Consider the following 71684-nt stretch of genomic DNA (forward strand, 5'->3'; position numbering starts at 1 on the left):
GATATTTTTCTTCACGAAGCTTTTTAGAACCAACATAGATAGCTTCAAGTGCTTCCCAAATTTTATGAGAGGTCTTTTTGCTATGAACACGAGCAAAGATCTCCTCACTAAGAGCATCAAATAAAGCATTCTTTGCTCTAGCACCATATTTGACTTGGTCTTCATTCCAAGGACCGACTATAGGTTTCTCCGTGACCGCCCAAGCGATGGGACTAATAGCCTCAAGGTAACCCGCCATGCGAGCTTTCCAATAAGCATAGTTTCTCCCATCGAGCTTGGGTGGACCACTACTTCCCCCGGCCATACTCTAGGATTTTAAGCCTAAAAAGAGAGCCCTTGCACTGATACCAATTGAAAGGATCGTGGCCCAAGAAGGGGGGGTTGAATTGGGACTTTTTCGAATTTCTATCTAGTCCTTAACCTAAACTAGTATTGCCCAATCTACACATTCGAAACCTAGTCACTAGAGCACGCTAGCAAAGGGTCCTTAGGTAGGTAAATACACTATCATGATCATTTTGCCTAGAAGGATGCACACTAGCAAGAACAAAACCTAAGCAAGAGCTCACGCTACCATGCAAGTTGTCCTAGTCAAACTACAAGCAAATAAAAGCAAGAATAGCAACAAAGAGAATTAATTGCTTGAAGTAAAAGTAAAGGACACGAGACAACCGGATTTTTTCCCGTGGTATCGAGGATTTGACGCTCCCCCCTAATCCACGTTGGAGCACCCACACAAGGGTATAGCTCCCTTGCTCCACCAAGAAGCAAGTGATCACTAAGAATGCTCCTTCTCCATCTCCGGAACGGCGAGCTTCACACTGTGTACAATCTTCTTGTCTTGGGGCTCCTACAAACTCCAAGAGCTCACCAAGAACCTCCCGATCACCAAGACCGGCTAGGTGCCGTCAAACACCAAGAGTAACAAGCTCCTAAGCCTTCACTTGACCTACATTCAGTTGGCCCTAGCTCAAGCACTCTTGGTACACTTGCAAAGGATGGATTCTTCAAGGTTGAAGCACAAACAAAATGCTAGATCTTCTCTTGTTTGCTCAAAGCACTTTCTCTTCTTCTCAAGGGTGGCCTCAAGAATTCAGGGTGTCAAAGGCAACTGAAATGAGCCATGGGGTGCCCTTATATGGAGTGGAAAGAGTTACATAGCCGTTGGAAGTCCACTGCAGAAAAACCGTGAGCACCGGAAGAACCGATGGGTGTCAGTTTTGAGGCGTTGGTTCAATCGGTCTCTCTGTGTCCAAATTGTAGCCGTTGGGGTTCTGACACAGTATACAGGCTTGCGTCATTGCACCAGTGCATGCTCCGTAGAGGCATCGGTTCAACCGGTGCTGAAGAGGTTCACTAATCAACACAAACAAGCTCTCTGGAACATAGGACGTCTAATGCACCAGTGCTTTGATTCTGAAGCGTCGGTTCAACCGGTGCTGAAGAGAAGTTGAAGTCCACCAAAACATGCTCTCTGGAACATGGTACATCCAATGCACCGGTGCTTATCTTTTGACCGTCGGTTCAACCGGTGCTATAGAGTTTTTGACTTGATTCCTGCCTGCATCCAGAGAAGATAGACCGACAGGGCATCGGTCCTTCCGCCAAGCATCGGATGCTCCGACGCTAGGGCACCAGTTCAACCGGTGCTGCTGTTTTTCTTTGTTTTCAGCTGAATTGACTTGGATTTGAATGTAACTTCGATTGTTTCTTCTTCCAAGTGTTGTGTTAACTTCTATTGACCATCTTGAGCTGTTTTTGAGCGAGTGTGCAAGATTTCTAAGGCCAACTCAATTTTGATCAAGCTACTAACTCATGAACCCTTCTTAATAGTACGGTCAAGAACTAAAAACTATAAACCCTATCTAAATCAAGTGTCCTTCATCTCCTTGTGACACTTGAGACTAGAAAGGTCCTTAATCTTTGAAATTGAGTCCTTGGCACGCATGATTGTTCCGAATTGAGGGGTCTCTTTTCACATTTTATATGAGACTAAATTAGTCATTAATTTTTCCTTCAAAACACACGTTAGTCGCATACAGTTGTCATTAATCACCGAAACTTACCATTAACATCTATCGCCCTAGATGAACTTCAGTTATTCGTAGCCTCCTCTACTAATTCAGCCTCAACAATGCGGCCCTCAACACGAGCTTTATTACGTACTTTTCTTCTAAGCTTTTGGATTTCCCTAGATATGAATAGAATAAAGATTTCAGAAAACAATATAGTTATTTCAGGAAACTAAATACAGATTTCAGAAAAGAGAATTATTGTTGCAGAAAACTAATTATATTATTTCAGTTTTTACCTCTCAAATGGATAGTTCCAACGGGATTGGACAGGACCTCCTAGTCGAGCCTCACGAGGAAGGTGAATGATTAGATGTTGCATAGGATTGAAGAAACCAGGAGGGAATATCTTCTTCAATTTGCAAACAAGAACAACAACTTGCTGCTCTAATGAATATATGGTGTCCTTGCTTAACTCTTTAGCGCACAATTGCCGATAGAAAAAGCTTAGCTCTGCCAAACATAGCCATACATTTTCTGGAAGGAAGCCACGAAATGCAACAGGGAGCAAGCGTTCCATGAAGATGTGGTAATCATGACTCTTTAGACCAAAGATCTTCTTTTGTAATAAGTTAACCCCTCTCCTAATATTGGCTGCATAGCCATCAGGAAATTTAAGTGTTTGAAACCATTTTAGAATTTTTGGCTTGTCATTTTTGTTTATGCAGTATGGGGCCCGCGACTTGTCCCATTTGCCATTGGCCTTCAGCTTTAAATGCAGTCAATTGGCGGTGGATGCTCACCAGCTAGGTCAACTAACATTTCATCCATGCGGTCAGTTTCACCAAATCCCTCACCATATCCACCTTCAATTGAACTATCAATAAGTCCCTCACCATGTGCTGTCCATATTTTAAAATCTTCCTTAAACCCAAATCTGCACAAGTGCATCTCTACTGTAAACCTTTTATTCCTAACACAATTCCGACACCTAGCACAAGGACACTTAAATGGTTTCACCTTCAACTATATTAGGCACAGAGAAGGCATGATCCAAAAATCTGTTGGTATTTTCAATCCAGTCATTTGAGGGAGCTTGCGTACGAGACCAACCAGTGTACATCCACTCATAATCTTCCATTGTTTGGTTCTAATTTAAAAAGATAGAATATTTAGAATCTCAACAATCTAACCCCAAAGATCAACTTAGCAGTGCTATAGTGGTTGGCTACAAACTAATCGAATACACATTCAATTTTCACAACACATATTCACTAGTAGAGCTCGACATGTACTGATTTCTGAAGAAAAAGCAACAAAAATTACCTCAGTTCGATTGGAGAAAGCAGATCTGCTACGGTGTAGCGGGATTCTCCAAGGGTCGCTGTAGAAGGCGTCACGTTATCAACTCCGGCGTTGACGTGCACTAGCAGTAGGGGGTGGCGCGAGCACGAGATTCAGCGGGAACAAGAGCAGATCCGGTGGCAGAACGCGGCTTTGGTCGCACCGGCAGGAAGGGGGGGTGGCGGTGCTGGTCTCTTGCCGCACACGAGCACTAGCGGGAGTGAGGGGTGGGGGAGGGGGAGGGGCGCGAGCGTGGGGTGGCGGCGGTCTCGCGCTCGCGCGAGGGCGGGTGGGTCACGGGTAGGGGGCCAGCGGTTGGGGGGAGACGGCAGGTTTCTAGACTTGGCTGTGGCGGTGGCTTCACGGGAGAGGTTTGATTGCCATGGGTAAAGTTAGGGTTTGTACCGTGGATGACAGTGGGCCCTTGCCGCTGGGTGAGCGCGAGTATGTGAAAAAAGAGCGCAAAAATCTCATGCATGAAAATGGTTTTGGCGCTCAAACTTTTTTGTGAGGGGAATAGCTTTATTTTCATGAGGGTTTACACAATAACATCACAAAATCAGTTATTTTTCGTGGCGGTGCTTGGAACACCTTCATGAAAATAAAAAATTTCATGACGGTTTCTTAGTGCCTCCCACAAAAATACATCACCGTTATGAAATTTTAACATTCTGCAGCAACCGGAACCATCAGATCGGGAATGGACGGTCAAAATTAGTTGGGCCATTTAGGACTGAAATGGGCTTTGTTTTGTCAATGTTTTTCTTTTTCTCTTCTTTTATTTATTGCACCATTATGAAGTAACACATAAAAATAATAATATTATACATACCAATATATTTTTTACCTATAATACACAATCTGTACGTTGTTATGTAGGAGTTTCAGTAATTATTGAGTGGATCTGCTATTTTCTTTCATTTAAGTGACTTTGTGTCCTTATCAAAAAGTAATCTCAAGTTTAACTACATGAACTTCCAATAAGATTTGAAAAATTCTATAAAAATTATATTTAGACTATTATATTCAATTACATCTCATGTCTTAGAGATAGATCAAAAATACATTTATCTTCTATGAATAGTTCAAACTTCTATATCCAAATCACAACATAATAATTAAAATAATATCTAAATTTGGTCATAAAATTCTACAAATTAACGTGACAATATATTTTCCACCCATAATGTTGCCATAAAAGTTTCATAAGATTTTACAAAAATTGGAGTATGCATTGTTCATATATAGGACACATTTTGGCACGAACTTATGTTTATCTTAGTATTAGAAAATATGAAGTTACATTAGAAATTACTATGCCACAAAATGTTTTTCTATTTTTTAATTAGTTAGAAGAAAAAAGAAGCTACATAAAAATTTTTGGGGAATAACAATTCTATACAAACAAAATCTATTGAATGAAAGAGCTTGATTTTAGAAAAAAATTAAAAAAAGAATCATCAAATTTGGATTCTCTATGATAGAGAAATACTATATACAAGTTTTAATTCTAGATTAAAAAGAGAAAGACCAACCATTTATGTGTTACTCATCTCAATCAGTTAACTTTTTCCGTGAGGGGGATAGCTTATTTTCGTGAGAGTCTACACGATTACATCACGAAAATAGTACACTCTCGTGACGGTATATGGCACACATTCACGAAATTAGTACATTTTCGTGATGGTGTATGGAACACCTCCATGAAAATATATTTTCATGGCGGATTTTGGCGCACCTTCACGAAAATAAGAATTTTCATGACGGTTCCTCAATACCTCCTACGAAAATACCTCACCGTCATGAAATTTCCGTTTTCTGGTAGTGCACCATGGTAAATTTTCAATAGGTATCTTCATTGATATCATACTTTTGGATCATAAGTTATGGAACTAACTCCCTAGTCTACTAATCTTCTCTTGAGTTATATTGTTCTGCAAGACCTTTTAGGTACAAGATCTTTTTAGGTGATTTGATTCCAAAGGGGGAGAAATGTGGATCAAAGCAAGGCATATTCCCAACAAAGAGTGAGAGATGTTCCCAAGAAGGAAAAATATTTCAAAGGGGGAGACATGCTGAGTGGATCAAGTCAACATATGAGAGAGGAGTAGCAGATAGGGGGTGAAACAAAGGGCGAAATCATGGTTTTAGGGGGAGGCCAAGCCATCATTGGATGGTGGTAAACATCCAAGCGAGTGTAAGTGGTTAAATTTGTCAATTCTTGCAAATTTTATGCTTGCTTTGATTGTGTTGTCATCAATCACCAGAAAGGGGGAGATTGTAACGAACATGGCACCATTTATGCCATTTCGAGTGATTTTGGTAATCGTATGACAACGCAATCAATGGGACTAATGGTTTTGCTAAGTGAACATTTCTAGATCCCAGGGATGAAGTAAAAGGCCATACAAACAAATATAAGAAAAAAGAACTCAAATAAACGCTGAATTGGACGAGTTCTACTGAAACCAGTAGCACCGGAAGAACCGATGCCTATAGCATCGGTGTATCCGATGGTTGTTGGAAGATCCGACGGCCTGACTTTGGTGCAGGACTGAGCACCTCTGGAGATCAAGTGAAGAAAGAAGTTAAGCACCGGTTGAACCGACAGCATCAAGCTAGGCATCGGTGCATTGGATGTACTATATTCCAGAGACGATGTCAAGTACGCAGGAGCCAAGCCTTCAGCACCGGTTGAACCGGTGGCCCATTGGAGCAAGCGTCGGTGTAATGACGTTAGCAAGGAGCAACGGCTATCTACGGATCAAGTGTCACCGGAAGAACCGACGCCTAAGCATCGGTTCAACCGATGGTCCCTGAAGGTGTTGCGGCCGTGTCAGAGAAGCCAATGGCTAGTTCAGAACGCAGAGTGACCGGAAGAACCGATGCACTATGCACCGGATGTTCCGATTCCTACAGAGAAAGCTGCTAACGGCTACAAACGGCTAGTTAGACTTGGAGGCCTATATATATGAACTCCCCCGGCCATTTGAAGTTTGCTGGAGTCCCAAGACATCTCCTACACATTCAAGAACACCTCCAAGCCATCCAAGAGTATAAAGATCAAATCCTTAGTCCTTAGCACAAGCTTTGTGAGTGTTAGTGCTAGGTTAGCTCTTGAGTGAGTGAACAAGCAAGGTTTAGATCCTTGTGCTGTGGTTCTAGAGTGAACCAATATTGTATCTTGGTGCGCCGGCCATCCTTGGAGCCTTGGTGGCCCGCCGGCAAGTCAACGACCCTCCGGCTTGGTGTGGAGCGGCATCGACGATATTGTGCGGGGGACGGAGACCCCTCCTTCATGGGCAATCTCCCTTAGTGGAGATCGGGATCAAGGTGACCATGATTGTGTTCACGGAAGAGACTTGATTGCCGGGAAGCGATACTCTTAGTGAGTGCTTCAACAATATAGACGTAGGGGCGCCTTTGTGGCAATCCGAACCACGGGATAAATCCTCGTGTCGAGAGTTCGCTTCCTCAAATCCCTCTTTTTTAGCTTCCATATTTTATATTGCAACTTGTGTGCCTTTACTTTCTTAGTGTAGTATCTTGCTAGGATTGGCTATAGGTTGCAAAATTCTTTTGGGATAAGGGTTTCATACTAAGGTGAACCATAGTTGCACATCTAGATAGTTTGATTTAGTTTAAGTTGTGTGCAAACTAGTTGGAGCCATAGATTAAAATTTTAAGAGTGCCTAATTCACCCCCTCCCCCTCTTAGGCTAGAGCAACCGATCGCTTTCAAGCGAAAATACCAGAGATGGTGAGGACGTTCATGAGCCGCTTCAAGCATGGCAGCCTGGATGCGTGGAGCCCCGTGTCGGCGATGAGGTCGGAGAGTGTTGCAGAGCCACCCCGGTGGTGGATGGCGTTGGGGATGCCAAGATGTACAGCTCAGCTGAGCGCCATAGACTTGACATAGCAGAAGAAGTGGTGGTAGAGGACACGCTCAGCTTGGATCATGTCCTCAGTGCTCAGTGCATCCATGATGGGTAGCTGTGTGAACTAATAAATTGCTTAGATCACCACTGCCTATTTATAGTGATCGGTATCAGTAGCTCGTACGTATAGGAATTGTGATATACATTATAGACCATATATACATATCAACAGTGGTGGAGCTAGCAGCTGCGGTGGCAGTGGCACTCCGTTCGATCCAACGCGCCAACTGTTGCATGTGCTGCAAATTTTTCATGTGGCACTTCAAGGTGCTAATGGCCTGAAAACTAGACCATAACTGCACCAAACCATTTCACTGATATATATTATTCCACACAACACCATTCTAAACCATCATCTTTCAAAACCAAATTAAACTAGACCACAAGCATCATGCAACTAGCTAACTCCACCAGCTAGCCCCATTTGTGCACGATGCAAGCCTGCAGCTGATGTTCACGTTCACCTATATATGCGCGCTGCAGGTCTGTCCAGCTACACTAATTAGCTAGAACTATCACTCTGAGCCAACACATGAACTCGAAAGCAAAATCTCAAACCGTACCAAACCAACCCATTGTGAAAGCCTAAAAGGAAAACCAAATTAACCTAAACAGACCAATCGATACCTCGGTCCAATTAACACTAAACCAAATGAACCCAGATAACAAAACGAAACCATTTAAAATAGGTGCAACCCGAACCATTACCAGCTTGAGTGGCACTAGCTAGAAGGCACCTATCCAACTTGCTTGGGACAAAAGGCTATGTTGTTGTTACACTAGCTACAAGGCCAAGTGGCTACTTCCATTTTCCCGTAATCTACTGTGCTGAAAACAGAAACAGTGCTACATACTAATAGCCGTCTAGAAGAGCTAGTGTTCAAAAATTCAAGTGGCGCATGTTAGTGTGTGATCTCCCATTGACCGATTCCTCCGCCTCCTACATGCCCTGATCGGGGCGTGCCTGCCGTTTACTGGCAGTATGCCCCCCCCCCCTTCGCGCTGCGCAATAATAAAAGGCAAGCAGCACACCAGGGCACGCAATCCAACGATTGCCATACCTACAGTGCTTCGTCCAAACCCAGTGAGCCGATCTAGAGAGCGCAGAAGCGGAGGGAAGGCTCTACTGCACTGTCATCCTTGACCTCGCCGACAACGACTTTTTCCCAACCTCGCCGGTCACCTCGACGGCGGCGCCACGGGAAGAATCAGGAACTACAAGAGTTTTCCCCTCAGCTAAGTATTTCAACCTCTCGATCTACTCCTAGTGATCCAAGAAATGCTAACAGCGCAATAATAGTCGATCCCATCCTGTTTCTTGCATGTTGGGTCGCTTTGTCACTTTCAGATGGACGACGACAGAGCCTCGATGGAAATATTTTGAGCCAATAATGCAATCTAGCAGCATCATGTTTCCGATCACGAGTCCAACATCATTGCACCTTGGTGCCATGCCTGTTGCACATGGCAGACAAGTGACGCTGTGTCAGCAGTTTGGACGACCAAAATCCGTACCCAAATCCATCATGCCCATGCTATTTGGGTAGACATTTAAGTTCCGGTATATGGGTACGGTATATATATCCTCTTCTAATCAGGGCGGTTCATTTTGGTACCACCACGTGAGCTCCATTGGCTTTACCTATTTCTCATGAGAACGAGCTCTGACAATTGAAGTGAGGAACCAAGCAGACTCGCTGGGGGAGAGAAGAATCAGAGCGAGCAAAAGAGAGACGGAGAGTGGAAGAGAGACGTACATAGGTTTAAAATATAAATTGTTGATCTGACTATTCTTTATGCAGCTTCAGCTGGGAGGGTTTCAGAGAAGCAGCTGAGCATGTGAGACACTGCTAGAAAACACGCCAAAGGTTGACCCCAAAACTACCGGTATGAAGATGAACCGGTTTCTTCATCTTCATACAAGTGCTTTTGGGGTGGATGGAACCTATAAATGAGCCTTAGGTACCAGTTGGTAACATCAACCGGTACCTAAGGCTCTCCATGTATACCGGGTGGTAACTTTTATATTAGTAACGGGTGGTACCACCAACCCGTACCTATGGATGTGCCTTAGGTACCGGTTAGTGTTACCAACCGGTATGTTAGGCTCATCCATGGGTTATATCTTCTCATCAGAAGTGATGTGTAGGTGAGATGGTAAAAAAAGGTACACACGAGACAAGAGATCCTGAGTTCGAATCCCGACCAGGTGAGAGTTGCTCTTTAGAGCGTGTATGAACAGTACACCTTGACTTCTTCATGTGCAGCGACACAGCTGGATTGTACCATTGCACTTTTGCTGGTCAAAGGAAAAGGAACGAAGCCTAAATAACAACATCATCTGACAATACACGAAAGCAAGAACTCGAAGTAGGTGGTAGATCAGCTGTAATACTGAAACCATATCGAGTTTGAGGTAAACACAGTGCACTCGCGTGCCCCGGCCTGCTTGCACGCGCGCCGCTCCAGCCCCAGCCCAAGCCACTCCACCTCGCCCCGCTTGTGCCTGGCCCAACTCGCCATGCTACCCTGTTCGGCCCGTTTCGCCCCAACACCGTGACCACCAGCCCAACACAGCCGCACCCCAAACCCTCGCTCGGCCACTACTAAGCGGGACCCCGGATCCTTTCTGTAATCGTTAAGTTATACCCACTGGCATTTCGGCGCCATTGCTAGGAACTAATAACTCTTGGTGGCGACGCTAAGAAATGTCAACACACTACATTTTAGTACCTGGCCAAAATAGTAACCGGTACTAAAAGATGATATTTAATACCGCTTGGTGTTTCGACCCAATATTAAAATGACTTCAGGGGTTTTCAAATTTAGAACAGGTACTAAAATGGGTCCAAACCACTTTTATACTGGGTAAAGAGTGATCAGTACTAAAATGGTTGGCATTTCCAAAGGTGAGAGACTCCATCACCTGCCTCTGAAAATACATTTCCAGGATGGCCCAAATACTACAATAACCCCGCTCCTAATAGGTGAGTAGATTATGTTTGGAGCCACCAAAAAAAATTAGGCGCTCCTAAACATTGTTTTTAGTAGTGATAGGAAGAAGATATTCCATAAAAAAGCGATAGGTAGAAGGTGTAAGAGGACCTAGGTTCCAACCCCACGCTCGACACATGTGCATATTTTGCGAACACAAGGTTGATATGTGCCCTTGTCGCTCGAGCCTGATGATGAGTGATTGTCAATGGACTTGCATTTCGGATTGAGTTTGAGGACCAACCGTGGCGTGAGTCGTGTCGTGCAACGTGTTTCTTGGCTTGTGGTGCGTAGGTGTGGAAGTCGGAGGCAGTGGTCGGCGGCGAAGGTGAAGGTCATACGGGTCCGTGCCGATGGACCACGAGCGGTGAAGGACGGATGCTGGGCTTGGACCGAGGGTCCAGAAGGCCGAGCGGTGACTGACATATGGGGACATCGACAAGTACAAGAGTACATGGGGTGACCGTGTTGACCAAGACAAGACACCAGTCGTACAAGTCGAGTGGAGGCTCGGGAAGACTTGGCACCTGGGCGTTCGAGGACGGTGGTGACACGTGTCGAGGTTCGGAAGATCGATGGAAGGTTTCTGGGTTTGGGCCTCGAAACCTGGGGAACGATTTCTGCGGGAATCGGGGCGGAGTGCCAGAGGAGGTCGGAGGACAGGTAGCGGGATCGCGAAGCTTGCGTCGAGGCGAAGCAAAGTCGTGAAGTCGCTGGGTCCATTCGATGCTCCAAGAAAAGTTGGACAAAAATGCCCTCGGGCGTGTAATAGGCCTAGTTATTTATGTAGGGGTATTTTACTCATTTGGATGGAGTCTTAAATAAAAGAAGTAGAGGTGGGGGAGGGGGGCGCTGGTAGGAGTAACTGATCTTTTTTTCTCTCTTCCCTCCCCGGTCGCATATCTTGGTCTCCCTCTCTGGTTCTCTTCTCCCTCCCCTTTCTTTAGTCCTAGGGTTATGAATTTGGTGATGAATCTTTGAGACTCTATACTGCAAATCGACGGGAATGGAGGTCCCTTCCTCCTGTGCCCTCCGGGGTTTTGGATTTAAACTAAATCGTGTTGTTTTCACTGTTGTATTCTCGTGTTTCTCGTTAGTTTGTATATGTTGGCTTTCTCCAGGAATCGACCAACAAGGTGAGTGATAGGCGCTGCTATGCTGGGGAGCGCACACACCTCCACCCTGCGCAGGGCAAGCGGCCCTAGGCACAGCCTGCAGCACGCATGGCTCCCAGGGCAAGGCGTGCGGTACAGCGGCGTCTTGCAGTAGCAGCTACGCCAGCGGCCGGGCTGAATGGTGCTGGGAGGCCTATGGCAACAGCTCGAGGCATCGCTCAGCTCTTGCTCGCTCTCCATGCGAGGTGCAGCTCGTGTCCAGGCTGGCCTCGACCTACACGCGGCACCAGGACCGCGACCCAGGGCGGCCAGTTTGCATGACAGCAGTAGCAATTTGCTTGTTTTTGTTTGTATGCAGGTTCCAGTGACCCCAGGCGACAGCAGAGGTAGCAGTTCAGGGTGCATGCTTGGCTTACAGCAGGTGTTCGATGAATTGCCTAACTAGTTTTTCTCTTTTCACTGATTTTTCTAGATTTGTTTTAGGTCGCACATGAGTAGTTAATCATGTTCTAAGGTTATCTTCTAGATTTAGTCTATTAGTTCTAACTCTAGATTTATCTTCTTGCTCTAGGGCTAATTTATTTCCTGCTCAATTCAAATCAGAAAAACCTCTAAAAATTAGTTGCTAGCTTTTTAATCTTGCCTACAAGCATGTTAGGGTTAGATTAGTTTTACTTGAGTTTTTAAATTAGTTTTTGTTCAACTAATCCGCTCTTTTTAGTCTCTTTTTAGTCTGTTTCTGTTTTGCCCAGTTTCAGTTTGTTTTGCGTTCGGTTTACGTATGCTTTCGAGTTTTGCTTCCGCAAGAGTTTTGCGACACTCCGATCGTGTTCCTAGCACTAGCAGCTTGTCTGTGCTGCGTAGTGTTGGTGTTTGAATTGGGACCTTTTCTCTTTGATTTTGAATCGAATTTGAGGCTCCCATTCAACCCTCCCTTCTGGTTGCAATTCCGGTTCTTCAATTGGTATCAGAGCCAGGTAAGGATCATTCCACCTTAAACAGTTCTTAATCCGCGAAGGCGACATGGAGCGTGGTTCAGGAAAGCCGCCGTTCTTCGAAGGAACAAATTATCCTTATTGGAAGATTCGCATGTCCGTATATCTCCAGAGCATCAACTCACGTGTTTGGGAGATTTGTGAGGACGAACACTACGAGGTTCTTGCTGCTCATGTTGGTCAGGAGCAAATGGACCAGCACGAGCCAAATAGCAAGGCTCGTATGCAATCATTTCTTGCCTTTCGCCTACTAAATTTGATCGTGTTTCTCACCACGCTACGGCTCGGGAGATATGGAAAACTATTGAAAAATATCATTAGGGAACTTCTCATGTTAAGTCCAGACTCTTTGAGACCTACCAATGTGAGTACGGGAACTTTGTCCAATTGCCTGGAGAGTCTGTCGATTCGCTGTTTTCTCGTTTCTAGGTGATTGTGAACAAGATGCGGGCAAACAAGCCACAACTAGCCTATGACGATCATGGAAGAGCTCTTAAAATTCTACATGCTCTAGATCAGAAGGTTTGGGAAGTGAATATTTTTGCAATTCTTGAATCGCCTAACTATGAAACTCTCATTGTGGACGAACTCTTCAGCAAGCTCAAGTCAACGGAGATTGATCACCGGACTCGAGCCAAGCTCGACAACCCTTCTACTCATACCATGCCATTGGTCACAGGTACTGGTGGTTCAAATTCTTTGACTAACACTTCACAATCTTTGTTTGCCTTGTCCTCTTTGATGTCTATTTCAGAGGAATAGCTGGAGGTTCTTGGAGATGATGAGTTGGCGTTGGTCATCAACCGGTTCTCGCGGTTTCACAACAACCGCATGAACCGTCGGCTTGGTCAACAGAAGGAGGGATGCTTCGGATGTGGTGGCCTTGACCACTTCATCGCCCACTACCCCAACAAAGACAAGCATCAACCCACCAAGCCCAAGGACAAACAAGAGTACACCTACGCCAAGCACAAAGACAAGCATGAGCACACCTCAAACAAGCACAAGTCCAAAGGGAAACTGGACAAGGAGGCTCTCAAGAAGGCCAAGATTCGAGTGGGCACCTTCCTTGCTTCCCTGAGCGACATCGATGCCGACTCTGATGATCTTGAATCATCCTCAAGCAATGACAAGTCTGAGAAAAAGATTATGGAGCAGCTGAACGGACTGTGCTTCGTTCCCGACTGTACCCATGGAGGCTTCTGCACCATGGCACTTGGTGATGAGGAGATTGGCAAGGGCAAAACTTCCGACGACGAGTGTGCTTCTCAGGTATCACTCTCTTTCGATGAACTCTCTGATGAGGTTGATAAATTGAATGCTACTTTAGCCAACCAAGATAAGCTGCTTAGACTTGCTGCTTGTGAAAGGAAAGAGTATACGGCCAAACTAGAAGCTGCACTTAAGGAGCTTGAGATTGCTAAATCTGCTGTCGTAGTGTCTGACGAAGTTGAGTGTGATACTTGTACCATTCACATGTCTAACTTTGCTTGCTTGCAAACCAAGTATGCCTCTTTGTTAGATGAAGTTGATGAAATTAAGGCTCGGCCTACTTTGCTTGGTGCATGCAAGCTCTACTCGGGCTTGCAATCTGAGTTGGCAGAAAAAAATAAGAAGATCTCTTTGCTTGAGATGGCCAGTTCAGATAGCATGGGTGATGGAAAATGTTCGCTTTGTGAAGGTTTAGAGCTAGAACTGGAATCTTGTAGGCATGATAAGATGAATTCCGAGGAAGAGAACACATACCTTTGGACAATCTTGAGCTAGGTGTCATGTAGTGAGCCGCAGCTGGGTATGATGGTAAACCAGTTGAGAAGGGGAAGTGGTGGTTTAGGGATAGGTTCTGCTTTAGGTGACAAGGGTGTTAATCTCTATGGGAAGATTGGTGAGTCTAGCGGTTTGAAACCGAGAAACCTATCTCCACTCAAATTGACCAAAATTACTCCACCCAAGCCTATAGCACCTACCATCAAAGATGGAGTCTTTGAGGAAGGGAAAATTCGATTCGTGCCACCACAACTCCGTGAAATTGGGTGTCACGTTCAAAATCATGCCACTCAATGGCATGGATTTCAACATGAAATCCAACTTCAAGAAATTGTAGTGGCATGGATCAAAATGACCCGAGGAACCTCCAAAAGCACCACCTCAGAACCAAGTTTGGGTTCCTAAACCCAACCATCTTAGAAACCCACTCGACACTCTACCAAACATCTCTGAGGATCTCCTTCCTAAAACTAAACAGCCAACAAGAGTGAACCATACCCATGAGAGAGAGAGAGAGAACAAACCACCTAAGAGAAAGGTGAGGTACCATTGTGAGTATTGTAAGAGGGATGGTCACCTTGCTGAGTTTAGTTTCAGGAGGAAGAGAGATGAGGGGCAAGAGTAAGAGTTGAACAATAGGGAAATGTACCACCCTTATCACAGTGTATGTGTACCTCCTACTTAGAGGCACAGTGCTAGACCGAGGGGTGCAATGCCTCAAGGTGCTAGGCCTTAGGTTACGAGGCCACGTGATGGTCGTGCACGACGGGGTTCAGGTTGTCGTCAATACAACTTTGGATTCTGTGGTGGTTTTCAGTCTCACAGTTCTAGTGGACCATGTTTTCCCCCTCGTGGTGATCGCTTTCCTCAAATGAGACTTGGTATGTTTGGTGTTTTTCCTAACACTTTTCTAGGGAAAATGACTCAACATTGGTCATGCCTTTTTCTCACCCCATTTTCTCACTCCATGCCTTTTCTCACCCAATGCCTTTCTATTGAGTAGAGCAGAGGACTGGAGAACACATTGTTCATGGATTCTGGCTGTTCGCAACACATGACCGAAAATTCAAAAATGTTCTCCAACCTCACCCCCATGAAGCATAAGGAGTATATCACCTTCGGGGACAATAGCAAAGGTAAAGTGGTTTCTCATGGATCCATTTGGGTGAACGAGAGTTTTATTCTCAAATATGTTGCTTTGGTTTCGAATTTGCACTTTAACTTGCTCTCTGTCTCGCAACTCCTTGAGAACGATCTTGAAGTGCATTTTAAGAAAAAATCATGTTCTTGACCGGCAGGGAGATCTTGTGTGTCGGATTTATCCTTTTGGTCGAGTCTTTCGTGCTGATTTTTCTCAGTCTTTTGGCTCTTCCCGTTGTTTAGTGGCCGCACAAAATTCTGATTTATGGAAGTGGCATAGGAGGTTAGGTCACTTGAGCTTTGACTTACTTGCTAGGTTGGGTTCTCTTGACCTTATCGAAGGATTACCCAAATTGAAATTTGAGAAAGATTTGGTTTGTCACCCTTGTCGTCACAGGAAAATGGTCGCTGCTTCTAATCCACCTATGAATCTTGTCATGACTAAGGAACCTGGTGAGCTACTTCATATGGACACAGTTGGTCCAGCTCGAGTTCAGTCAGTTGGTAGGAAGTGGTATGCTTTAGTGTGATTGTGGATGATTTCTCTCACTACTCTTGGGTGTTCTTTCTTGAGGGCAAAGAGGAGGCATTTTCTTATTCTCGGGATTTGATTCTTCAGTTGCAAATGAGTTTCTCAAAAATGCCATGACAGCAATTCTCAATGACAATGGCACCGAGTTAAAAAAAACACTCATTTTGAAACCCTTTGTGCCTCTTTAGGCTTGGAGCATCAATTTTCTTCTCCTTATTGTTGGCAGTCCTTAGCCTAACAGAATAAATCCGCAAGCGTACGGATACCGATGTAGCTTTCACCTTGGAGTATTCCAGGGTATCGAATCCATGGGGAACGAGAAGTGTACTGGCAATGACTCTTGTTTATCCAGGGGCTATGACGGGAGTGAAGAGGTCCAGATAAGATAGGTAGAGGTAGTCTAACATCGTGCTACTAACTACTCCTGTCAAGAATACTTGACTTATACTCTAGTTGCTTCGGCGGCCTAAGAGAATGACTTAGACTGGGGTGAGAAGGGAGTCCAACTTTCTGTCGGCAACTACTGCTATGAAAACACCCGAACGTGGTGGACTACAAAGGACAGACAGGGCTATCACCACCTGCCGCCTACCACTGCAGTTCTGTGGGGTGGAACACAACCCAAGGTAACTAACCAAGTCTAGGTACCACACCTAAACTATCGAGTGACTGACTTCCGCCTCACGTTAAGGCAAGAAGAAACCCCAAATGGATAGAACTTGCTACCCACGTGGACAAGGGATCCCGCAACTAGAGAGATCAAGTATTCAAGTACTAATAAAGTAAAGGAGAGAAAGTAATACTGACGAAAGAAGAGGAAATTACTCAAATCGAAGCTTCATTCCTTGGAGGCACAAAGTTGGAGAGGGGCCGACACTCCGGCTCCTCTCCGGACTCTCACCTCGCCTCTCTCCCTATTTTCTAAGATATGTGGAGCACTACACATCCCCTTGGACTTGCTCCAATTCACCATGGCTTGAAGTGAGGGAGGGGGCTGCTATTTATAGTGCTCTGGAGGTCGGTTCTTGAGGCCGCTGCAAGTGTACGCAACTACCTTCTTGGCTTAAACTCCACGCGAAAGGGCAGCTTGAGACACTGCAAAGTGGGGCCGACTGGCCTCCCCTAGGGAGGCCGGCCTAGGATCTCGGCCATTCGGCCACCGCCTTCGAGTGGACGCTCCTGATGTTCTCTAGAGGTCGGTGCAAAAGGCGGTTTGCTCAACCAACATTTCCTGGGCCGGGCGGCCTGGCTCTGGAAGCCTTTCGGCCCTCCGTTGTACCGACACGATCTATGGCCAGAGAGGTCCGTTGTGCTCTGATCATGGCCTAGGATGCCTTCACTTTGGATACGGGTTCAAGCCTTCCGGGTCTAACTTGTACATTTTGAGGTTCACCCCATTGGAATGGCTTGATTTCTCCCTCGGGATGATACTGGTAAAATTTCATGCCAAGATTCCACAGAAAGTATGCCGGTCGGCCGGATTCGGGCTTTCCGGTCCAAACAATGTCCGTTTTGGGTCAATTTTGGATATGTTGTTCCTGAGATCAAATATGCACCAAAACTTGTAGAACTCATTAGTAATAATGGTTATGGCATTGTTATGGCCTATATTTCTTGAAATCAGGCGGAGCGTTGGTAGCGAAAATCACTGATATCGACCGCCAACACTTAAGTCCCTCCACAAAATGGTATTGTTGAGTGCAAGAATCGGACTCTGATTGAAATGGCTAGGACGATGCTCGATGGGCACAGGACTCCTAGGAAATATTGCGCTGAGGCGCTTAACATTGCATGTTATGTGTCCAATTGCATTTTTCTTCGAGCTTTGATGGAAAAGACTTCTTATGAGCTACGTTTTGGATACGCACCCAAGGTAAGTCATTTCAGGGTGTTTGGATGTAAGTGTTTTATCCGAAAGTATGGAAATTTGGACAAGTTTGAATCCAGGTCCTTCGATGGTATCTTTCTTGGTTGTGCTTCTCATTCTAGAGCTTATCATGTTCTTAACTTGGAAACTAACTGTTGATGGCCGATATCGATGATTTTCCCCGCCAACACTAAGCCTGATTTCATGAAAAATAGGTCATAACCATGTCGTAACCATTATTACTAATGAGTTCCACAAGTTTTGCTGTTTATTTGACTTTAGGAACGACATATCCAAAGTTGACCCAAAACGGACACAGTTTGGACCGGAAGGCCCGAATCCAGCCGACCGGCATACTTTCTGTGGAATCTTGGCATCAAGCCACTCCAATGGGTTGGACCCAAAAATGTACAAGTTGGACCCGGAAGGTTTGAACCCACATCCAAAGTGAAGGCAACTTGGGCCATGATCAGACACAAGACATCCACCCCATCAAGGAGTGATCTATGGCCAGAGAGGATCGTGTCGGTGCAACGGAGGATCGAAAGGCCTCTAGAGGCAGGCCACCCGGCCCAAAGATTGATGGTTGATCAAACCCCCTGAAGGACCGACCTCCAGAGACGATCAAGACCATTCCACGGGAAGGCGGTGCCACGTGGAGGCAGGGCTAGGCCGCCCGGCCTAGACCAGGATGCCCGGCCCCACTTTCCAGCGTCTGACGCCCAACTTTCGTGTGGAAGTCAAGCACTGCCTCTTCAGTTACTTACAACCAGCGCTACCTGAAATAACTGCCGAGAACCAACCTTAGCAAGCTATAAATAGGACTCCCACCTCACTTGTAACAAACACCACTTACAGCTTGAGTGGCTCATAGTTTAGTTTCCATCTTTGTAGAATAGGGAGAGTGTGAGGTGAGAGCTTTGGTGGAAGCCGGGCTGAAGAGGCGAAGTTGAGTTCTCTTGACCTTACCCCAACTTTATACCCACCTCACGGGAATCTTATAATCAAGTAAGTTCCTCGCTTATCTTTAGTTTCTCGCTAGTTTTACTTTTACTCAAGTTACTTGTTTAATTACTTTCTTTGATCTGCGGGATCCTAAGTCTGCATAAGTAGAAAGTTCTACTTATCTGAGGTTACTTTCTACCTTAGTACATGGTAGGAGTAGGTAGCTCAATAACTGTGGGCGTGGTGCCCAGGCTTGGTTAGCTATCTCGGGTTGTGGTCCACCCCACGGCACCGCAGTGGTAGGCGGCAAGTGGTGACAGCTTTGTCTGTCCTTTGTAGTCCACCATGTTCGGGTGCTTTCATAGCAGTAGTTACCGAAGGACGTTGGGCTCCCTTCTCACCCCTTTCTGAGCCCTTCTCTTAGGTCGTCGAAGCAGATCAATTAAGTAGTCTATCAAGTTATCTTAGTAATTAGATATCTATCTGAAGATAAGCCCTCTACCCTCATACCTCTGCTCCTTGGCGGGTCTGGCTGAATCGCTCTAGACCACTAGTCGAAGCTTATCGTTCCTTGGATTCGATATTCCAGGCATACTCCCTGGTGAAAGCTACAATCGGTCTCCGTGCGCTTGCGGAGTAATTCGTTTAGGCTAAGGAGTGCCAACACTAACCGCATCGTGGAGACCTGTGAGGTCACATTAGATGAAACCATTCCTTGTATGAAAAATGTCTTTGAGGTTGCAGGTGAAGAAAAGTTTGGTGAGAGCATATTCGTTGAAGAGGAGGATGATGCTGATTGGGGTGATTTTGAACCAATACCAATGGTTGCACCAATCGAGACTGCTTCAACTACTTCTGCTCACGGCTCCGACCCGACTACTTCCACTTCTTGGGGACCGCTTGAGCAGGTGACTCAATCTACACCAGCTGGACATGAGGAAACACTAGCTGTGGTTGAGGGGGAGGCGACTTCGCCAAGGGAGGCACCGCGACACATTCATCGTCGTCATCCACCTCAACAAATGCTAGGTGACATCAACCAGCGAGTCACACGGTTCAGGTCTTATAATGTCTCTCACTTCGCTCATTCAGCTTTTGTTGCTTCTTTTGAACCCCGAGATATTAAACACGCTTTATCTGGTTCCAACTGGGTTAATGCCATGCTTGAGGAGCTTGAAAATTTTGAAAGAAAGCAAGTTTGGGTTTTGGTTCCACGTCCTCTAGACTACCACCCCATTGGCCTGTGAAGTTTGAAGCTTTTGTTTCCAGGATAAGCTGTATAACTCTGATAGTCTATAATTGCTTTTATTCCCTTTTACGTGATATTGTAACTGATTATTTACTTATAATGTCTCTATATGTATGGAACTTGATCCTAACATACATATAGTTATGCATTGGGTTTGTCCTTAAAACCGGTTGTGATACCACATGAGGGGCAGCTCGCGTCCAGGCTGACCTCGACCTACGTGCGACACCAGGACAGCGACTCCCAGGGCGGGCAGTTTGCATGGCAGCAACAGCAATTTGCTTGTTTTCATTTGTATGCAGGTTCCAGTGACCCCAGGCGATAGCAGAGGTAGAAGTTCAGGGTGCATGCTTGGCGTACAGTAGGTTTTCGATGAATTGCCTAACTAGTTTTTCTCTTTTCACTGATTTTGCTAGATTTGTTTTAGGTCGCACATGAGTAGTTAATCATGTTCTAGAGTTATCTTCTAGATGTAGTCTCTTAGTTCTGTCTCTAGATTTATTTTCTTGCTCTAGGATTAATTTATTTCTTGCTTAATTCAAATAAAAAACCTCTAAAAATTAGTTGCTAGCTTTTTAATCTTGCCTACTAGCATGCTAGGGTTAGATTAGTTTTACATGAGTTTTTAAATTAGTTTTTGTTCGACTAATCCTCTCTTTTTAGTCTGTTCCCGTTTTGCCTAGTTTCAGTTTGTTTTGCGTTCGGTTTGCGTATGCTTTCGGGTTTTGCTTCCGCAAGAGTTTTGTGACACTCTGATCGTGTTCCTAGCACTAGCAGCTTGTAAATTCTAACATTAATAGGTAGCTAATGAATGACGGCCGCTTCGACTTTCAAGGATTACCACACAAGCCTGAGTACCACGAGAGCAGTCCCATCCACTCAGCGGATTTTCGTACAACTAAATAAAATGATACATAAAAAATCTCTATATTACGAATCCTGCACCAAAAGCGGGCTAACGGATAGGGCCACGTCACCCGTTAGATCGCAAACCGTCGGATCGGGCCAACTCGCAACGCAGGCCGTCCGATACGGACCTAATCGGATCTCTGCCTGTTAAGCCACAAATCCGCAGCGCTCGAGAAGCCTCGCGAACCCGCCTCCCAGGCTCGCCTTCCCCGCCGGCCGCCGGCCGCCGCCCTATGCCCCTCTGCCTACCGCGCCTCCCTCCGCTTGCAGGATCCAGCACGAACTGCTGCCCTCCGCCGAGTACCTGCAATCGATCCCGACCTGACCTCATTCTCCCCTGCCCGTGCCACATATCGAGCGCATCTACGGGCGTCGCAGCATGTGGAGCGATTGGCGGCGTTGCTTAGACTCCGCACATGGGTGACTCACGCTCGCCTGCCATGGTTGGATCTGGGGGCGACCGCTCCATTCAGGGCCTCAGCACTCGCGCACCCATGGCAGCCACAAAGGTCCCGGATGGCCCTCCTGTGGAGGACTGAGGAGGACGTGAGGAGGGCAACGCACGAACAGCGTGCGGGGGTGGAGGCCACCGGTACAGGAAGAAGAGGTGGCTATACTGCTTCTCTGACTCGCTCATCATCGCCTCGTGGGTAGCCATACTCAACTCTCTCGATGGACACGGCGACGGCAAACAAGGTAAACTCAATTACCTCTCGTCTCACCCTTTGCCTTTACCATTTTCCAATCCATCTCAAAGAGCCTCTTGCTGTTGTCGAGCCAACCTTGAATGAAGGCTCTGTTAATCCTGCTATATGGCATGGGAAGAATTTGATAATCCTGGTAATATACTTGTGTTAAATCTGACGAAAAATAATATGCTTTCAGAGGTAACACTAATGCAAGAAGATCAATTGCGCTCCAGCAAATAGGTGCGCACTGAGAAAATATAAGCTACAAGATAGCCAGGTTGAGTTTCTGCAAGATCTGGTAGCGGGTCTTCCTCAGACGGATGTTGATTGTCAAATTCGTATCAAGATAAGAGCAATTGCTGAAAGGGGACTTGATGTTCCTCCTGCAGAAGCAGAGACCGAATCATGCTCCTGCAGCCCCTGCAGGGCAAGCAAGCTAAGGTACTGCCCAACCACTTGCTCATATTCCAGTAATTACTGCTTACGGCAGAGGCAAGGTATGCTGAGAGAGTCTAAGGCTTGCAACCCAAGAAGGACAATCCAAGGGGGAAAAGAAACATAGAAATAATGTTTTATTACTTCCTATAGTAGCAATGACCATCTAATTAAGACTGTTATCAACACAACATATATGCAGGGCAGGTACTATTTGTTTATATTGTATAAAGATACATATGATGTGCCAGTTCTAAACCCACAGTAGAATTGAGAAACATGGCAACACTGTGCATATTTTTTTCTTTTCATCACCTATCTTGTCATATATAAATAAACACATGGATGTTCTGTTAGTCTGAATATATTCTAATTTCCAGGGGCATTTACTCAATGGATCATGCTAATTATGTGAAATGGTATGGTTGTCGAAAATTGCCTCTTCTCTTGCTGTCTTTACATTCTTAGAATAATAATATATATCTACTTATGCAGGGCATCTAGACTTGGCCGAGCATCACAATAACCTAGCCGAAGTTGCTCATTCGGTGATTATGAATTTTAATTCCTATCTGAAATGTTCTACGTTCCTTTCCATTGTTTTTTTTAAAAGACTCCTTGCCATTATATATATGCATGGCTTATGACTCAGATGTACAAATATACCTTGTAAGATGCCGTTACCCCATAGCATATGGGGATCCTTCAAATTAAAAAAATATTCAATACAAATGTTGCTCATATTTCAAAATTGTAATATAAACCCTACTTTCTTAGAAAAAATACTGTTTTGTAATGGTTCAATCTGCACCATTTGTTGTCTTTATATTTGGTGCCATTTCTACTATATATATAGTGAAATGATATGTTTACACAGAATTGCCCGAGAGCAAAACAGTCTCATACAAAGTTATCAGACAACTTTCTGATATACCATGCATTGTTATTTCCTTTGTCACCTCAGAATTAAGTGCTATCAATTAATACATTGACAAATTTCACATCACTACTAGAAAACAAGCATTTGGTCCACCCCAAAAGTACCGGTATGGAGATCAACCGGTACCTATGGAGATCAACTGTACCACCAACCGGTACCTTAGGCTCATCCATTGGTTACTTTAAAAGAAAAATATTTCCTTCTCGATCAGAACAACTGTGTAGCTGAGATGGTAAAGGAGCAACGCGTGAGGCTATAGGTCGTGAGTTCAAGTCCCAACCAAAGAGAAAATTTTGCGTGAATTTTGAAGGCTTAGGCACCGGTTATTTTACCCGGTACCAAAGGCCGAGCCTTTGGTACCACTTTAGGGGTACCGGTTCAAAAAACCGGTACCAAAGGCTCCTACCAACCAGTGCCTTAAGCCATTTTTCTAGTAGTGCATGCTACATGAATTGACAGTGGTACACAGTGATAACACAATCAAATCGAGCAACACAAAGAATATTTGATTATGATGAATTCAACGAAACAAATTTGGTGTTATAAATATTATTATTTTTTGTAAATTTGATTAAAATCACCAGAAATCTATTTGGATCACAAGGCAACTCACCGGTGGGCGCGGCAAAGCCGCGCATGTGTTTCTAGCAGTACAATTAGATATACTTTACTTATAATCTATTTGGAACACAAAGTTATTTCTTGATATTTGACATTCCTTTAATTAGATATACTTTACTTATAATCTAAACTAGCAGTCTTTGCGTGACAGAGGAAGTACACATCGACTGCGTGCCGTCTGACTAAGGAACATGGTGGTCGAAAGCTGCACAATACAACCAAGTTTGATGGCTTGTAAATTCTAACATTAATAGGTAGCTAATGAATGACGGCCGCTTCGACTTTCAAGGATTACCACACAAGCCTGAGTACCACGAGAGCAGTCCCATCCACTCAACGGATTTTCGTACAACTAAATAAAATGATACATAAAAAATTAATAACGAGAGGAGGAACACGTAGACTCCAAGGTGCGATGGAATGGTCACCAAGTCCCTCTATAATACTGATAAAAAGAGTCCCTCTATAGTAAATAATTATATTTTATTAGAAAATTTCCGACACATAACTTATGAGAATATATATTTTTTTGCTCCTACTTACTCTCTCCATTTTATTTACATGTCACATTAGATTTGTCCTAAGTCAAACTTAGCTAATTCTGACCAAATTTATTATAGAAGAAAATAATAACATTTGTAAAACCAAATTTGTTTCATTGAATCCAACATGAAATATGCGTTGATAGTGTATATGTTGGTTAGTATTGTTGTTTCTTTGTTTTTCTATAGAGTTGGTCAAAGTTAGCTAAGTTCACTGAATCATGTTGTGACTTTTAGGAACTAGACAACATGCTCCCTAAAATTGCATCGACTAAATAATGCTCCCTCCGTCTTAAAATATAGTGACTTTTAGTGTTCAAATTTTGTCTCATAATATAGCTACTTTAAAGTTCCCAAGTGAATTTTTTAGTACGCGATGTCTAAAATACCCTCCTTATATATGCAAATGAATTGTGGCATGCGGATCTGCATGCAAGCTAAATACGAAAGCCTTAATTATTCTCTTAATTAGTGTATGGTAACTAAGAAGGATAATATAGACTCTTACTCTCCATCATTAATATGTCTAAAAAACTCCAGAAGTAGCTATATCATAGAAGAGAGGGAGTATTTGTTTAGCTCCATTTTCTTCTTCATGCTTTTTTCCTAGTGCCCGACATTGCTTTACCTATACAATTTTTTATAAAATTTAAAAGAGCACGTTCTGTGAAATAAATTTTATATACTAAATACTAAACGAGAACGGAGAGAGTACATGCCATAGACCAACAAAAACAGGCACCCCCACCCTTCACACGCCACCGTATCCATGATAGCATTAGATCATTAAAAACAATAGTAGCTTACCTTTAGATTATGGCGACTAGGAGCGTTATTCAACCCCTTCGTCTTTCGTTATAACCTTTCATTTATTTTTTTTATCAGTGCACCCCCACGCTCTGATCCCTCTCTTTTTCTTTGCGGGGCCCTCCCCTTGCTTTCTCTGTCATCGAATGTACTAACCTAGCAAAGCATTATGGTCTATATTGTATGCTCTCTCCCCCTCTCTCTCATCAGCCAGCCTAGCGCTAGCTAGCTGTCCCTTTGAGCCGCCCACACGTTAAGCGACGTCTATAAATATCTAGACTAGATGGTGGCCAGCCCAAACCACCCCAACTTAAACCACGCTAATACCTGTTCATCATATTTGGATTGGATTAACGGCATGGTGACTACGACGGCAAATGACTCTACCAATGGCGCGGCAACCATGTCAGCAGAGGACATGAAGAAGCTCGAGTTCATTGAGGAGATGACCACGAACGTGGACGCGGTGCAGGAGCGCGTGCTGGTGGAGATCCTCGGCCGCAATGGCAGTAGCGAGTACCTTGCGAAATGTGGCCTTGCCGCCGCCAGCGACCGTGCCACCTTCCGTGCCAAGGTGCCCATGGTGATTGGTGACCTACGAGGACCTGAAGCCGTACATCCTGCGCGTCGCCAATGGCGACAGGTCCCCCATCCTCTCAGGCCCTAGGCACCCCCATCTCCGAGTTCCTCCTCAGCTCCGGCACGTCGGGTGGTGATCCCAAGCTGATCCCCACCGTGAAGGATGAGCTTGACCGTCGCCAGCTGCTATACAGTCTCCTCATGCCAGTCATGAACCAGTAAGTGACCTATACCATGTAGTGTAACATATATAATGCATGCTAATGTTATTCTACACCTCAATAGTTAAATTACATGATTCAATAGTACGGTAAAATTTGGTTCACTAATTTCTGATCGATTTGTTCAGTCAATTTAGCACTGCCACTGCCGTATGTATTCAAATAATCGTGAAAATGTTGATCTAATACCATGTTACTAAACATGTTTAGTATACTGAAAATTTGTTCAGTAATTCTGCTTAGTCTAGCTACTGGTGTAGAATAAATTGCTACACCTAAAAATAGAATAACACGTGGGTCCATGTGTGCATGGAGTAGTCGCCATATATATAGACACACACATGTACAGACACACTTTACCGTGCCACCCTGCATTATATTGCTGACCCATGCGTTTGACAAGGTTTGTGCCGGGGCTCGACAAGGGGACTGGCCTCTACTTCCTCTTCGTCCGATCGGAGACGAAGACGCCGAGCGGCCTGCCAGCGCGGCCCGTCCTGACAAGCTACTACAAGAGTGATCACTTCAAGAAGCACGCGAGCAATACCTGCACAAGCCCGTTGGCGGCCATCCTGTGCGCGGACGTGTTCCAGAGCATGTACGCACAGATGGTGTCCGGCCTGTGCCAGCGCCACCGTGTGGTGCGCGCCGGCACCGTGTTCGCCTCCGTCCTCCTCCGTGCCATTCAGTTCCTCCAGCAGCACTGGGAGCAGCTCGCAGCTAACATCGAGCACGGCGAGCTCAGCCCCTGCGTGTCGGACCCAGCGGTGCGCGCGGCGGTCGCTGGCATCCTCCAGCCAGACCATAAGCTTGCCCAGTTCATCCGCACGGGATGCTCCAATGGCGACTGGGCGGGCATCATCGTGCGCATCTGGCCCAACACCAAGTACCTGGACACAATAGTCACCGGATCCATGGCGCAGTACTTCCCGATCCTGCGCTACTACTCCGGTGACCTGCCGATCGCCTCCACCAAGTACGTGTCCTCCGAGTGCCCCCTGGGCCTCAACCTCCACCCCATGTGCGACCCGTCCGAGGTGTCCTACACCATCATGCCCAACCTGGCCTACTTCGAGTTCCTGCCCACGGACGGTGGAGTCGCCGCCGCGACGGAGCTCGTCGAGCTCGCCCGCGTGGAGGCCGGGCGCGAGTACGAGGTGGTGGTCACCACCTACGGTGGACTCAGCCGGTACCGCGTCGGCGACGTCCTCCGCGTCACGGGGTTCCACAACGCGGCGCCGCGGTTCCGGTTCGTGCGCCGGAGCGGCGCGCTGTTGTCCGTCGACGCGGACAAGACTGACGAGACCGAGCTGCAGCGCGCGGTGGAGCGCGCGTCCGTGCTGCTCCGCCCGCACGGCGCGGCGGTCCTGGACTATACCAGTCGGGTGTGCACGAAGACCATCCCGGGGCACTACGTCGTCTACTGGGAGCTGACAGCGACCGCCCAGCAAGGAGGAGTTGGCACCGGGAGCGTGGACGGCAACGTGCTGGACAGGTGCTGCCTGGAGATCGAGGAAGCCCTGAGCTACGTCTACTGGGTGCTTAGGGTTGTGGACGGCGCGATTAGGCCCCTGGAGATTCGAGTTGTCCGGCCAGGCACCTTCGAGGAGCTCGTCAACTTGGCCGTCTCTCAGGGCGCGTCCATGGGGCAGTACAAGGTTACCCCGATGCGTGACGGTCTCGGCCGTCATCCAACTTCTTGACTCGCGCGTTGTGTCCAGCCACTTCAGCCCTGCCTTGCCACACCGGGCACCGTGGACAGCGCGGTGAAACCGACAGAATAACGGAAAAGCTATAGCTCACCCATGCGATTCTGGTCCGTCTCTCACTCGAATTTCTGTCTTCGCTGTGATGTTTTTGTTCCTCTCCGCACTCCGCTTTGTCTGACCTGTGGGGTCATTTTTTTTAAATTTTGTCCACGCCCGCCGATTTTCTACGGCTTCCGCGCCCGCCGCTCCTTCCACGGCTTTCTTGTTCAGAGCTTTCTCTCTCTGTCTCTCTCAGTCTCAGCTCATTTTTGCTTTTCCCCTTTCCTCTCGTACAGGTGAGGCGATTCTAGGGTTCATCCCGATTTCTTCTTTCACTTTTGATTTCCACCAATTTCTTTGGTTGCTTTGCACTCTCCATCCCCCATCTGTTTGTGCTCCTGTATTTAATTCCATTTTATTTCCTCTTTTGGTCTCGTTTTCTCCATTGATTTTCGTAGTAATCTCGCGGCGCGTTTGGTTTGTTTCCTGATTCGAATTAGGCTCGCGGTGATTTGGCCTTTACGGTGATTTTGGCCTCGCGGTGATTTTCCTCTCTCTCTCCCCGTGACTTCTGGAGACGATGGGGGGGGGGGGGCAGCCGGCAGAGACCCATCTGATCTCTCTCTCTCCCCGTGACTTCTGGAGACGATGGGGGCAGCTGGCTGAGACCCCATCTGATCTCTCTCTCTCTCTCTCTCCCCCCCCCCCTGCTGGAGCGCGCACGACGCAGCGACCACAGGCGGCGCGCGTCGGATGCCGAGGACAAGGCGGCACTGAGGCGGACGCGATGCCGGGGGCTGCTGGAGCATGCACGCCGCAGCTGCTGCCTGCCTGATCTCCCAGATGAGCTTTTGTTTTTGCATATGGATTTGGCTTATTTGATTGCAAATTGTTGGTTGCTAGCGTCCATCTAATTTGATTCCTTTTTTTGTTTCTGACTGTTGTAGGTTTTTTGACCCCCCCCCCTCCTATCTGATTTGCTTGCAGATTTCAGTCATTCCTCTGATTGATACTTCATAGCTGTTGTAGTTAGATCTGTACCCATTTCGACTAGTTTCTTTTTTATCTATCTTATTTCAGAGTAGTTTTGTACCTGAAAATCGCACGAAATGGATTAATCAATAGCCACTGACTTGTATGACACTCATTTTATCTGTAGCCAAATTTATTTGTTACGACTTTATTTTATTTATTTTCTTGTTTTAATAGTTAATAAATTCTCTCACTCGGGTGTTTTATCCAATATATTGCATTCTCCGATGGAATGTATGCTTTGTTGTTTTTGCAGATTTTTTTCTTCTCTGTTTTTAGCTTCTAGTGTAGTTAGGCCTTTATGGCTTACCCTCTTCTGATTTGTATACACAGTTACATCTCTAACGAATAGGAATTGGTCTTGTCTCTGTTAGGATTTGCATTGCATCCCATTCTTTTGTAGATGCATTGTGCCATTTTGTCTTGACAGCCTATGCTATTTGTTTGGTTTCAGTACTGCAATATAGTTTTTAAGATTTAAATCAATGAAGCATTGGTGGATGAATAGCGTTTTCTGAATTTGTTAGGAACTATTTGTTTCAAAATGATTGGGGCCTAATTGTGATTGAAAATTTGGATCCTATGCTAGGGATAATGCTGTTGTAGATACTGCTTTTTTTTGCTGTCTGTCTGTTTGTCGCTTCTGCTATCTGTTAGATGTAATCAAGTGACAATGTTCAGTGAGATTCATGCTCTGTTTCCTTCTCTTAAATGTGTGGTGCTTTTGCTACCTTTTCCTATTAGTTTTTCTTTTTACTGTCACCTCAGTTTGTTGTTCATATAGGAGCAGAGACCTGTACACTAGCAATTTTTTTTTGAAATAGTACGGAGATTTCATTACTTTTGATGAATAAATTTATCTGAACATGTTTGTTCATTACTTTTGATGAACGGCATTATCTGTTGTAGGATATCGATGCATACCTTGCTGATTCGCATCACTGGTCATTTTGAAATGTATGTTACATGGTTTTGATGCCTTTTCATAGGGTTTTTCTTTAATAATTTCTGTTGGTTCTTAATATTAGCTTTGTTGCATCAAAAATGTTCAGAGTATTCCAGTTTGACTCGCATTTTGGTATTAGTTTTAATTTTTTTTAGATGGAAAGGAAGAGGCCTAAGGAATTTATCAACCTTGACAGCAGTCAGGATTCTTATGGTTTGGATAGTGAAGATTTGTCTTCTTATCTATCTGACAATGAGAGTAATGACTTTGAAGATTCAGAAGTAAGTATTTCCTCTTTTCTTGTATTTTTTTTAAAAAATTGTGTTCTTTTTAAAATTGCCTATACCCCTATATCCTGTATTTCTAATTGTGTTTCCTGTTTTTATTCTTGTTTTCTATCAGGTTCACAGCTCCGGGGCATTGAAAGCATCCAATTTGCTGCTTATCAACAAGTTTGAAAAATGTAATTTACTTTATTTTCCCTCTTATTCCTTTTTGGATTTTCAATTTTAGTTACACTTAGACTAATTTTTTATGTTCCTTTTTGTGGTTTCAGTACCGTGAATTGAAGGTTTTGAAGAGGCAGCTCGCGAAAACTATATCTCTTGAGGTTCTTATCTTTTCGGTCACAATTTATGATTTACTTTCTTTTCTTGTTTTTACTTTCTTATTTCGATTCAATGTTATGTTTTATAACAACTTTTTCTTCTCTGTTAGGAGGCAAAGAAGAAAAAATCTGCTAAAAGGCCCAAAGAAGTTTTTACCAGATTTTCAGTCTCAAGCTTTTCATCTATTTTGGATGCTCTTACACCTGAAAATCGTGGAGTCATTGACAATTCCGGACTGGGATCTCTTTTGCTTTTCCAAAAGTGCTATGTGCCTAATAAGTTTGTGAAGTGGGTAGCTGAGCTAGTGAATTATAGGTCAGTTGATATAGTTGTTGATGGCAAGGTTATCTCTCTTACAAAAGAATCTGTGCATTTAGTTCTTGGCCTTCCAATGGGTGATAAACTTTTCCCTTCTGATCCTTCTGGGGGTAAAAGCAATTGTGCTGTCAATGTTTGAGAAGCAGTCCTTGCCTTCAGTGAAGTTTTTTGCCAACAAAATTCTAAAGCATCAAACTCAGTCTGATGAAGAATTGATCATTTGTTTCGTTCTTGTTGCAATGAACAGTTTTCTATGTCCTAATACTTCAAGTGTCCATAGCTATCGATATTTTGGTATTTTTGAGGATATTAACAATCTGAATCTATATGATTGGTGCGGTTATATTCTGGACTGGCTGCTTGATTGTGTTAAATCCTTTAATCGTGGCAAAAGTATAAGTTCAGGCTTTGGTGGTAGTCTTGGTGGTTGCTTGTACTACCTTACTGTAAGTATTTCTTTTTTCTTGACTATAAATTTACTATACTGTTATTATTATAGTTTGTTTCTTACATATTCAATTCAAATATTAACCTATCTCTCCTTTTTTGTGTGTTTTTACTTAAACTGTTAGGTACTGTACCTAGATTATGTTGATTTTGGAGTTCACCAAGTCTCAGATTCTATTCCACGTATTGTTGTTTGGAAGGATTCAATGATACAGACCTATGCTCAGCTTGACATGAAGTCTCCTGGTTCTTATGGATATCACCCATTACTTGATGTTTCTCATACCTGCTATTCAAAGGTATTTCTAATTTTTCAAAATTTTAACATGTGCATTTGTACATATCACTTTTTTATGCTTTTATGTTATTTCTGTGTATGTATATAATTATTTACAGTACCACCATTCTTTTATTATATTATCTTTTTGGCCTAACATTTTTGATCTTTCACTTGCTCAGCATTGAGTTTCTTTTGCTTCAATTTTGGTTTATCTTTTTTTGACTTTCTTTAATATTTCTATTTTTTTGTAGGATTTGAGGTTTCTTTACAATTCAATGTGTGTCAATATGGATTCTCATTTTGCTGAGAATTTGGACCAATTTTCTGGTTGCAAGCTTCCTGATTCTTTGAAAGCAAGCATTTGCAAGCTTATTCAGAACTACCTCTTCAACTCTGGAGTGTCAGTTAAGTTGGATGTCAATCATGTTAGTGCCATGCCAGATTCGCTGAAATCTGTGTTCTGTAAACTGTTGAATCATGTGTATTCCAATGATTCTCGCATTGAAAATTCAGTCCTAGATCTTCTTAAGCTCATTGCTAATGCCTATGAAAATGATGATCGTGGGTCAAATCATGATAATGCCACTTCTACTCAGCATCCCAATGTTCATGAAGTTGACGAAGAAATGAATTCTTCTAGGTCAAGTAGGAGACAGAATCTTGCCAATTCGGGTATTCTTCTATTTTTTTGATTTTCTGTTAGCTTGTTTATATTCACTATTTTCTAACCTTTATATCATTTGTTACATATGTATAGATGCCCAGGATGATGTCGCTTGTTCTCAATATGAAGCTGAGAAAGCTACAAATCCATCTAGCCATATTCCCTGTGCAAATCTTGCTCAGGTTTGTTTTTGTTTGTTTTTCTCTTTTTATTTTGTCATCTTATTCTTTTTGGCCTAATATCCTTTTTTTGTCAAATTTCTTATAAATGTAGTTTTATTCTTCACCTTCTGGAGCTTCTGATGCTGCTAATAATGCTTGCAAACCCTCTGCCCCCTTGCCTATCCACAAATTGCACCGTTCTCCTGCCAATTCTACACCTTCAAATGTAATATTCATGTTTAATTCTCTCATTTTGACTCTGATTTTTTTCTTCATTTCCGGTGTCCTAATTTCTTTTACTGGTTTCTTAATCCACTCTTTTTATCTTCTCATTTTTTTAGGTTGATAACGATGTCATTGCTAGGGTGATGTAAAATTTGACAAAGAACAGTTACATCTTCTTACCTATGTCTTTAATTTCAATCGGTACCTTAATTTTTTATTTTTCAATTTTTTTAATTTATCTTTTACTCAATATTATTGGGTTCCTATTTATTTTTTTGCAGCACACTTTTGTCATAATGAAAAAAAAATCAGATGCTGGTCCATCTAAAATCAGACTTGATAAGGCAAAGAATTCATCACCAGTTGTTCATGCAAAAGAGCCTGCTGTTTCTGCACCTAAGAAATTGAAGCATTCTGCTGTTTTTAATGCTAATCATCACACTCAGAGCGACGTGATTATGCTTGACAAGGAGAACTATTATGCTCCTAATTCAATTTCTCCATTTCCTAAGCCAGGCATGACCAGATTTTTTTTCTAAGCAGGTATTATGTTTTCTTTTTTATTTATTTTTTGCTGTTTCCATTATGCCTTTCATATTTTTCTTGTATATACTCTTTTTCATAAGCTAATCTGATTTCCTTTGTGTCTAAATTATACTTTTTTTTTTCAACCCATTTTATAGGCTGCTTCTGATAAAGATAATGCATCACCTCCATTATCTCAAAGGGTATATTATATCCTGTTCTTTACCTTGTTTCTTTTTGTCTAGTATTTTTATTTCTTAGTTTGTCCTTTGTAATATTATTCACTTCTCCAATCTTAGAACACTTCCATTTTGTTTTATCAGACTCCAATTGTGATGCAAACTATAGGCTGCACTCCTCACAGTACACAAAGGAAATCTTCTGCCGTGTCTCAGTGTCTTAGGAATTCCAGCTCAAGATTTAATTCTCGATTGACTGAAAATCACAGTGTATGTGTTCATTCTTTCTCATTTTCTATTTTCCACTTTTAATTTCAATTTTTTTACAATCTTTTATCGTATTCTTGTTTTTATATTTTTCTAGGATTCTCCTGAAGTTAAGATTGTTGGTGAAAGATCTCTAGATGATAGTGTTTGAGCTATGAGTAAAAAATCTGATATCATGTACAACTCAAAACTTCAGAAATCTGCTTTCAAGGGTTCTGCCCCTCAGGCTTTGTGCCCAGCCCCCTCTGCCCGCTCTGATGTAAATGATTCGCAATCATTTTCTTTTGGAGCTTGGGATTCTACAACTGGTGGTAAACTTCCTGTCCATGGCCCTAGACGTGTTGTTAAACCTGGACCTTTGTTCAAAGGTGGCTGTGTTACTGGTTCCAATACCAATAAGTTTCATTTTTCTAAATCTGAGATTGATAATTACAATAGTATTGTCAAGTTGGCTTTATCTGAATTTCAAGGGTTAGTGTTATTTTCCTCTCTACTCTACCCAGTTTTGAGTTGTTCAGTTTCTTTTTTGCTTTTCATTCTACGGTTTTGTTTATTAGTTTTATTCTATTTTTCATGCAGCGAGGATGCCGTCAATCTTTCAGGAGTCCGTTGCACCTTTTGGGCATTAGGAGACTCTCTTAAACCGGGTGGAGTTGTGAAGTCTTTTGTGGTTTCTATTTTTGCCTATAGTCTGTTCTCAAAACCCAGTGGTCATCCTGTTAATTCAAGACGACATTATTTTTTCTCAAATATTTATGTAAGATTCTCCCTCTCCTAGCTAAATTTCCTGTTTGTTTTTGGTTATCTAATGGCTTATTTTTGTTCTCAGTACCTTTTGCTCCTATCACTATCATTTAAATATATTTCCCATTTTCTAGGATCAATTGCTCAAGGATGTAAATGAAGCTGATCAAGATGTGTTGGCTCGAGCTTTTAGAAGATCATCAAAGGCTCGTCCTCTAAATCAATCCAATATGGTCAGTCAATTGTTGTGTCTTTTCTTTCAAATATTTTTTGACCATGTAATCTCCTTTATTAGCTAATCATTTTCCATTTTTTAACATCTTTCTTTTATTGCAGTTGTTTTATCCTACTTTCTTCCAGAACCATTGGTTTGGATTTGTTGTAGACATAAAGGATCGTATGTACGTTATCCTTGATTCAGTCTTTAAGAAAGATGATGAGTGTCAAGTTTTTGTCCGTGGAAGGCTGGTTAGTGTTTCTTTTTACCCTTTTTCATGATTTTGCAAACACTCTTCCTATCCAAATTGTTATTTAGAGTTACATCATATTTGTGATTACAGCATATTGTGGCATGTCAGTTTTTAATGTATACGCTGGTTATCTATTTTTGTTTGCAGAGAAATTCTTTTGAAATCCACTGGGATAAATATGTGGGTCTGGATATGGGCTTTGAAAATAATGAGTTTGTTTACCTAGTAGTACCTGAACAGTCACAGGAAAATACGTAAGTTCACTGTTTTTACTCTTTTTTTCTATGACTTCTCTACAAGTTTTTCAAGTTATCATTACTTATCACTATTTTCATTTTTTTGGCAGCACGGATTCTGGAATTTACTGTATGATGTTTCTTGAACACTGGATGTCAACAATAACTTCTCTTACAACTATTTTCTCGCACACTGATATACCACATATTCGCATTAAGATTGCAAATGATTTGGTTTTCCAACCGAAGAATTTAGGAATGAAGCATCGAGTTGTCAATTTCAATGTGAAGGTTAGTTTCGCTTTTTATTTGCCCATGGTTATATTTTATGTTATCATTCTTTTCTTGTTCATTTATTTATTTTCATACATATTCCGAATTTTTAAAGGAGGGAGACTAAGATAGCATCACCACCATGAATCGTGAAGGCTTTGTTTACACACCATTCTCAGTGCTGAGTTTAGATTTCAGATTTAAATGTGCTCATTTGTTTTGAGCAGTACAATCTCTGTAATAGGATAGATAAACATGTTTAGCACATATTATGCCCAGAACCCCTGAATCATAGACTCATAAGTACATTTGTGATCCTAGTACTCAATACATAATTCTGCTTTATAAGTTCTCCTCTTGTTGCTGCCCATTTTTTTCAACTCCCATCATCACTCTTTCTGATTTCCTTTCTTCAATTTCTTCTTGCTTTTCCCTTGGGGACCTGCAAAATTATATTTCAGAGGAGTTTGTATGTTATATGCCTGCTTGACAAAATGTTTCTTTTTATACTATGCAATTATTAACTAGTTCCAATGCAAATCTTACTTGAGGTGTTTGGGTTTTGTTTTTTTGTTTTTTGTTTCTGCTTTTGCCATCTTTATCCTTTCTTGTTCCACCAGCGACATCAGTCTCTTTGGATTTTTTGGTCTTCCTTTCTGTTGTATTTTATCAGGATCTGTTAGTACTACTATCTCTGCACAACATTCAAGATTTTCAGTTTCTTCCCTGTTTCCTTGCTGTTGTACTAGATTTTCTGCTATTGATGATTCTCCAGAATCGTTTTGTAACAGCAGCAAGTCAAGGTGTTCATTAATCTTGTCAAACTGCTGGTCGAGGTAATCCATTGCTTCCTATTTCTTTGCACCTTTATTTGTCAATATTGCAGCCTTTCTTGCTAGCATATTGAACCTTAGCAATTCATGCGTATCACTTGTTTCAGATCTGATAGGGTTATGCATTTTTTTTTCTTTCTTCCTCCATCTGTCTATGAAATATTTTCCAGGTATTTCGCTTATTTCTTCTTCAACAATCACCTTTAGTATGTGAACACACAATATTCCATCTTTATTGAACTTTCCATAGATGCAACTAAATTCCTCTTTCCTTTGAGTAAGGTATGTTAGAACTATATATCTCCTGATTCTTTCCCGCTTCTGAATTTGATTGGACTTGTACCATACCTCAAAGTACTTGCCCTCTTCTATTTCCTTGTATTTATATTTTTCTGCCAGCTTCAACTGATTCATGAATTTCAGGAATATATTTCTATTGTACAACTCCATTGCTTTCTATTCAATTGTGTACCCGTAGTACAATTCTTTTGGTTGCTTTTGTTTGGTTTGATTATCCTCTATTTCTTCCTTGTTTCTGATTCCATCAACTATTCTTTGATATTCCCGCAAGAAACTGACAATGTTGTATGTAGGACCTACATTATCTTTGAATCTTGCATTTGTCCCCTCACTTCTACCGGTGCTTTGGATGAAAGGAAAGAACTCATTCTTGAAATAAATTGGTATGAATCTCTTCCTCATGTTCCACATTTTTGTAAAGTATTTGTTGTTCTCCAATTTGAAATCATAGATCATTTTCTGCCATAGTGTTTCAAATTCTTCTTCAGTAACTGAATAGTTGACAATGTCCTCAAACATTTCTGGCAGTCCTTTGTTAACTACAAAGCACTTCAAATTTTTGTTGTAGCACTTTGATTTTATATGAAAAACCAATTTCTATGCTTGCTGTTTGGAAACACTTTCTCAATTGCTGCTTTCATCGCCTTGTCTTGGTCAGTTATTATTGATCTAGGATGCTTTCCTCCCATTGAATCAAGAAATGTCTCAAATACCCATTTGAAGGTTTCAGTTGTTTCATCTGATAGGAAAGCACACCCAAAAAGGCATGTATACCCGTGACCAGTTATGCCAACAAACGGTGCGAAAGGAAGATTATACTTGTTTGTCATGTAAGTAGTGTCAAAGCTTACACAATCTCCAAATTCTGAATACCAATTCAGTGATATACCTTCCCTCCAGAATATATTCTTGACTTTCAAGTTCTCATCCACTTGAAATCTGTAATAAAATGTCGGATCTTTTGTTTTTATTTTTCTGAAATATTCAAATGTCTTTGTCATGTCACTTCTAGTAACCTCTCTGTTGATTTTTGTTTTCAAGTTTTGCATATCTTTTGTCTTGTAGGGAAGTGCAGTCAGGCCTCCTCTCAAGTATGACAGAATGGCAATCATTTTTCTAGTTGGTATGTTGTTATCATTCAAGGTCCTTATAATTCCCTTCTCCATGTCTGTCATATATTTTTTGCCACTGAATAATTGATTCCTATCTTTTGGACTAAGTTCATGGTTATGTTCTAAGTCAAGTCTTACAACCTTCCAAATCCCTTAGTCTTCCTTTACAACCATCACACACTTGCAATCTGTTCTGACCTGGACATTAGTTCTTCTTTTTTTCTGTTCTTCCGCTGGCCCATCTTCTATCAGTGTTTCTTCTTCATTGATCTCACATTTCTTAGTTCCTTCTTTTCCATAGCGATGACATTTCATCTCCTGTTTATAAATCTCATTGTTCCTTTTCTTGGTTGTAGTTCTAGTTACATGAGCAATGACAACTTCAAAACCAGCAAGGAATCCATAGAAAGAAAAGAAGTGGTGAGCATCATCCCTATCCTTAAATTCCATTCCTATTTGGGGTGTGTACTTGCTTTCAATTGCTGCATTATTCCCTTCTGAGGCTGCTAACTTCTCACTTCTAATGAATTCATCGAGTTGCTCTTCTGTCAATACTTGGCTGCCATTTATCTCCTCTCCATTTAAGATGTCTTCTGTGGCTTCATTTAATGGCTGAATGATTGCTTCAGAGTCACAGTTTTCTCTTGATTCAACCTGTCAATGAAAACTTGTTTTTTGTTATTATATTGTATAGATATACATTCATATATGCACAACAACTTAGTTTTCATTTTATTACTCACCTCCTCTAACTGTAGTGTATTGAAAATATCATTCCTGCAGATTTCATCTTGTGTGTTGAATTCCCTTTCTCCATTTGCATCAAACGTTGTTTCCTCAATCTGCAGAAGTATACATATAGTTATTTTTTATTGATTTTGCAAATGATCAATATCTTGTTCACTAATTTTTTTTTAATTTTATCTGAAGACATTTTTCTTTCCTCACTATTTGACATTGTGTCATTGTTCTGATTCCTTGTTTCATCAGTCAAGAACCTGCTTACAGGATTCGTCTTCATGCCAAAAGTAACTACTTGGTTAGTACTTTTGTTTTTCATTTCACAAATTTATTTTCACCAAATGATTTGTCTTTTTTAACTGCTTTTGTGCATTTCTTGCCGTCTCCTCTGGATTGGTATCAGCAGTATAGATTGTTTCACTAAGTGCTGTTATTTGAACATTCCCCACTGTCAAGTCCTGCAACTTCAAATATTTTTGTTAGCTGTTTATGTTTCATTAGTATGTAAACTAATGCAATTTTCTTAGACTAAAAATATCATCAGGAAATTAACTTCAAATTAGCCAGAGCAACGACATTATCCTTTTCAATGTTTTTTACCTCATATCCCAAATTTGCATTCAGAAGGCCCATCAATGATTCTCCTTGGTTCTGCCAACATACAAGCACAAATCACAATAGTTTGTAGCTATGGACTCACCGTAATTTTGTAGAACTTGAAATATAACTTTAACTTCATATAGTTGTTTAGTTATACCAGATAGATCTCTGAATTGTTGTCCTGTTCTTGTGAATTTCTAATTTGTTCCCATAGCAAATCTGTATAAAATCCCTACACAAATATCACTAATGTGTTAGATCAAATGCATTTTCTCAAATAGCTTCATTTGATCCCCTTTTTAATCAGGCAGCCTTTTTTATTTTTTGTACCTTTGGCTGTGTAATGATATCATCTAGATTGCTGGCTCCAATTCCATTGAACATTTCCTTTGACCAGAATTAGCTTGCTATTTGCATTTCAGAAAATTCCAAATTTGAGATTTCATCGTTTCCAATCTGCTAGAACATTTAATACTCTAGTCAATTTACCTTTTCAGTAGTTGTTGATTGTTCATATATCCTTTTCTAGGGAGTAATTTCAGTATGAGTTACCTTATCAGCCACGTTCAAAATAATGCCTTCTTCAGTTAACTTCATACTCTGTTTCTCTGCATTTATAACATCTAGTTCATATGCCCCTGCAGGTTCCTGAAATTCAAATATCACATTTGATAATTGCAATGTCAGGTAAGATTTTGACAAATTTGGTTTTGCTAGTTCTTTTCTGCAATAAGCAACAGAAGATATTGTTCTTTTTCTGTGTTCTTTGTAATCAGGTTGTGCGTGCAAACCAAATTCATTACATCAATCAGGAAATACTACACCTCTAAAATTTTCATCTAATTGCAGCTGCTAATACACTAACTTTTAGTATTAAACTGACCTGATATCTTTTTAATTGATGATCATCCTCTCTTTTGTTTGATCTGCTTGTACTGTGACTCCTGCCCTCCCTCGATTCCTTCTCCATGTTCAATCTGATGATTTGGTTACTGGTGTCTTTGTTTTCATTTGGTGTGCACTTGGATTTGTTTTGGATCTATTCCTCACGAGCAGTCTGCGTGTGGCAACAACCCCAACAACCCCACGTGAAAAGGTAAGCTACGGGTTCTCATCTACTTGTCTTGCAAGATTCCTAGATGAACTTTACTTTTTATTTACTAGTCTGCCATTGCTTTTTCCTTTTTTGACTTTTTCTGTTTTGCCCTTTATCGAGTTGGACTGGGTTACTATATATGGGCTTTTCCTCTTGTAACGAACATGGCACCATTGATGCCATTTCGAGTGATTTTGGTGATCGAATGACAACACAACACTTGGACTAATATGATTGTTAAGATAATCATTCTCAGGCTTTTAGGTTCAAGTGATGACAAAGAGAAAGAGAAGATAGGCGTAGCAAGGCCCGATGGGCTGCCCCTACGGGGGTTCCGCTACCCGGTTAGCGGACGGGGGTCGAGGGGGAGCCGCCCCTCGCGGGTCTCAGGGCAGCGCCCTGAAAGCTCTTCGATTCAGGAGCACCGGAAGAACCGACGCCAGGGCATCGGAGCATCCGATGGTAGTCGGAAGAACCGACGCATTGATACTTTGGTGCAGAAGGGAATCGAAGCCAAGTCAGCCTATAGGCACCGGTTGAACCGACGGTCTAAAATAGGGCATCGGTGCAATGGCCGTCCTTTGTACCAGAGACGATGTCAAGTGCCCAGAAGAAGTTTCTTCAGCACCGGTTCAACCGACGGTGCATCGGTGCATACCACCGGTGTAATGACGTCAGCGTCCAGGAGAAGATTCCTTCAGCACCGGTTGAACCGGTGAGGCATCGGAAAGCATCGGTTCAACCGGTGGTCTCTGCGTCAGCCATCAGGAGTCCAACGGCTACTTCGTGTTATGAGTGACCGGATGAACCGACGCTACCCTGCCAAGAGGCATCGGTTCTTCCGGTGGTACGCAGATTTTCAGCTAACCGTTGGAGCAACGGCTACAAGACTTGGTGGCCTATATATACGCCTCACCCCGGCCATTTGAAGCTTGCTGGAGTTGCTGGACATCCCACACACACCCAAGAACATCTCCAAGCCATACAAAAGCATCAAGATCATATCCTTAGCCCTTAACACACTTTGAGAGTGTTGTGTAAAGGATTAGCTCTTAGTGAGTGAGTTTGCAAGGCTTAGAGCCTTTGTGCTGTGGTTCATTAGTGAACCAAAACAAGAGCTTGGTGCGCCGGCACCTTGGAGCGTGGAGCTCGCCGGCAACGTCATCGACCCTCCGACTTGGTGTGGAGCGGCGACGACACCTTTGTGCGGGGGACGTGGAGACCCCCATCCTTTGTGGAGAAGCTCCTTAGTGGAACCCGGGGCCAAGGTGACCGTGATTGTGTTCACGGAAGAGACTTGGTGGCCGAGTAGCAATACTCTTAGTGAGTGCTACAACAACGTGGATGTAGGTGTGCCTTTGTGGCTAACCGAACCACGGGATAAACACCCGCGTCAAGAGTTTGCTATCTCCTATCCCGCTCTTTAAGCTTCCGCATTTCATTCTAGTAATTTGTATGCCTTTACTTTCATAGAATAGTTTCTTGATAGGAAAGGCTATAGGTTGCTAAACTCTTTTGGGATAGGGGTTTTACACTAAAACAACCTAGTTGCACATCTAGATAGCTTGTTTTAGTTTAAGCTTTGTGCAAACTAGTTGGAGCCATAGGTCTAAGTTTTTATTAGTGCCTAATTCACCCCCTCCCCCTCTTAGGCTAGAGCACCCGATCACTTTCACCTCTTTTTGGGCTTTATCTCTTAATCTTGGTTGGATTTGGTCGTGATGCATCTTTTTGATTGGGCATTTGATCTTTTTTGTTTCCTGGGTTATTACTTTGTCATGAAATCTGTTTTCTGGGCTATTTGGGCTTCTTTAATTTGTTTTATCAAATTTTGTTTTCTGTAAATTCGTTATTATGAAATTTTGTTTTATGAATATTTGTTACTATGAAATTTTGGTATTATGAATATTTGTTTTCTGAATTTTGTTATTATGAAAATTTGTTTTCTGAATTTTGTTATTATGAATATATTGTTATTATGAAATTTTGGTATTATGAAATTTTGTTTTTTGAATATTTGTTAATATGAAATTTTGTTTTATGAATATTTGTTATTATGAAATTTTTGTATTATGAATATTAGTTTTTTGAATTTTGTTATTATGAAAATTTGTTTTTTGAAAATTTTTTATTATGAAGTTTTGGTATTATGAAAATTTGTTTTCTGAATTTTGTTATTATGAAAACTTGTTTTTTTGAAAATTTTTTATTATGAAGTTTTGGTATTATGAAAATTTGTTTTCTGAATTTTTTGTTATGGTTGTCAGCCAGCTAGCGTGAAGACTTGTGCGAAGGAGACGTAAACGTTTTGTAATCTCAGATGTGTGGGCCCATGCGGTCATTGTGTGTGGGAAGGGGGTAGATATCCCAGCGTGGTTGAGTTGTAAGCGTGAACAATTTTGCTAATGAAACAGAGTTTCCTCGAGAGGCCAGGGCCCTCCGCCTGGTCCTCCGCCGTCGAATCCCTGTGCGCTTGAAATTCTCATGTCGACGGCGATCGACGGCGGCCACGGGTATTACAGGTGGTATCAGATTTAGTTATCCTCGGCATCCCGCTGCCTGTGTTTGCTTTTCCGGTTCTTCTTCCCCGTTTCTGGTCGATTCCGCCTCACCGGCGATCTGACCTGCTCCGCCGGTGATTCTTCCGATTCCGGCATCCAAGCCAAGTGTCGGTTAGCCGTACCGGCGCCGCCGCCCACATATTCATATTAAGCTTTAGCACTCCTATTATTTTCATAAATTTGCACTTGATAAGACATTCAAGCTAAGGCTTCCATCTAGGGCCTGCACCACAGACAGTCCAAACACGTACAGTACCAAATTAAACACATGGCTGAACGCCGGCACTAACTCTTCAACAGCACGTCGACTTCGGACACAAACCGGGCCATGGCTTGCCGCGGCAGCACGACGGGCACGGCGATGGCGTCCTCCCCGTTGCCGTTCCTGACGGCGACGATGAAGCTGAGCACGAACAGCGCCCCCGCGGGGCCGCTGTACACCGGCTCGCCCCACCCCAGGTCGACGCGGCGGAACCCGGCGTGCCGGTTGTCCGACACGATGAACATGTTCGCCAGCGCCAGCGACGGCCGCCCGCGCAGCTCCATCAGGTCGGCCGTGGACCGCACGAACTCGGCGCTCGCCGCCTCCTCCTTCGCCGCCCGCACCAGTGCCACCGCGTCGCCCAGCGGGCAGCCCCGCAGCGCGCCGGCGGCGGACACCGCCGCCGGGTACACGCACGCGTTCCCGTAGTAGCCGGCGGGCAGCGCCAGGTCGCGCACGCCCCGGACGCCCGCCGCGACGACCAGGCGCGCGTCCTCGCCGGCCGGGATCTCCAGCGCGGCTGTGCGGGCGCGCCAGACGAGCGCCGCGAGTGCCTCGAAGGTCGTGGCCTTCTTCTCACCCCGCGGCACCGGCAGGCCCTTCTTGATCGCCGCGACGTCGCCGGGGCCGAAGGTGAAGGTGCGCGTGACCATGTCGCCCGGCGGCGGGAACGGCGTCGGCGGCACCGGGTCGTACTCGTGGTGAGGGAACGACGGCCTCGGCGGGCTCCGGGCGTCGAGGACCTCGCGGGACCACACGGGCGCGACGGTCGGAGCCGGCAGGCCGCGTGCGAGCTCGCCGACGGCGGACATGAACTGGACGATGCCCACGGCGTCGCAAATGGTGTGGTTCAGACGCAGCGCGAAGACGAAGCCGCCGCATCGCAGCCTGGTCACCTAGGGATACAACACACAGTATGCTTAATTAGCCTAATAGTCCATGAGAGATTAATATTATGGTGACAGGTATACATGAAGAGTATCATGTATACTACCTGGATGAGCAGCAATGGGCAGCCGAGCACGCCGCCGGAGCCCTCGACGTCGAAGAGCAGCTGGTCCATGCACGGGAACGGCGGCGTGAGCCCGGCGGCCTCGAGCTCGGCGAGCCGCACGTCGGCGTCGGCCTCCACGAACAGCACGCCCTCGCCGGTGCAGTCGACGACAAGCTTCCGCCCGTCCACCTCGCGCAGCCTCCCGGCGAGCGGGTAGTATGGCACCAGCGCCTCGCCGAGCGCGCGGCGGACGGCGGCGGCCGGGTTGCCGCCGCCGCGGCGGCCGCGGTAGAAGAGGACGAACGGCACGTGCCAGCGCAGCCCAACCTGGTCCTCGATGTCGGACAGGCGCTTGGTCTCGCGCGGCGTCTTCCTCGCCGGGCCGACGAGCTCCGGGTCGCGCCGGCGCACGGCGAAGGCGATCGTCATGATGATGAGCTAGAGAAGGGCACAGGGATGGTTTTCCCAAGTGTGTGGAGAGACACAAGTGTAATGGCTTGCAACATCCAGGCAAGTTATATAGAGAAGGGAGGCTGCATGCATATTGGTAGATGTATGGACTAGCCATGCATGCATTGGTAGATGTTCCTGAGATGCTTTCCTGTTGACCTCACCAAACTCTAGCCAGCTTGCAAGCCTCGAGATCCTTTTTTGACCCGCCTACTTGCAATTGATGTTCTTTCCTTCGCTCCCAACACTTCCAATAATTGTATGAGTGGCCAACAATTTCAGCACTTCTTAGTATTTACTCCATCCTTAAATATAAAGATTATGAGTTTGATCTAAGTCAAACTACTCTGAGCTAATAATAATAATAATAATAATAATAATAATAATAATATCGAATGAGCTAGCATAATCGGATCTATAAAAAACATTTTTAGAGCTTACTTCTTTGATGTGGTAGATGCTAATACTCTTGTACAAATCTGATCAAACTTAAAAATGGTTGGCTTAGGGAAAAAATAGGACCGCCTTATGCTTCATGACATAGGAGATTTTTTTCCTCTAATGTTTTATGAAAGTTTGTTTTTTTTAAATTTTTTCTATTATTTATTTTCTGTTATTATGCTCTATTTGTTTCAAATGCATCCCAAATTTTTTTTGGGTTATTAGTCTGTCATGAAATTTGTTTTCTGGGTTATTAGTTTGTCATGAAATTTATTTTCTGGGTTATTATTTTGTCATGAAATTTGTTTATATTCTCCTTTATTTTTTTATTTTATCTGGTTTGTTTGGTATTGATTGGACGTATACAATATTTTGGGTGATGGCAGCCTTTGTTTCACTCAATTTTGTGCTGTTGTATTTTTTGTGTGATTTGGCTGGCTGAAACACATGTGTGAGCTAAAGGTTGAAATCACTCGAGTAAGGAATAGACGGACCAAGTGTCGGTGTCAAAAGGTTGTAACCGTAATAAGTGTGCTAATGATCGTGTCATATTACCGGTGCACCATCCTTCCTAAGTTACTGTAATAAAGTGTGCTATCATGTCATCGCCATGTATATATTTTACGTATTCATGCACCCTCCTTCCTAAGTTACACCATTTATTTTCACCAAGTGACAGTGTTAAGGGCAAAAGGACCATTTTGCCGTTGACGTGGCGGATCGTGGCGGATCAAGACTCAGTAGAGGGTTCCAAAAAAACAAGTCACTCTAGGATTCAAATATGTCCGAAAAAACAAGTCATCTTACCCAATTTAGAAAGTGCATGTGCATGTAAGAATCAATTAGTGTCAAATATGGATAATAAATAGGAACAAATGTGGTCATTTTACCTTCTTATTAATTTGTCATAAAATTCCTAAGATGACTTGTTTTTTTGACGGAGGGAGTACTAGTCTTTCTCTTCACTTTGTGTAGTGGCATACAACAGAGCTATTTTTTGTGTGAAAACCGGGTTTATATTTCATATAGAGTTCTGATAGTATACATCCCACATCTTACAATGACACCCTTGAAAAAATAAAAATTACACTCAAATCCTTGCAAGACAATCCCAGTTATCCTTGTCGCCAACGATCGGGGCAAACACGTTGAGGTCGACCACCTTCCCGATGAAGGAACGGATATTTCCATTGGCACCAGGAGTAGCACATCAGAAAATCCAATGTACTTTGTAGCCGCTGAATGCTTAGGCTAGATAAGATGAGGCAAACCACTAGAACAGGTGGTAACTGACACCCAACCTGGTTTAGTAACAAGCTGGTAGACAAACCTCCCTCTGCCAGCACTGGCGAAGATGCAGAAACCGTTGGAGATATCGAAGAAGCTCTCGTTGAAGAAGCTAAGCCCTAAGTCGTAGTCATCCGCTCGATGCCGCTCGCTCGCTCGGGGATGGATCAGGGAGGAAGAAAAGCCTCGAATGACGACACATCACCACCAGGGCCACTTTATTCCCCATGGACCGCTTGCCAAAGAGTCTGCCATGCCCTTCAACTCCGCCAGCGGCCCAGAGGAGCAAAATACGCGGTGCACCTCGCACCGGCGCCAGGCAGACCTAACCCTAGCTACTAAAAACTAGAAAGCAACGAAGAAAAACAATCCACCGCTGATTCAACCCCCTCCTCTACGCTTAGGACTGAAGCAAGGGAAACAGAGAACTCTCAAGATCCTTGGTTCTTCCGGTGACAGCGAAGCTAACTAATAATAGGCATATAGATGCAAACGCTTTGGGCTGAAGGGGGACAGGAGCCCATCTTCACCACCACTATAGTATGCCCCTGTACATACTAATACAGAAGATAAACAAAAGAACATAAAAACTCCTTCATACAGAACATATCATAGGAGGTGTTTCAAGTAGTTTATTTGCACAAGTTAATTCATGGACTTGCCGCGTGATCACAGTGTACAATATACAACATACAAAATACGGTGCAAATACAATAATTGTTGGTTTTGTACCAGAAATTTTCAACTAGATTATTGGTATTTGTTGGGCCTATGGCTGTGTGGCTCGTCCTCGCGGCGATCATCAGCCTCAACTCCTGGCGTCTCGACAAGCCAGCCTTCCGAGCACAAGCCGTCTCGGACCAGGTCACTGTCGAGGTAGTCGTCGCGAAAGGTCGCCGGGCACTCCCGCAATCCCGCGAAGGACGACCAGATGAGCTCTTTCTTCCACTCTTCCAGCCGCGGGAAGCCACAGTGTTTTTCCCCGAATTCGTCGCAGTAATCCAAGTCAAAGGTGATGTGGTTTGCGAGGCGGTTGGGCACGCCGGCCGTCTCCGTGGCGCGGCGGTTGTGCTCCTCGATGGATCGCAGCATCTCCTCCTCGGACGGCAGCACTCTCCAGCCGGAGAGCACCTGAGCCACCCATCTCGCCTGCATCTCGTAGAAACGCGGCACGATCACCCCCTTGGCTACGCCCACGAACGAGAGCGTCGGTGCTAGCGCTGGCGGGAACGTGTGCTCGAATAATAGCGGCCCCACACTGTTGTCATCATCAATGGTGACCAGGCCCGCCGTGTATAGGAACGGGAACCAGTAGCTGTACCCGGTGCAGTAGATGACGGCATCGGCGATGACACAGGAGCCGTTTGCGAACACCACCCGCCCGTCCTCGCACAAGCAGTGAATCTGCACGACACATTAATACGAATTAGATCGACCAGTACGCACCGTACCTCGATCAGTTTCACATCAGTTCAATCTGCAGTTACCTCGGGGTGCATGTGGAGGTTGTTGTGCCTAGAGACCTCCTTGGACATTCCGGGGGAGACACCTTCAATGGACTTGACGCTGATGTGCACCTCCCTAGCCACCTCGTGAAGCTCTAGGGCGATGTCCTTGCCGCTCTCATGGCAGCCGACGACGACCACCACCTCTTGGTGGAAGGAGTCCGGGACACGGTACGAGTGGGAATGCAGCTGCCTCCTCCTCCAATTGCCCATACCATTGATTGTCGGCAGCCTTGGCTTGGTGTATTGGCCAGCGGCGATCACGACGGCGTCGAATACCTCCTCTGTGACCAGCTCATCACCTGCCTGTGCGGACCTCACCACCCACCGCAAGGACTTGCCGACACCACCTCCGGCGGGCAGCGCCGTGCCCACATGCACAACCCTGGTGTTCAACTTCACAGCATTCGTGAGCCCGAACGCATCGCAAAAGTCCCGGATGTACCTGAGGAACTCGCTGTGCCATGTGTAGCGTCGTGCATCTCCACCATTATTCTTAGGGTAGAATGGGAAGTCGGAGATGCCGGTGACCTCCCTCGGGCTGAGCAGACGGACGGAGGAGTAGATGCTGCTGTGTACTCCGGCCACACCGAGGGGATCGCCGTTGTCGGTCCTCGGATCGTACAGCCACTGCCCTCCGACGCTGCTGCTCTGCTCCATGACCGTAACGTCGTGGCCCTCCCGGCGCAGCTCGCGGGCACATGCCAAGTCCGAGATACCGGCACCGACCACGCACACCTTCCTGGACGACACCATGGCACCGGGCTTTGATGCTGGACCTGCACACACGGCTCTTCTGATATTGCCTGGTCGGGAGCCTTAGCTATTGATGGGGAGTCATGCAACGGCTCCTGTAGATCGATGTTTGTAGGATTAACTTCTCACCAAACTCTATATGAAGGTCCATGTCGATACTTAACCAAGCTGCTGTCGATACATGGTGGCATGATGCACACAGATGCTACCTTTTGTATCTGCAATGGTCGATGAATGCGAAATGTTGGTTGCCCGTCCATTTTCTGAACTGTACACGTACGTGCAAGTCTCAGAAAAAAAATGATTATCTTAAATAGACTGAAAGATCCATTTTTATAGAATTAATAAGCTTTGAATGCAGAGGGTTGTTATTTCCTTGATGCAATATGGGATGGAGTGTTCAAATTAAGTGCTACTAACATAGGGCGTTATGACTCCCTTGTGCCCCTGCACTACTGGACAATAGGCTTTTAGTACCGGATGTAAACTGGCTTTAGTTCCGATTCTCCAACCAGTATTTCACCTGGTGATGAAGGCGGCCGCCATGCTGACGCAAGCTAGCGGTCCTTCCAACCGGTACCAAAGAGTTTTTCTTTTTTTCCTAAACCTTGTTTTATTTTAATTATTTTTCACTACCCGGAAACAACGTACTCCTAACGGCCAAAAACTGTCAGGAAAGGGCAAAATAGTGTCAGGAATGAAACTCCTGACAGTCAACCGTCAAGAAAGAGTCGACGGGAGTGGCTTGTTAGGAAAGTCTACTTCTCCTGACAACTGGCCAACGGGAAATCTTTTCTGACGGCATCGCCTTTGACCAGTCAAATACAACCACCGACGGCAGAACATCTGGATTCGCAGTCAGAAATGTAAAACAGACAGGATAAACTTCAGCCTCTCCAAGATGATGGCAGGGACTGGAAATTTCACCAAATCATCGGGAAACACATGTACTGCAGACATTTATACATCAGATGCCACTTGCAAGTCCTTTGACTATGGCATTGGTTCCATGAGAACCAAAAGGTTCATCTTTCACATCAGCTGATTAAGTAACCTGCAAGGAATAGTGTTAGAATATTTGAACTCTTAACTGGCTTTAGAAGTTAACACATGAGTCTATCTGCACTTGGCAGCACTAAAAAAACATGTTTGAAACAAAAGAGGAGGGATCACAAGTCCTTTGACTATGGCATTGGTTACAGGAGAACCAAGAGGTTCATCTTTAACATCAGCTGATTAAGTGACCTGCAAGAAATAGTGTTAGAATATTTGAACTTTTAACTGGCTTTAAAAGTTAACACATGATACAAAATGCACTAGTTCTGCGCCTACAGGCAGCAGCATGTATGCTGTAAAAGAATTATCTAACCCTGGTCGAAAAGAGAAGAACATTCTATAAATAACATCGAGAGGTCAAAACAAAATCACACGTGACTTGCCATAGACGTTGCTCTTCATACAGGCGTTCTACAGACTTGATACAAGTGACAATGATAAGAGCATTGAATGAATAAGCTTTTACTTAGCTTGTAACTATACTTTTTTATTGGAGAAATTGTAGGATTTTTTTTTACAAATATATGACCATACCACAATCAGACATGCTTAGATACTATTAACTATGTTAACAGGAAACAACTCATCGGCAACAGCATGTACATAGCAAAATAATAGGAACAGTAGGGTATTGCACCTGCTCACTTAGCTGCACAGGTTTGGTTGCAGCTCTGCAGGTACTTCCAAATTAACTATGGTGTGCAATAACCTGAAGATTGCAGCTGTGCTCAATCTTTAAATGGATGGGGGCTGCACCACAAATTTGGATTTCTTCACCAATATACTGCAATAAGTTGCCCTATCAGACATCTGTTAGGAGTGATGCTGATTCTCTTTATTTTGTACTACTTTTTAGGCACCCTTGCAGCAGGCATAGTTTATCAAAACAATATGAATCAAGATTGAATAGACTAAAGGTGGGATACAATTTTATATCAGTATGAGTAAAATAAACAAATATGTAGAAATTCTTGCGTTGACTGAATGCTTCCTAGGCAAATCACACACTAAACGAACCAAGAACAAAATAAACAGAAGGAAGCAATTGGATTAAAGTCCATCTGAAATTGACACCTAGAACACAACTAGAATCACTACTACAGGACAGGTCTTTGTTCCAGGCCATTTGTCCCAGCAGCCTTTGGGCCCGGGACAATAGGTGGCTTTTGTCCCGGGTCCAACGGCTAGCCGGGCCAGTGGGGGGACAGGGGCCTTTTGTCCCGGTTGGAGGCATCAATCGGGACAAAAGGGTGGTCTTTTATCCCGGTTGGTGGCTCCAACCGGGACAAAAGGCCCGCACAGCCTTTTGTCCCGGTTGGAGCCACCAACCGGGATAAAAGGCCCCCCTTTTGTCCCGGTTGGTGTGTCCAACCGGGACAAAACTCCTTGCCCCCCTTATCCCCTTCCCTCTCCCCCCACCCCCGCCCGAGCCATTCAGCTCACTTGTTCTTGCTGTTCTTGGCTCGGGAGAGAGGAGTTCTTGCTCATTTCTTCACCACATTTGTGAAGATTTTTGATTCCCCATCCATCCATCGGCGCTAAAGGTTTGGGGCTTGTTTTTCTCTTCTTCCTTGGCTTGTATAGCTCATTTCATGCTTTAGAAATAGAGAAAATGTGTAGCTAGCTCATTTCTTGGACATTTAGATTGCATATGTAGGTGTGATTTTCTTTTAGATTTAGATGAGTATGTGGATAGTAGAAATTTTTAGAATGAGTGTAGACACTTCATGTGATGTACTTGCATATATGACCATATTGTGGATAGTTGATTTTTGTATTCATGAATGAATTAATGAAATGAGTATATTAGAATTTTTTGTATTATCAATGGATTATTTTGACACTCTAGTGATGTATTTATTCAGGCTCACATTGAAACCATCTAGAAGCTAAAAAATCTTTATTTCGAAACAAGTATACGTCATTAATCTCCATCCAACGGTGATGGCACTACCTTTCAGGGATACATGATGCGCTATAAGGACGTCGCGAATCGGTTGGTCGCATCACCAGCACTTCCGATTAATAAGAAGACATCATTTGACGCAGTCAGCATGGCCATTGTTGTACTGAGAGCATATCAACGAGCACACTGCCTGTGCCAAGTGCTGTGCCTATTAATCGTAAATGTTGGTGCTGCGACTGGCCGATTGGTGACATCCTTGTACCGCACCGTGTCCCCCCGAAAGGCAGTGTCAGCACCGCAGGGTTGAGGCTACTGACATATACATTTTCAGAAATAAAGTTTTTTTTTCTTCTAGAGGGTTTATGAATATTGAAAAGAGTGTACTCCTGGAACTAAAGGGTGTCGAAGTAATTAGAAGTTATAGAGATTTCTTTCAATTAATTAGAGATTTCTTTCAATTAATGATACATTTCGTCTTTTTTATATGATTTCATTGTTATTTGCAAGAGTTATTAATCTGATCATTGTAATTGTAATAGTAAATAATATTTGCATTGTAATGGTAAGAATTTATAATTTTGTGGAAAATAAAGGTATTTTTTCAGTAAAATATGGCTTCAGCAGCTGGAGGGAGTGGCGCCGGTGGGGGTGGTCGTTGTCCTTCTGGAGAGAAGGGCACAGCTCGAGTAGGTCGTCAGTCCAGAAAACCTAGTACTTTTCATAGGGCAGCGCTCCGTTATTTGGAAAAAGAATATAGAGAATGCATGGCAAGGGGCGAGGAACCTCCGTTTGATCCTGAGGATTTATTGCGGCGTTACAGTTCGTCACCACCAAACTTGGAGGTTTCAGCTCCGCCATCTTCTTCTGCGCTAGCAAAAAATCCGTTAGAGCATTCTGCGTTCCAACGCAAGGACGGTTGAAAACCTATGTGTTGTTGTCCGAATTTTTAAGTTTCATGTATAGTACTCCTTTGTTAAGTTCTATAATGGATTAAGTACTCCTTTTAATTAATCAAGATGTATGATGGATATTGCAGATCTTTTAATTATTCATGTTATGTTACATTTAGTTTAATTTAGATTTGATATATTTTATTTATTTGATACGTGTAAAGAATTCAAATCGATTTATTTAAAATGCAGATGGACCGGCAATGGATGTACAATGCTAACCGACGTTCGAAAGAATTCATTGATGGCCTGCATTATTTTTTGTCTGTGGCTGAGGCAAACAAGCAGAATGGTTTTATGTACTGCCCGTGTGTGCATTGCAACAATAACAAGGATTACTCATCTTCAAGAATCCTACACAGCCACATTTTCGCAAAAGGTTTCATGGAGAAGTATGTTTGTTGGACGAAACACGGAGAACAGGGGTTACCATGGAAGACAATGAAGAAGAAGATTTTGACGACCACTTTCTCGGGAATGCTGGAATCGGTGCATTCGATGACGATATTCCCATGGAAGAGCCCGAAGTAGATGTAGCAGAATATGATCCCATCGACGATCTGGGTAGGCATTGCACAATGTGCTGGCAGACTGTGTGAGTGAAACGGAGAGGTTGAAGTTCCAGAAGTTGTTAGAGGACCACCGTAAGTTGTACCTAGATTGTCAAAATGGATTGAAGAAACTTGGCACCACCTTGGAGTTGCTGCAATGGAAGGCGACAAATGGTGTATCCGACAAGGGATTTGGTGAATTACTTAAACTTATTAAAAAAAATGCTTCCTAAGGACAACGAATTGCCTACCACAACGTATGAAGCCAAACAACTTGTTTGCCCTTTAGGATTGGAAGTGCAAAAGATTTATGCATGCCCCAACGACTACATCCTCTAACGAGGCGAGTACGAGAATTTGGATGCATGTCCCGTATGCAGTGCATTGCGTTACAAGATTAGAAAAGATGATCCTAGAGATGTCGAGGGGGAGCCTCCCCGGAAGAGAGTTCTTGCGAAGGTCATGTGGTATTCGCCTATAATACCACATTTGAAGCGTCTGTTTAGAAATAAAGATAATACTAAGTTGATGCGATGGCACAAAGAGGAATGCAAGAAAGACTCGATGTTGAGACACCCCGCTGATGGGTCGCAGTGGAGAAAAATAGATAGAACGTACCCTGAATTTGATATGGATGCGAGAAACATAAGGTTCAGTTTGAGTACGGATGGCATGAATCCTTTTGGTGAGATGAGCAGTGGTCATAGCACTTGGCCTGTGACTCTTTGTATGTACAATCTTCCACCATGGTTCTGGATGAAACGAAAGTTCATCATGATGCCAGTGCTTATCCCGGGTCCAAAGCAGCCCGGAAATGACATTGATGTATACCTAAGACCATTGGTCGAAGAACTCTTATTGCTCTGGGGCGATGAAGGTGTACGAATGTGGGATGAATACAAATAGGAAAACTTCAACCTACGAGCATTGCTGTTCGTAACGATAAATGACTGGCCTACTCTTAGTAACTTGTCAGGACATTCGAACAAGGGATACAAAGCATGCACACATTGTTTAGATGATACCGATAATATATGGTTGACTCACTATAAGAAGGTTGTATACATGGGTCGTCGTCGGTTTCTTCCCATCAGGCATGCGGTACGAAACAAGGGCAAGCATTTCAAAGGCCAAGCGGACCACCGAACAAAACCGATGCACCGTAGTGGTAAAGACGTCTTCAACATGGTAAAAGATCTAGAAGTTATTTTTGGAAAGGGATCTGGTAGCCAACCTGTTCCGAACGAAAACGGAATGGCGCCCATGTGAAAGAAGAAATCTATATTTTGGGAGCTACCATATTGGGAAGTCTTAGATGTTCGTCGTGCAATTGATGTGATGCACCTCACGAAGAATTTTTGTGTCAACCTGATAGCATTTTTGGGAGTGTACGGAATGACAAAAGATACAGTAGAAGCACGTCAAGAATTGCAACGTATGGAAGAACGAGATGCCTTACATCCACAACAGCGAGATAATGGACGACAATACTTAAGTCCTGCCAGCTATACTCTTAGCAAGGAAGAGAAAGAAACCATGTTTGACTGCTTGAGCAGTATAAAGGTTTCATCTGGATACTCATCCAATATAAAAGGAATCTTAAATTTGGCAGAGAAGAAATTTACAAATCTCAAGTCCCATGACTGCCATGTGCTTATGATCGAACTTCTTCCGGTTGTGCTGCGGGGGATTCTGCCTGATAACATCCGGTTAACCATCGCGAAGATATGTGCCTTCCTCAACGCAGTTTTTCAGAAGATAATTGACCCGGAAAATTTGATAAAGCTACAAAACGATGTGGTGCAATGTCTTGTTGGCTTTGAGCTGATATTTCCACCATCTTTCTTCAACATCATGACACATCTTCTAGTGCACCTTGTGAAAGTGATTGATATCCTCGGACTAGTATTTCTATACAACATGTTCCCATTCGAAAGGTTCACGGGGATACTCAAGAAATGTGTTCGTAATCGAGCTCGTCCAGAAGGAAGCATCGCCAGTGCCTACGGAACTAAGGAGGTCATTGACTTTTGTGTTGACTTTATTGATGACCTTAAACCTATTGGAGTCCCTGAATCGCGATATGAGGGGAGACTAACTGGAAAGGGTACATTAGGAAAGAAATCTTATGTCTGCACAGATGATTTCTCATTCAAGAAAGCGCATTATACAATTCTTCAACAACCATCCTTGGTTGACCCATATATCGAGAAACACAAGAAAATTCTGCTCTCCAATTTCCCGAAAAAGTCTGAGGCATGGATTACACGTGAGCACGTGAACACTTTCTGCAGCTGGTTGCGGAAGCATCTAATGCATAACATGGATATAAGTGAACAACTGTTCTTATTGGCTAGGGGACCATCTTGGAATATCTTAACATACCAAGGGTACGAGATAAATGGAAATACATTTTATACGATAGCCCAAAATAAAAAGAGTACCAACCAAAACAGCGGTGTTCGTATGGATGCCACGGACAATAATGGAAAAAAGGACACATATTACGGCTACATTGAAGAGATATGAGAGCTGGATTACGGTCCCAATTTCAAGGTGCCTCTATTTCGTTGCCAATGGGTTAAGCTATCTGGAGGAGGGGTTACAAAAGATGAGTATGGGATGACAATAGTTGATCTCAACAATCTTGGGTATAGAGACGAGCCATTTGTCCTAGCCCAGGATGTCGCTCAAGTTTTCTACATTAAGGACATGTCCAGCAAGCCAAAGAAGGGCATAAACAAGCAAAAGGATGAGCCTAAGCGACACATAGTTCTATCAGGAAAGCGAAATATCGTTGGAGTGGAGGACAAGACAGACTTGTCAGAAGAATATAATAATTTTGTTGCCATTCCAACTTTCGAAGTAAATGCTGATCCATGCATCCTGCTAGCCAATGATGATGCTCCATACTTGCGCCGTGATCATAATCAAGGGATATTTGTGAAGAAAAAGTCTGTTACCGCTAATCCTTCATGTACTTGAATCATTTTATATTATTGTATAAAAACATAATCGCAATTTGAAAATTTTTATTATATATGTACTGTACAGTTATACTTTATGTGTTATATATATCATTTTTTATATTTTTCACTTAATTACTAGACTCAATTATAATTTTCATTCAATAATGGATTACTCAACTAATTTTATTTATTTCAAGAAATTACATTCACATTAACACACTATACTCTCTCACTAACACACACAATCTCACTAACACACACTATCTCTCAAACTCACACACTACTCATTAATATCTTGAAATTGCTTAATTTTGTGTAAAATTCACTTTTTAAATGTTAATATCGTGATAGAATCCACTTTCTGTCGAAAAGCAACAGTTTGAAAAAATTTGTTCACCTAATATATTTTTGCATGGTCAAAATAACAAATATGATTTCAAAAAAGTTAGATATTTCATTGACCCAATCACTTGAATGAAAATTAATTATTTTTGTTGCGTGTATCAAGTTTATATAGAAATAAGAAATTTTGTTCCATAATTTTTGGAATCATAATTTTATTAACTGAATTAACAAATGAAAGCCTATTTTAAAAGAGAAGTAAAAAGAAACAAAAACAAACATAAGATTTGGCGGGAACGAGTGAAAACGGGCGCCTTTTGTTCCGGGTGGTAGATCCATCCAGTACTAAAGGTGGGCCGCGGGCTGGGAATTTTCCCGGCCCGCCCAAAAACACCTTTTGTCCCGGGTGGAGCCACGACCAGGGACAAAAGGGCCTTTTGTCCCGGGTCGTGGCTTCACCCGGGACAAAAGGGGGCCCCCCTACATATGTCCCTTAACCTCCGCCTTCCTCCAACACTTGGGCATTTGATCTGCGCCGCGCCGCCGTCGTCTCCCATCCGCGCCTCCTGCTCCGCCGCCGTCCCCAAGCGCCGCCCGAGCTCCGCCGCCTCCATGCCCTGGCCGCCTTGGACGACGACCCCGCCAGGCCGCTCACTGGTGCGCCGCCGTCCCCGGCCCCGTGCCACCTCGTCTTCATCGCCCCGGCCTCCACTCCTTGAGCGCCCTCGTCTTCGCCACCCCCGGCGGCCTCCGCGGCACGCCGCCGTGCCGCCACCCTCTCCGGTGCGCGCCACCGCGCCGCCAGCTCCCCGCCTCGTCGTCCAGTGCCGCCGCTCTAGGTTTCCCCGCCCTGTGTGAGTGTGGCCGCCGGCATTTTCTTTTTTCTTTTCAAATTTTATGTTTATGTAATTCTGTTTTATATTAACTAGAATTCAATTATGCATATAGATATTTTTAGAATTATATTGTGGATATAGTGTTTTATTTATTATATATTAAGTAGAATTGATTTATAGAGACATTATTAGAATGCAATTATGGATATAGTGTTTTCTTTATTTATAGAGATATAGTGAGAATTAGAGAGAATTAATAGAGAAATAGAGAAGGAAATAGAGAATTAGAGAGAATTTCTTTTATGATGTATTTATTATTTAATTATGTCATTCAAAGACTTTAATTATCATATATTCATTATTTAATTATGTCATTCAAAGACTTTAATTTATCATGTATTTATTATTTAATTATGTCATTCAAAGCCTTTAATTTATCATGTACTTATTATTTAATTATGTCATTTATATTACTTCTCGAGCTCGCAAACTTACACTAACACACAATCGTTTCTGATAGTTTCCGATCGTTACCGATCCCGACCGAATCGTTTCCGATAGTTTACGATCGTTACCGATACCGACCGAATTGTTTCTGATAGTTTCCGATCATTACCAATACTTGGAGGCGATGGGGAGAGGACACTAGCAGAAGCCATTTATATGGCTACATCCTATGGGATAAGCGCTACATTGTCCTAAAGTCGGATGATCAAACACCAAGACCGGCATCTCAGCATGCCTCTCCAAGGCCAGCATCTCCGCAAAACTCCCCAAGGGCAGCACTGTCTCGGCAAGGTTCGCCGGCACATTCTCCATCACCATCATCTCATGCACCGATGAACACTCAAGCGTCACCGTCGCCTCTATGGTCACCCCCTCCGCCGCCGGCAAAGAAGCAGAAATAGCCGCCGGCAAAGAAGGTAGCTGCACCAGCTAAGGAGCCTCCAAAGAAGAAGGAAAATGAGAAGAAAACCAAGGAGGCTCCTATTAAACCCTGGGACATGAGCCTTGAAGAATGCGATCGGATAAATCAAGAAAGAGTTAAAGAGCACTTCAAGCCGAAGCCGGAGCCCGAGAAAGTGATAAACCCGATAGATTTGAAATTTTTTAAGGGAATGTGCGAAGCAAATAAGAGAAAATTCATTCCGAGAGATCCCCCTTTAGACTACGAATGCACAATTATCAAAACTACTGAGAAAAAGAAGAGACAATCAAAGTCGTCGTCGTCCGATGTTCCACGGCTCGTAGCCCAAATGAAACAATCAATAGAGCCTCTCGTAGTAGGACAGACGACGCAACAACAAGACTTTGTTACATTTTTGAAAGAATCAAACCTGACGACGGCTCAGATTGCAGGAGGAGGAGATATTCCAAAGGCCGATGTGGTCGTCAAATGGACGTATGAGCTGGGCAAATCTCTTGTACCCCCGAAGTAGTGTCTGTGCTTCCAACGCAAATGTATAATCTGCACTAGCACTACATGCGTGCGATGGCCGATTGCATCTTCATGCAGGGCACAAAGATTAAAGATGACGATTTCTTACGGGGGAGGCCATTATATGGATAAACTGGAAAGAAATTTACCAACTATTCCATCAGAAGGACCTCGACATCTCTATGGTCGGCTTGTGGGTTCTGTAACTATTTTACTCTCCTTGCGTATTGTTTTGCATGATCTCAACATACTGGTCCCTTGATTTATTTGGTATCATGTAGAATGGAGATACAAACTTGCAGGAGAAAGGGATACTCTCACCTCGGCAACATCGACCCAATTACTTGTAATTGGAGGATTCTATGCGACACTTCCGAAGAGCTATACCAAAACTTGTTCAAGTACATAAGCGTTCATCACAACAAGCAAATGATATTGTTTCCTTACAACTTTGCATGAGTGATTCCTTCCGTCTAACTCTTTCTATTCTGTAATCGAATTTTTTAATCCTTAACTACCAAGAACTGCCACCGTATAATCTTGCAGTGAACACTAGGTCCTAATTGTCATAATTCCCGAGAAGAGCCTACTCGTGGTTATGGATTCATTGAGGAGAAATCCAGAACAATACGAAAATCTTCTTAACATGATGAAAAAGTAATTCTACCACTACTCCGTCGATGACCGATAATTTGAATCACTTTGTTACTTGACTATAATTGTCCTAATCATGCACAGGATTTGGAAATAATTCGCTAAAAATCATTCAGGCAAATTTGACAAGGAATTGAAGATCAAGACAGATTTTGCGGTATGCACTTGGATGATTCGTTGCACGATTCATTAGTTTTATTATATATTCATATAAATACCTGATAATTTCTTCTCTCTTAAAGTGTATGAGGCAGAAACAAGGCACTAATTTATGTGCATACTATGTATGCGAGAACATCCATGGTCTGGTAGGTCCTCCAAGGGCCTGGATAGATTGGGAGGAGGAAGTAAGTAAAAAACTTGTTAATATTTGAAATAGTATTTTAATTAGTCAAAATTAATTATCCCCTTTTTCCATAGGTCGAGGAGATGCGCGATAAACTCATACCGGAGGAAAAGATTATGGCGATTCAAGAACAATTGTCCGGATTTATTGTTGAGCAAGTTCTCAATCCAAAAAGCGAATTCTACTATGATGGACTATCTAATATTGACAATCGCAGTAAATATGATAATATACGTGTATATATGTAATTAAGAACGAATATAACTATGTAAATATATATGTGTGTGTATGTATTAAATTTCTATTTATGAGTACGTATGTATTATATATATATAAGCACTCCAATAATATATATATGTGTGTGTCTATATATATATATATATATATATATATATATATTGGTCCTAGACATTTTCATATGTAAAGGAATTCACATGTATAGATATGTGTATACATATATATATATATAAGTGAATTAATTTATATATGAAAACTATATAGGCCAAATATTATATAAGTAACTATATATATATATATATATTAGTGGAGATCATACACACTGAATTCCAATACATAAGTTTAATTGAAATGCAAAAGTATAATTGAAATAGAAAAAGAATTGAGAAAAGAAAAACAGAAAAAAAAAACTTTTTGTCCCGGTTGGTAACACCAACCGGGACAAAAGGTAGCCTTTTGTCCCGGTTGCCAGACCCGGGACAAAAGGACTCCCCCTTTTGTCCCGGCCTGGCATTCCCCCAGTTGGGAAACCGGGACAACAAGGGTTTCCCAACCGGAACAAATTAGCGTTTTCTGTAGTAGTGAATGGACCACTACTACAAAAAATAATTTATAGGAACACTCACATTTTTTTTAGGTGTGGGTCAAAATTTGACCCGTTGCTACAAATGCAGCAAGTGTGCTGTAGCAACCAATCCGCCTCTGAAAATACATTTTTAGGGACGAGTCACCACCTCACTCGTCCCCTGAAATGGTCCATTTGTAGGGGGGCGGGCATGGGGATGAGCTACCCCTAAAACTGGATTTGTAGGGAAGGGTCACCCCCTCACCCGCCCCTACAAATGGTTCTCAAATTTATTCCAGAAATTCGTTTTGTTAAAAAAATAGCAAAACACTTAAAAAAGTAAAATTCTTAGCATAAGCCAATAGTGACCTATGGAACTATAATTATGTATTGGAGTTATTTGTAATATTAATCTATTGGAGTTATTAATAGTAATATAATTATGTAGTCAAGGTACTAAAAAATATAATAACTATTGAATTCTCCAGCAAAAATATGAGATATCATCAGCCTCAGGGGCATTTCAGATAATTTACCACTCAGCTCATAGAATCGACTGAAAACAATCTGGATTGCCAAACACCCAGCTTTTCCAGATAGCCGATTCTCCAGATAGCTGGCTTATCTCAAAATCCTGATTCTCAGAAAAGCGGGTTCCAGAAAAGCGAAAACAAACAGGGCCAAAAGAATGTTGAAAGTATATTTCAGTGTATAAAGTGATTATGAGTGTGGAAACCATAAAGTTAGCCTTGAGTTGTTGGAGATAGTAGAGTGAGTGAATTATGCATAATGCATGGTTTCACGCTCTTAACTCTTATATACATTGAAATATGATTTTAATATTTTTTTAAGTTCTCCATGTCACAAAAAGCTTATGGGCACCCAATTGCTCTCGGTAGGGCAGTACTCAAGCACGTGCATGTGGCCGCAATCCTCTAAAGTCAAACCGCCCATCGTTCATTAGCTACTTAGTAATGCTAGAATTTACAAGCCATCAAATTTCGTTGTCATATGAAGCTTTCGACCACCATGATCCTTAGTCAGACGGTAGTTGATGTGTGGCTAACAGGAACAGTTCCGGTAATAAGCTCGAACAGCCACCACCTTAATTTCAGCTGAACTGTAGCAAGTCCGAACTCAGAATAGATTCGACGCCAATACAGTTCGATTACTGTACACAGCCTTTATGTCCAACCATCCATTCGAAGGACTTCATATCTTATCATCGTCCATTCGACCTATACGGATAAAAAGTCATTTTTTATGATTATACCACTGCCAGAAAACTGCTCATTCGTCCGCGGAGGTTAGTACCGAGCGCACTTTGGCCCGGTACTAACGAGCATCTTTAGTACCGGGCCAAAGCTACAGTACTGCCTGGAGCCATTTAGTACCGGCTGGAGCCACCAGCCGGCACTAAAGTGCGCCACCGACAGCCGGGCGCACTGGCCAGGTGGCCACTTAGTACCGGCTGGAGGCTCCAGCCGGTACTAAATGGAGCCGAGCAATTTAGTACGGGCTAGTGGCTTCAGCCGGTACTAAATTGCGACAACTTGTACCGGCCAGAGCCACCAGCCGATACTAATCCGCCCACTATAAATCAGCTCACCTTCTTCCTCCCCGAGCCCGAGCCAACCATTTGACTGAGCTCGGGCTTTCTTCCCATTGCGAGTTAGAGAGGAGGTGCTGCCCCATTTTCTCAAGCTTTGTGGAGATTTCACTCATCCAAATGCACTAAAGGTTTGCAACTTCTTCCTCTCTTGTTTGATGGTATTTATTATTTGTTTCATGCTCTATAGTTTGAAATATTTGTGATTTTTAGAAATATATAGAATGAGCACGATTTCTTTGATTTATGAATGGATTTGAGATGTATAGAATCCATTACTTGAATTTGGAGAAGGTGTATTGGATAGTTTCAATGTGGATAATTCATAGGGATTTTTTTAAAAAAAATTCAAGTGGCATGGTTAATTAGTTTGGTATTTGTTATGCATTTAGTTGCATTATTTTGGAATTCTAATGATGTATTAATTTGGGCTAAAATGGAAACCTTCGAGAAGTTTAAAAAATATATGTTTCGGATCATGAATATGTCGTTAACCTTGATCCTGCAGTGAAAACACTACTATTCGGGGCTAGCATCGATATCCATGATACGGTGCAGTATATATGAGGACGCGATGAAGGAGTACGGTCTTGGTCTCAATTATGAAATCCACACCTTTTGGGCTAGTTAAGAATGAAATTATCCGGACCAAGGCCGTACTCCTTCATCTGGTCCTATTATACCGCACTGTGTCGTGGATGACAATAGTAGCCCTGAATGTAAGTGTTATCACTGCAGGGTCAAGGTTGACGACATAGACATGTTTCGAAACAAATATTTTTTCTTCTCGATGGTTTTAGAGAAATCGAGCCTGAAACAAAGCCGCGAACATTGATTGCGCATCCCTTATGGCGTGGAACGACGTGTTCGCGTTGAACTGAAGAGTGTCAAAATAATTATAGTTTATAATTTATGTTTTCATTTTAATTCTAATAATTTGTTTAGATTTTTTTTAATTTTTTTCAAGGGGCCACCAGCCGGTACTAATGCGCCCACTATAAATTGGAACCCTTCTTCCTCCCCGAGCCCGAGCCAGTGCCATTTCACCAGAGAAGCTCGAGCTCGGGGTTGTTCTTCCCTTAGAGAGTTGCCGCCATTTGTTCTAGTTTTAGTGAGTGTTCTAGTTATCCAAGTACGCCAAAGGTTTGCAACTTCATCCTCTCTTCATTGATAGTCTTTATTCTTCGTTTTATGCTCTATAGTTAGAGAAATTTGTGACTTTTATAAATAGTGAGGATGAGTATGATTTCTTTGATTTATGCAATGATTTGAGATATATAGAACCGATGACTTGAATGTGGGAGTATGTTTATTGGCTAGGTTGAATATGAAAAATTTATAGACATATTTTTCAATTATTTTCTATATATTACAAATGACCGTAGCACATTTTTTTTAATTTTTAGATTCAGATGAGCATGTCGATAGTAGAAATTTTTAAAATGAGTGTAGACAAAACATGTGATTGTAGTAGATATAACCATAATGTGGATAGTTAATTTTTTTATAATGAACTAATGAAAGAATTATAATAGATATTTTTATTATGAATTGATTATTTTGACACTCTAGTGATGTATTTATTCAGGCTCACATTGAAACTATCTATAAGCTAAAAAAATCTTTATTTCGAAACAAGTATACGTCGTTAATCTCCATCCAATAGTGATGATACTACCTTTCGGGGAAACACTATGCGCTATATGGACGTCGCGAATCGGTTGGTCGCATCACCAGTACTTCCGATTGATACGAAGACAGCATTTGACGCAGTCAGCGTGGCCGTTGTTGCACTGAGAGCATATCAACGAGCACGCTGCCTGTGCCTAGTGCTGTGTTCCTATTAACCGGAAATGTTGGTGCTGCGACTGGCCAATTGGTGACATCCTTGTACCACACCGTGTCCCTCCGAAAGGCATTGTCATCACCGTAGGGTCGAGGTTACCGACATATACATTTTCCGAAATAAAGTTTTTTTTTCTTCTAGATGGTTTCTGGATATTGAAAAGAGTGTTCTCCTGGAATTGAAGGGTGTCAAAATAATTAGGAGTTATAGAGATTTATTTCAATTAATTAGAGATTTCTCTCAATTAATTTATTCAGGTTTTTTTTATTGAGAATTTATATGATTTTGCATTGTAGTTCAAAGACACTTACCAGCAAGTGTGAAATGTAAACGAAGTAGTGTTGCTATTGGGGCTGACGTCACATTGTGCCTGCTCTGTCACAGCTCTTTCTAGACCCTTCTTCATTATGTAGATAGGGTGAGGTCAAGACCGACGAAGAATAAGGGCTTACAGAGAGCTGTGACATAGCACGGCACACAATGATGATTAATACCTCAATAGCAACTCTAATTTCATTACATTTCAGACTTCATTATAAGTGCCTATGCAATTCGAATATGAGGATATAATGATGTACATATTTACATTGTAATTGTAAGAGCTTTTTCAATCAATTTGCAAATTAATGTGATTTATTTTAATTTATTTATTCAGATTTTATTGTAATTGTAGAATTTATAATGTTGTAAAAAATAATAGTGTTTTCCAATAAAATATGGCTTCAGCAGCTGGAGGGAGTGGCACTGGTGGTGGTGATCGTTGTGGAATGTATGTGTCGTGGAATAAAATGTGTATGTGTTGTGGAATCTATGTATGTGTTGTGGAATGCATCGTTTGGTATTTGTTATGCATTTAGTTGCATTATTTTGGCACTCTAATGATGTATTTATTGGGGCTCCTATGGAAACCATCGAGAAGTTTAAAAAATGTATGTTTCGGATCATGAATATGTCGTTAACCTTGATCCTTCGGTGAAAACTCTGATATTTGGGGCTAGAATCGATATCCACGATGCGGTGCGGTATATATGAGGACGCGATGAAGGAGTACGGTCTTGGTTCCAATAATGAAATCCTCGATCGTTTTAGAGGAAGTGACCCTGAAACAAAGCCTTTGCAACATGTATTTATTAATTTGGACTTCTATTAATTTTGTATTTCAATGTTAAATTCGCAAAAATGGCTTTTGTATTTCATTATGTTATGTGCCAATTTAAATGATATGAATACAAGTAAAATAATATTGTTACTTAATTCAAAATTGTAGATCGCGATGGACCGACAATGGATGTACAGCGACCGGTGCACCATGGTGTGGATTAATGGTCTAAAGTCTTTTCTCGATGCGGCGGAAGCCCACAAGTCATCGAAAGGTTTTATGTGTTGTCCGTGCCGCATTTGCCAAAATAAAAAGGAATACTCTAAATGGAGCACTCTACACGCCCACATTTATGAAAAGGGTTTCATGGATAACTATACTCTTTGGACCAAGCACAGTGAACCTGGAGTTGTGATGCAAGATGGTGAAGAAGATGATGATCATAATATTGCAGACTGGGCTCATCTATATGAAGCGAGAGCCTTTGAAGATGAACCCATGGACGATGCTGAAGAAATGTACGAGGCTGGAGAAAATGCAGCAGAAGACCAACCACCTGATGAATTAGGTCAGGTTCTAGTGGATTCACAAAGAGACTGTGAAACTTTAAAGGAATCAAAGAAGTTTGAGAAGATGTTGGAGGATCAAAAAAATTATTGTATCCAGATTGCAAGCAGGGCTTAAAAAGTTGGGTACCACACTTGAAATGCTGCAGTGGAAGGCAGCTAATGGTGTCACCGTCTAACCGATAAGGGATTTGAGGAGCTACTTGGAATCGTAAAGAACATGTTTCCAGAGGGAAATGAACTGCCCTCTACAACATACGAAACAAAGAAGGTTGTTTGCCCTCTTGGATTGGAGGTACAGAAAATTCACGCATGTCCTAACGATTGTATTCTCTATCGAGGCGAAGAATATGAGAAACTGGATGCTTGTCCTGTCTGCGATGCAAAACGGTACATGATCATGCAAAATGATCCTGGTGAGGTCGACAGGGAGCCCGTCAAGAAAAAAGTTCTCGCTAAGGTGATGTGGTATTTCCCAGTAATACCACGTTTGAAGCGCTTTTTCAGAAATAAATCCAATGCTAAATTGATGCGGTGGCACAAAGAAGAGCGTAAGCAAGATCAGATGCCGAGATACCCTGCGGATGGGTCCTAGTGGAGAAACGTGGATAGAGATTTCCCAGATTTTAATAATGACCCAAGGAACATAAGGTTTGGTTTAAGTACAGACGGAATGAATCCATTCGGCGAGTGTGGCAGCAGTCACAGTACATGGCCTGTGACCCTCTGTATGTTCAATCTTCCTTCTTGGCTATGCATGAAGCGGAAGTACATGATGATGCCGGTGCTTATCCAAGGCCCAAAACAACCTGGCAATGATATTGACGTGTACCTAAGACCATTGGTTGATGAACTTTTGCTGCTGTGGAAGGAGGAAGGTGTACGTGTTTGGGACAAGTACAAACTGGAGAATTTTGACCTGCAAGCATTGCTTTTTGTTACCATCAACGATTGGCCTGCACTTAGCAATCTGTCCGGACAGTCGAATAAGGGATACCAGGCATGCACTCATTGTCTAGAAGAAACCGACAGCTTGTATCTAAAAAATTGTAGGAAGGTCGTGTACATGGGTCATCGTCGATTCCTTCCCCTCAACCACCCCTTAAGAAGAAAAGGAAAATATTTCAAAGGGGAACCAGAAACTCATGCTAAGCCTATATTCCGAAACGGGAAGCGTGTTTTCTCGATGGTGAAGGATGTCCATGTCATGTTTGGAAAGGGCCGTGGAAGCAAACAAGTTCCGAATGATGAAAACGGCGATGCCCCAATGTGGAAGAAGAAGTCCATACTATAGGAGCTCCCATATTGGGATGTCCTGGAGGTCCGCAACGCAATCAATGTGATGCACTTGACGAAGAATCTTTGAGTGAACCTGCTAGGATTCCTTGGTACGTATGGGCAGTCAAAAGATACACTAGAAGCAAGATGTGATTTGAAAGAAACAAAACAACGAGAAGACCTACGTCCTGAGAAGAGAGAAAATGGACAGCACTACTTACGTCCTGCTAGCTACACTCTCAGCAAAAGAGGAGAAGGAAAGCATGTTTGATTGCTTGAACAGTATGAAGGTACCGTCTGGTTACTCCTCGAATATGCAGGGAAGAATTAATATGAAAGAGAAAAAGTTCACAAACCTAAAGTCTCATAATTGCCACGTTTTGATGACCCAATTGCTTCCAATCACGTTGAGGGGTATTCTATCAGAAAATGAAAGATTAGCAGTGGTGAAGCTATGTGCCTTTCTTAATGAAATTTCACAGAAAGCAATCGATCCAAATAAGCTCGCAAGGCTACAGAATGATGTGGTCCAATGTCTTGTTAGTTTTGAGATGGTCTTTCCACCTTCGTTCTTTAATATTATGACCCACCTCCTGGTTCATATTGTGAAAGAGATAAACATTTTAGGCCCTGTATTCCTACAAAATATGTTCCCTTTCGAGAGATACATGGCAGTCTTAAAGAAGTACGTTCGGAATCATTCTCGGCCAGAAGGATGTATCGCCAAGGGCTATGGAACAGAGGAGGTCATTGAGTTTTGTGTTGATTCCATTGATGAACTTAGTCCGATTGGGGTCCCCATGTCACGCTATGATGGGCGATTGGAAGGAAAGGGCACACTAGGTAAGAAATCTAATATGCACATCCCTGAAAGTGAAATCCGCAAAGCAAAATTCACCGTTCTACAGAATTCATCCCTCGTGGCCCCATATATGGATGAGCACATCAATATTGTCTGATATGAAAACATAGGGAAGTCTGAGGCATGGGTTACACGTCATCACATAGATAGCTTTGTGGTTTGGCTGAGAAGAAAACTCATAGGTGACAGCACAATTGATGTACAACTACAATGGCTTGCTAGGGGACCATCGGCCACAATCACGCAATACCAAGGATACGAGATCAATGGATATACATTTTACACAAGAGCCCAAGATGAAAAGAGCACGAACCAAAATAGTGGTGTGCATATTGATGCAATAGGCCATGATGGAAATAAGGACAGCTACTTTGGTGTCATAGAGGAAATATGGGAGCTTGACTATGGCCCCTTGAAGATTTCTTTGTTTCGATGCCAATGGGTGAACCGAGCAGGTAGCGGTGTAACGATAGACCGGTATGGAATGACAATAGTGGACTTCAAAAAGATTGGATATAAAGACGAACTATTCGTCCTCGCCAAGGATGTGACGCAGGTTTTCTATGTGAACGACATGGCAAGCAAACCTAAGAAAAATCAAGGCAAGTCCGACGACGAGCTAAAACACCACATAGTTCTTCCAGGAAAAAGAAAAATCATTGGAGTTGAAGACATTTCGGACAAGTCAGAAGACTTTGATCAGTTTTACGACCGTCCTCCATTCTCTATCGATGTTGACCCTAGCATCCTGTTGTCCAAAGAGGACGCTCCTTACTTATGCCTCGATCATGATCAAGGGACATTCCTAAAAAGAAAGGTTGTCAACGTTCCATTAAACAATGATGTGTAATCATTATGTTATAGTTTCATGTTCATGTAACCAAGCGATTGATGTAATATATGGTGTATGAAATAACTTATATTTTAATTTTTATGCATTTATATAATAGTTTGCACAGAAAACACAATTGAAATAGTATAAAACTATTAATTTTTATAACAAATTTGACACACTAATATAGTAAATATATGCATATATATATATATACATTTGTATAATACTATTCACACTAAAACACATTTGACACACTAATATAACAAATTTTGAACTCAATATGATAAATTAAGTGCTTCAATAGCAAATTTATCGATTCTATAGGCTTTTATTGAATTTATTGCACATAAAACATATTTAAACGAATTGAAATACTTTGAATTTAGTGCAAAAACTAATATTTATTAAGATTAACGTATGTTTAACAATAATAATATAATTTTGCATGGTGAAAATAGTACATATATCTATTTTTTAATCGTTTATTGAATTTTATTGCACATAAAACATATTTAGACGAATTACAAAACTGAAAAAGGCAGAATCATTTTGGGCATTTAGTACCGGGCCATGGTTGCAGCCGGTACTAAACAGCCTCCCAAAATTTTCCCGCCTGTTGGGGACGTGTTGGGGACGTTTAGTACCGGCTGGGGCCACGACCCGGTACTATACGGGGCATCTTAGTACCGGGCCGTAGCACCAGCCGGTACTAAACTGCGCAGAAGGCAGTTTAGTACCGGGAGCAGCCATGGCCCGGCACTAAACTGCCTCCTCTATATAATCGGGGGGCCTTAGCGTTCGTCGCCATTCCCCCCCCCCCCCCCGACGAGATCGATCGAAGCTGGCCGCCGCCCGTCGCCGACGCCGCCACCGCCGTCCGGCCCCCTTCGCGCGCTTCGCCCGAGGCCCTCTGCACCGCCATCCTCCGCGCCAGCTTCTTCTGCGCTGCCCTGCACCGCGGACGTCGGCCCCATGCCCTCCCGCGCGCGCTGCCGCCGCCCGTCGACGTCCCCTCCGGCGCCGGCCTCCTCCCCCGCGCAATCACCTCACCTCCGGCTCCTGCGCTGCCCCGGGCCGTCCGCAGCGCCTCGTCCGCGCCGCCGCCTCGAACGCCGCCGCCGCTACTGCCGCCGTAGCCATTGTGAGAACTGGGGCTGATGTCAGCACGAGTACGTGCTGACGTCAGCAAAGCTATTTAATTGTTACAAATTTGCAGAAAATTGATGAAATTGTTAGAAATTTATTCAAATCGATGGAATGTCTATAGATATTTATGAACTTTGTGAACATTTGTTAAAAACGACGAAATTTCTGAACTTTTGTACAAATTTGTGAACTTTTATAGAAAATGATGAATTGCATCGAACATTTGTGAAAATTTGTGAACATTTGTAAAAATTTATAGAAAATAGTACGAAGGGTTACAATATTTTTCATGTAAAAAATTATAGTAAATTTGTCGAACATTTGTAGATATTTATACAAATGAAGTAAATAGTGGAAATTATAGATATTTTTTCAAATTATAGTAAATTTGTAGATATTTGTAAAAATTTGGTAGATATATACGTAGAAATAATAAAAATAGTAGGAAAATGTTAGGAATTGATACGCAATAGTGAAAATTTTAGAAATTTTAGAAAATTCGTAGAAAATTATAGATATTTGTGCAAATTGTACTAAATTTGTTGAAATTTGTAGAAAATGTATGGATAATTATAGAAAATGTAGAGGAATTATGGAAAATGTGGAGAAATTATGGAAAATTTTGGAAAGTGTATGGAAAATTACGGAAAATGTATGGAAAATTATGAAAAATGTATGGAAAATGTAGAGAAATTACGAGAAATTATGGAAAATTATGGAAAATGTATGGAAAATTATTGATTAGGTATATTGTACAAAAATCTTCATGTCTTTACAGCTCTATTGAAGTTATATTGCTTATGTTGAATTGTGTATTAGTAGAAAATCTTAGCAAATTCAGGGCACATTTTATAAAATTCCAGGGCACATTTTATATAAGATGTATATGAGGTAAATTTTAGAAATTTTGATCTTGTATGCGTTGTACGGCTTTATTGAAGGTGCACTTGTAAATTTTTTATACATTGTCAATTTGTACAAAATTGCATATCAAACATATGTTGATTCACATAGGAAACAAAATGGAACCCTTTCACCGTGATGACGACGAGGCCTTTCTTGCGGACATAATTGTACGGGCACGCACCACAACGAAGAGGATGCTGCCGAGGACGATGGCAACCAATACCTTAATGATACTGGCGATGGCGATGATAACCAGACAGAACAAACGACTATGCAAGATGATAGCGCAGAGGTATATACAATTCGTGCTTATATATATAAACATACGCATTAATTCTGTATGTAAGTATAATGCATACTAAATACATATTTTTAGGCATCCGGATCGACTAGGAAACCAAAACGGAAACGAGGGTCAAAGAAAATCATGGAGGGGCACACTATTATCACTTCATTGCATCCTGACGGTGAACCAAAGTCTCCGAAGGGTGTGAAGACGACGGTGGTGAATCAATGTGGATGTTATGTCAGGGACCACATTCCCATTAGCTTCAAGCTATGAAAGAAAAGTAAAGCCACAGATATCGATGCTGACGTCGTTCCCGAGACCGAGAAAGAAATGTTATGGGCAGATGTCAAACGGCACTTCACCTTTCCGGAGGACAAAGAACAGCTGTTTAAGGATTGGGTCATGAAGAAGATGGCTATTGCTTTTCAGACGTTCAAGAAAAATTTGAACAAAGATTATGTTAAAAAGTGACTCACGCCGGACTTCGAGAAAAACTTCAATAATCAACGTCCTTATTGGGAGGCATTCGTGCAGTACAAGTAGTCCGAGGATAGCGAGAAGAAGACAGCCCAAGCCAAGGAGAATGCGAGCAAAAAGAAGCACTTCCATCATCTTGGGCAAGGAGGATATGCGTCGGTGATTCCGAAATGGCAGAAGATGGAAGATGGTCTCGTTGCCAGAGGAATCGTACCGGCGACTTTCAACTGGCCGTTGCGAGCAAAACATTACTTCTACACTCATGGAGGCTCATTGAATATGGAAGATGGGTCGTTCGTCACTAGCGATGCCATAAGGGAAGCGGCCGACAGGCTCGATGTGGCACTAAAGGCCGTGTCCGAAGGCAGCTTCAAGTCAGACAAAGAGAAAGACGAGCTGACATACGCTTTTGGCACACCGGAACACACAGGACGTGTGCGAGGCATGGGTGTAGTTCCATGGAAGTATGGTTTCAGTGGCGACATAGAGACGTATCGAAGACGACAGAGAAGAAAGGCTGAAGTAGCAGAGAAGGTGCATGCCCTAGAAGAACGGGTTGTTTCGATCGAAGGTGCACTTACATCTAGCCAACAGCAGCCACCAGAAGCCAGATCAACGGCTCAGCTGGAGACTAGCCCCATCGGCTCGCAGCATCGTAGCAGTGTCGCTTCAATGGAACACCCAGCCGCAGATCGAGAGGAAACGGTTGCGGAACATTACCCCGTGGACGACATCGCCGTGAGGACCCCCTGTGAGCTTCTATTTCCGCTAAGGAAAAAACTGAAAGTAGTCGCTCACGGGGTTGCTGAAGTCCCTATTCAAGGCAGGACAATCCATGGCATGACGATTCCAGAAGGATATGCTAGAGTCATGGTTGACCGTGTCGAGAAAGGATGGGAAGACCTCGACCTCGAGATCCCTGGAGGCGATGGAGAAGAGGAACTAGGACAGGCCCTCCACACTTGGATCTGTTGGAAAAAATAGTACATAAAAATTGCAGGAAGGGATCCTAGCCCGTCTCCGAGGTCACCGCCAGCTGCTCAAGGGTCTCCGAGGCCCAGTGTGGATCCACTGTCACCGCCCGCAGCCCAGGACCCCAGTGTTAGTCCATCGCCGTCACCGGCCGCTTTCGGGGAGCCTAGTGTTAGTCCGCCTCCGCCATCTCCTCGCCCTGCAAAGAAGAAGAAATCTGCTTGGGTGCCGCCACTGCCACCTCCAAG

The 71684-nt window shown here is 42.9% G+C and overlaps 3 protein-coding genes, 3 long non-coding RNA genes and 1 pseudogene across 7 annotated transcripts; 5 read left to right on the plus strand and 2 right to left on the minus strand.

Annotated features, from left to right (window-relative positions):
* The first annotated feature begins 20811 nt into the window (after nucleotides 1-20811).
* On the plus strand, nucleotides 20812-22734 carry LOC120684524. Its single transcript, XR_005679335.1, has 3 exons — nucleotides 20812-21502; nucleotides 21692-21936; nucleotides 22311-22734. It is a non-coding gene; the product is annotated as an uncharacterized LOC120684524 (long non-coding RNA).
* A 2421-nt stretch (nucleotides 22735-25155) lies between these two features.
* On the plus strand, nucleotides 25156-27410 carry LOC120686060 (annotated as a pseudogene).
* A 1885-nt stretch (nucleotides 27411-29295) lies between these two features.
* LOC120686637 lies at nucleotides 29296-32234 on the plus strand. The gene is made up of 7 exons (XM_039968846.1): nucleotides 29296-29647; nucleotides 29769-30738; nucleotides 30865-31038; nucleotides 31271-31691; nucleotides 31777-31865; nucleotides 31957-32070; nucleotides 32186-32234. The coding sequence occupies exons 2-7, from the start codon at nucleotides 30424-30426 to the stop codon at nucleotides 32216-32218; spliced, it is 1146 nt and encodes a 381-aa protein (XP_039824780.1). The 5' UTR covers nucleotides 29296-29647; nucleotides 29769-30423; the 3' UTR covers nucleotides 32219-32234.
* Nucleotides 32235-32373: 139 nt separating this feature from the next.
* Nucleotides 32374-34139, plus strand: LOC120686411. The gene is made up of 6 exons (XR_005680168.1): nucleotides 32374-32612; nucleotides 32753-32797; nucleotides 32918-33043; nucleotides 33138-33511; nucleotides 33620-34017; nucleotides 34121-34139. It is a non-coding gene; the product is annotated as an uncharacterized LOC120686411 (long non-coding RNA).
* Nucleotides 34140-35703: 1564 nt separating this feature from the next.
* On the plus strand, nucleotides 35704-37417 carry LOC120686040. 2 transcript variants are annotated; one of them, XR_005679936.1, is made up of 5 exons: nucleotides 35704-35766; nucleotides 36190-36279; nucleotides 36643-36726; nucleotides 36962-37019; nucleotides 37365-37417. It is a non-coding gene; the product is annotated as an uncharacterized LOC120686040 (long non-coding RNA). The 2 variants fall into 2 exon arrangements; XR_005679935.1 differs by lacking the exon at nucleotides 35704-35766 and having other exon boundaries at nucleotides 35791-36279.
* Nucleotides 37418-42147: 4730 nt separating this feature from the next.
* Nucleotides 42148-43815, minus strand: LOC120684483 (benzyl alcohol O-benzoyltransferase-like). Its single transcript, XM_039966334.1, has 2 exons — nucleotides 43263-43815; nucleotides 42148-43164 (listed from the first exon to the last, which is right to left on the minus strand). The coding sequence occupies exons 1-2, from the start codon at nucleotides 43689-43691 to the stop codon at nucleotides 42292-42294; spliced, it is 1302 nt and encodes a 433-aa protein (XP_039822268.1). The 5' UTR covers nucleotides 43692-43815; the 3' UTR covers nucleotides 42148-42291.
* A 2239-nt stretch (nucleotides 43816-46054) lies between these two features.
* Nucleotides 46055-47756, minus strand: LOC120686832 (flavin-containing monooxygenase FMO GS-OX-like 8). The gene is made up of 2 exons (XM_039969033.1): nucleotides 46928-47756; nucleotides 46055-46844 (listed from the first exon to the last, which is right to left on the minus strand). Exons 1-2 carry the CDS (start codon nucleotides 47699-47701, stop codon nucleotides 46191-46193), a joined length of 1428 nt encoding a protein of 475 aa, XP_039824967.1. The 5' UTR covers nucleotides 47702-47756; the 3' UTR covers nucleotides 46055-46190.
* Between the last annotated feature and the right edge of the window lie 23928 nt (nucleotides 47757-71684).

Source organism: Panicum virgatum, chromosome 8N, assembly GCF_016808335.1.
Source record: "Panicum virgatum strain AP13 chromosome 8N, P.virgatum_v5, whole genome shotgun sequence".
NCBI classification, from domain to species: domain Eukaryota; kingdom Viridiplantae; phylum Streptophyta; class Magnoliopsida; order Poales; family Poaceae; genus Panicum; species Panicum virgatum.

Coding starts and splice junctions, on each gene's coding strand:
- LOC120686637 (XM_039968846.1), top strand. CDS start 30,424: ATGTTTGAGAAGCAGTCCTTGCCTTCAGTGAAGTTTTTTGCCAACAAA. Junction 30,739..30,864: donor GTTGCTTGTACTACCTTACT/GTAAGTATTTCT, acceptor TTAAACTGTTAG/GTACTGTACCTAGATTATGT. Junction 31,039..31,270: donor CTCATACCTGCTATTCAAAG/GTATTTCTAATT, acceptor ATTTTTTTGTAG/GATTTGAGGTTTCTTTACAA.
- LOC120686832 (XM_039969033.1), bottom strand. CDS start 47,701: ATGGTGTCGTCCAGGAAGGTGTGCGTGGTCGGTGCCGGTATCTCGGAC. Junction 46,845..46,927: donor ACCTCCACATGCACCCCGAG/GTAACTGCAGAT, acceptor TGTGTCGTGCAG/ATTCACTGCTTGTGCGAGGA.
- LOC120684483 (XM_039966334.1), bottom strand. CDS start 43,691: ATGACGATCGCCTTCGCCGTGCGCCGGCGCGACCCGGAGCTCGTCGGC. Junction 43,165..43,262: donor GCCCATTGCTGCTCATCCAG/GTAGTATACATG, acceptor TTGTATCCCTAG/GTGACCAGGCTGCGATGCGG.